The sequence below is a fragment of the Xiphias gladius genome, chromosome 3, assembly GCF_016859285.1.
Source record: "Xiphias gladius isolate SHS-SW01 ecotype Sanya breed wild chromosome 3, ASM1685928v1, whole genome shotgun sequence".
NCBI classification, from domain to species: domain Eukaryota; kingdom Metazoa; phylum Chordata; class Actinopteri; order Istiophoriformes; family Xiphiidae; genus Xiphias; species Xiphias gladius.
In genome coordinates, this window is record NC_053402.1 from 1,562,453 (window position 1) to 1,634,228 (window position 71,776).

The following is a 71,776-nucleotide window of genomic DNA, read 5'->3' on the forward strand; positions in this document are numbered from 1 at the left end:
AACAAACTGAGGCAAAATGTAACTTTTTGTTAATGTGTTAACTTGAGAAAAAAACTGGTGCTTATCCAGAAGCTTTAGGACTTCACCCTGGCCAGAGGGAAAAGGACAGAAAGAAGTGGGGCTCAACATGGTCCTCACTAACCAAAACTCATTTGAACATCTGTCAAGACAGGGACTCTGAAGTTACATCATTTCGTCACTGATGAACTTACACTGTAGCTTCCACGGAAGGGACTCACCCTCCTGGGTTTTTGGAGGACTTAGCAACTGACAGAACCAGACTAGCTGTTTCCCCCGTTTCCAGTTCTTGTGCTAAGCTGAGCTACCTGGCTGCTGACATCAGTGTGTGAAAGTAACTCTCTATTCTTTTGAATATAACATATTTCAACAGATTCACAAAAATAGACAATTAAGTTGTTCTTTTATATTTGTTCTTACAAAAATAAATGATTCAATGTTTTTTTCCTTAATTCATTTATTCATAATAGCACCAGGCATTGGCATCTTCTTTAATGGAACAGCAGGTCAGATGGGTCAGAATGAAACTACATTTAAACTCAAGTTTGACTGGACAGTTTTTTCTGAGCTTTCAATCCCGTCTCACAGGGATTTGCTCATATGCAGATTCTTCCTGTGTCTTGGATCATGAAATTAGTTGGATCACTCCCACTGACTCAACAAGGACTTCATCAGCTGCAGAGACTAAGATGAACATGCCATTTTCTCACCATGTTCAATGGATTCTTTTTTTCCGGCTTGAACAGCCATCGGAAATATTACAAATGCTCCGATGTTCTTCACTGGGATTATACTTGCGCCAGAGCAAAAGGCCATAAAGTAAATAACTGTTCAATAATTAGCTTGCAATTGATTTTCTTACCCATAACAAAGCACCATTTTTGATGAATCAGAGCTGCGTGTATCTGGCTACCACATAATACTATATCATTAAAAAGGTGCTCTGCTGAGTTGTCTTGTGACTGTTGACTGTTGTGACTGTTAAGAGTCAACTCGTTTAGGAAAACGGAGTCATGTTAACAGTCAGTCTGTCTGTCCCAAATGCATTGTGTGAGTCCTTGATCTCCCTCAAACAGGATGAATGTGTTTCATTCCCCATTAAACATTTGCAAAGCTGAATTTTTTTGCTAATCTTAAACTGTGCATTGTTTGCGTCCGTGTTGACTTGCATGCAGCCTTCATCTTTGCCATCGCTACACTTACTCGTGTGCTATCACCACAAACTGCTGGCCAGCAGTACAGTGCGATATCGGTGACGGGAACGTGTATCACATCGTGTCCGTGCATGTGCGTCCTCGTGCACATGCCCTATACAAACAAAAATGGTGACCCATTATTAAGTTCATTTCCAAACTTGTTAGCACAGTTGCCTACTTATGTGTTCACCGGACACAGAGCAACAGTAGCATTCATGAATTTAAATGCAACATTCACCCTCCTTTTAGTTCCGTTTTTGGTATCTGCCGACTTTCTGGTGAAAACAGCTGCACAAAATATGACACGATGAAAGCTGAGAGTGTGAACCAAAACAGCACAGCTGTGGGGCTTGAGCTGAAAGATGTAGTGTGTAGCTGAGGGGAAGCGCAGAGTCGGATGAGAAGATTCTCCGTGGGCTCACGGTCATGAGCGACCCCTTTCACATACAAGGAGTCAAGTGATCCACCGTTAACAGGAAAATATCGATTATTGCCTCTTTAGTTAGGATCGATAAGCAGCCAGCTAACCCTTACCTTAACCATGATCTAATAGCAATAGCAAACATTTGAAATTAGCTTGTAAATCAATATCATCTTATGGAAAAGAAACATTCATTCAGTTTGATTAGAAGGTTCAGATTCAATACTACACTTTCTGTTTTTTGTCAGTACCTATCTGTCAGCATGTGCCTCTGTATGTTTGTTTTCATCGCATTGTAATGTTCAAGGTCATTTCAGTTTTATTCTACTCCGTGTCCTTCAATGCTCTTCTCCTCACTGACCATGCAATCTAATCTGTTTAAATCTTTCGTATTTGTCTCATTTCATAGATTAAGCTGATTCCTAGTTAAAAGGATCATTTGAAGCATAAACATGGCCTCTTGGGTAGACGTTACACATAGACAGAAATGTACACACTGTGGTCAGTAATTGCCCTTTTAACAAAGCATTATCACAGGTAAAAGTATTTGTGGAAGGAACTATGGCGTGCTGGCTTCTAAACACACCTACACTGCCCTTCAAGTACACACACACACACACACACACACACACACACACACACACACACACACACACACACACACAGAGGCAGTTAGCTCCTGTGTTTGCTCAGCGAATAGACTATGGTTGAGAGCTAATCTCTGACATGTTTGTACTGCTATTATTGACTGTGTGTAATTCAGGGAAGGAGAGAGACAGGGACAGAGAGATTAAACTGGATGAATGGATGGTTGTTTGGAAAAAAAAAAAGGAGGATATATAAAGCATAATAAATCTATTTTTCTTATTTTTATCCAGTATGTTTGCAGGGAGCTCAATACAGGAAAAGATGACTGAGACAGAGAGAGAGAGAGATGGAAGGGTCAAAAATAATTATGACACATTTCTATATTTCTCAAGAGTAGGGTAAAGGTAAAAGTAGAAAGTAACTGATGTCAAGTACATATCATTCTTATGCATGTGTGTGTGTGTGTGTGCGTGCCAGAGAAGCAGAAAACACGAGAGGGAGCGAGAAGAAAGAGAAGACCTGGCTAGCTTGCATTATGTTTTATGGAGAAAAATTACATTTCTGTAAAGGGGCCTACTGCGGTTTGCATATTTTAGCCCATTAACTACAAACTATGCCTTTTGCCCTTCTACATTTGCCAAGTATACCGGAATATTTTAAACTAATTTCTTTCCTTCCACAAAGCTGTTAGTTTCACTTCAAACAAATACGGCATTAAAATCAAATTGGAAAGGGCTTTAAACTTGCTTATAATCCAGCACAGTGAACAAATCATTCCCCCTTTTGTCCCCCAAAGCTTCCTGCGAGCTCAGACTGATACGATTAGATCTCCCGCTTTCCAGTGGATGCCGATACCTGATTGCATTTTTCCTTTACTACTGGAACAGTGTTGTTTTACATATGTCGGCTTTTACACATCTACCCTCTGTGAAGATCTAAGCTTTATATTATTATTATTATTACAGAGGAGTGAGTAAGAGAGACGATTACATATGGCTGAACAAATATGGGGCGGCGTTTTGATTTGAATATTAATATCCTCCGTCTTAGTTGTGTGTGGCTGATATGAGATTTCCTCGATTGTTCACTCTGATATACGATGCCAACCCCTATAGCAGGCGTCTATTCACTTCCAGTCTCACTGGCTAGGAGATGGCAACTTCAGCTTCAGCTGTTCGACGTATTCCACGGCACACAGATGGAAGACTGTTGGTTTGTCTTCACCTGCAGTTTCACCCAAGAAGACGTCTAAATGCTAACACCCCCATCTGATTAAACAGGACAACACAAAAGGACAAAGAGTCTACACTCATGTTAGTAGCTCTGTGAGGCTTTGAGCTAAATGTGTCAGTCTGTTAACACGCTCAAAGAACAATGCTGATGTTTAGCATGTTCAGCATGCGACCATTTGCTGATTATCGCTAAACACACACAGCACAGCTGAGGCTGATGGGAACGTCACTGGTTTTACAGAAATGTTACCGGCTCATCACCAGCCACAGTAACTCTGCAAGTAATCACTGAAGCTGCTACATGTAAGGTAGTAGCATGAAGGAACCTGTGGTTTTTGGACATTTAACAAGTGGTGAAGAAAACACACACACACACACGATAAGGGCACAAGTGGTTTTCAAAAATTTCCAATGTGGATTTAATATGTTTCTTTACTTGAGTGTACTTGAGACCTGCAGTAAATGCAATAACAACTAATAAAAGCATTTTCTAACTAGATGTTAATAGAAAAATCTAAATTTAGCACATGTCTTGGATGCAATTATTTACCACAAATGTTTGTTTGGCTCTGATTATTCTGAAAACAAAATGTGCACAACCCTTTACATTTGAAGCGAATACAGCAAAGGTAAATGGAAGTAAGACCACAACACATTTTTCTTCCTTAGGGACTAAAACTGTTTAAGTGAGTCTCTGGGCACAAGGTATCCGAGATGTAACCATCAACATGGTTCAGTTCTGGATCAGAGCTTCTGATAGCCATCCTGGCAATTTTCTATTGTGAAAGCTCGTTTAGCCCAGTGGGTCCAACAGCTACGACTTCATTCCTCATTTGTCTTTTTGTCATTAGATCCGGTACTATGTGTGTTGTACATCTAACAGGTCTCATCTTCACGTTCTCACACATGCTGTTTCTCTTACACTGGAATCATTGATACTGACGGTGAGGTCAGAAAATGTTAGGTTGTGATGTCAGTGACAAAAAAAAAAAAAATCAGTGGCCTGTATAAATAAATTAACTAGTGTTTCTGGCTTAAAAATGAATTTTGTCAAATCTGACATCTTTCCATTGAAAACCAGTAATTTATCAGGTTGCTGTGGGATCCCAAATGAAGAAAAAGTTGACATATTTAGGATCATATGTAAGAATGTCAAACAATTATTTCAATTTTATTTGGAACCTCTTACTGAAAACAAGTTTTCTTGGTACGTGAGAAATATTTCTCTTTTTGGTAAGGTACTATTATCAAAAACAGAAGGTATCTCTAGGTTAATATGTATCTTGAAGGAAATAAAAAAACTCATTAAAAAAAATAAGTTGTTCAAGGCAGGAAAGAACAAGGTGGTCTTGAGGTTTTGGATGATAATACTTTGAAAAGCCTAATAGGTGTTAAGATTAAGCAGTTTATAAATTTGTAAATAAAAAAATAAGTAAAAAATCTCCAGTGTCTGGAAATTATTCTGTTTTAGCATTGGCACTGATTTTTTTTGGACGAAATTTTCACAGGCAAGCTCTTTTAGCCTGGACCTTAGTATGGAAACACAGTTTCAGTCCACACAGATACTGAGAAGAACAAGAATAAAACGTACAAAAACAAATCGGTTTTATCGCTTGTGGTCACAACCGAGGGCAGCAGAGGCAGGCAGGGAGGACCCAAATGCAGGCACAGAGTGAGCAGGCAGGAACAGTCAAGTGACTCAATAGCGAGAGCTCAAACTAACAGGCAAGAATGCAGGTAAGCAGGCAGGTAAACAGGAGAGCACATGAACTGGAGCAAAACAGGAGGGAAGAGAACACCAAAATCCAGAAATTCGCAGGAGCGACAAAGACACAAACCAACCAAGACTGTGAGCAGAGAGCAGGTATATATAGTACAGTCAGTTGCTAATTGCAGATGACAAACAGGTGAAGTGGGTGTGGGAGTCAGGGCTGGGGGATCGACAGAGTGAGAACAGGTGTGCAGATGGGCTGGTAAGGTCAGGGGACTGCACTGGAGGGAAACAAGGCAGGAGGGAACGGCAGGAACAACAGAGCCCAGGGATGAATCGGGACAGAAAGTTGAGGCTACTTATCAAACTAAAACAATAGGTTTTCATCACTTTTTAAGGATTTGTAATCTCACAGAGACACACAGCTCCTACGTGAAACTTTTTTAATGACTTTTCTATGACTCTTGTTAAACCACTTTGTTTTAAATAAAGAACGTTGAAAAAAAGGTGTAAAGTCAGGCTGGTGACGTGCTATAGCTGAGGATGTGGATGTGTACCGCAGGATATGTGATGATGCTGGAGCTTCATGGGTATCACGGGACTCATTCAGCAAAAGGATTTTTGGTGTGCATGACTGGTCACTTCCTGTACACCAAAACAATCTCACACTAAATTTCCCACCAGGGATTATTCCAATTAAATGGGGGCGATCATAAGGACAGGACCCCTCTCCTCTCTCTGCTACCGCTGTGTTTGCTGTCTACTTACTCTCACGCAGACAGCAGAGCTTCTCCGCTACAATGCTCAATCACGTTGTTTTGTAAGGTTTATCCTATCATATTCTGGTAACATTGAAAGAGCGTGTAGGCTAGATGGAGTTTGCTGTGCTAGAGACAGAGAGAAGAAGAGAAAGTAGAACAAAAGTGTGGAAGAATATCGGGGTTTGTTGGGAGAGTCGGCTACTGGATCCACATTCTCATCCCACCTCACAGCATCAGAGGGAAAGGTGGAGCAGAGGGGGATGGGAAAGGAAGGTCTCGTTGTTGTTATGGTTTTTTCTTCCAACATTTCTCCTTACTTGCTTTCTGGTCTTTTAATAACTGGCCCTTTGCTAAATCCCTAACAACTGTAATGAGGCACGGCAGGTGAGTTTTGGATCTTTCAGGTTTGTCACAAGTACTGGTGAAGGCAACAGGAAGGAGAACCCAAGCACAGACTCGCTGGTGGGTAGGCAGGTACAGCGATATGACTTTATTCAACAATAAGGCGATAGGAAAAGCTTATAGGCCGGCAGGCAGGCTCAAGCAACAGGAGCAAAGACGTGTATCAGGAATCAGGCCGAGACTCGGGAGCAGATAACCAGACACAAGTCCAGTAAGAACACGAGGAACTTGACAATCCGGCAAGGAGCCGATGGACATGGCTGGATTAGGTACTGGCTGGGATAATGAGGAAACTGGGAACAGGTGTGTTATTGGGCGTGGAAGATCAGGTGATTGAGAATAGGAGACAGGTGAGCAGGGGGAGCTGCGAGTCAGGTGACTGGGACAGGGAGGGAGGTCTGAGGACATCTGATGGGCAGATGGACAGTGGCAGGAGACAGAGCAGAAGGACCAAAATAAACTGGGCTGAGACAGGAATCGAAATGAAGTTGTTGAAGCAGTGTGCATGGGGCTCTAGGAAGAGCGATACTTGGCGCCTGCAGATTTGTGGAGGGTGCTGTCTTTTTATTTCAGCCTTTTAAAACCAAAAGAGCAAAAGTGTGGGGAATGTGCTGCAAACGTTAGCATGCGCGGCTAACTAACTTATTTCCCTACAGCAGTAACCCAGCGTTACTTCCAAAGTAAGAGGAGAACGTCATTAACCATACACAATAGTTTGTTCACGACAACACATTCACCGTGTGGGCTAGTATTTTCCCACTGTAGCGGCTCTGTCCTCTTCTCATTATCCGAGACAATGTCAAATTGGCCAAAATCGGGACACTGTCTCGTCCCGTGGGCTTTGAGGGTGAGTGCCCATCCTTTCTCGCGTAACGTTAAAAGTGAAATATACTGTTTGCAGATACTGACGATGAAGCATAACTCCAGCCTCTTTCTTGGTTTTCCAAGTGTTTAAGCAAAGTAGCTAAACATGGTTATGTTAGAATGAAATAAAAGTCTGACTTATAGTACTAGCTCTACACTGCAATACAAGAACAATGCATTTTCTTCCTCCTCCTGTCTTCTACGTGGATCATCAACTGGTGCGGGTGTTGACTTTTTTCCTGAGACATGCAGCTTTACGCCCAGTGATGTGCATATGTGTGCATGGGTGTGTTTGTGTGTGTGTTTCATCGTGGCAAAATGTGGTCCTGGAGACACCTAGTGTAGCAGGAACTACCACAGAGGTGGTTCTGAGGACTCTGGCAGGTGTCTGTCTGTCTGTGGACAGATTTTATCACCAGGATATCGTCACTACTGTGTAAGGTACAGTCACCCAACTTTACAGGTGTGTAGTTGAGATCAAAATGAAGGTGGAGTTTGAAGATGGGTGTGATCTGGCCCATGAGTAGTCAGTTTTAATTAATGGACCTACTATCCATTTCCTCATCTGTTTTTAAAATATTTACTTTAGTGATTAAAGTGCTTGCAGTAATGCCGCTACTGAAAATATTATTACATTTAAGTAGTTAAACTGAAAACTCTTTACTAATCCACTTGACACACCAGGAAAAAGACTTTGTGATTTTCTAGAGGAAACCATATTTTAACTTAAGGTAAAAAAAATCAAATTGTGCTACAGTATTATTTCTTAGTAATAAAGTAAGATCACAATGCCACATCAGATGATTTGAATAATTAATGAAGTTACTGCTGCTGCCACATGCGGAACAGATATTTGATAAAGTCAAAGCCTACGTTCTATATTTGTTTGGTCAGTGTGAGAGTGTCTGAAGGAAGATGGGTCTGAATTTGAAGGCTGAATGCAGAGCTGTTTCTTGCCATACGCGGACTACTCCCGCGTGTAGGGCCCTGAGACCACCAGGGGGCCTCGTTGCGTCAAATTTTTTGTTATTTTTTTTCTCTTCCAAAGAAAACAGACACAACAACTGACGTCCCGTTGAACTGAGGTTTTTCTTTTAAAATCGCGGAGTGGATTTCTTCTTTCAATGTTTACTGCTACAGATAACACTTCAGTCGACAGGAACTTTGTTCAAACCTCACCTCTCCTGACTGTAAAGTGTGGTTGTGACCGGTTTCCTCCTTGGTCCTAGCGCTGCTCAAGTAACTTCCTCTGGGGGACACAGATACGGCCGGAAAAAGGTGAACTGAAATAAATTGAAATCAAGTAATAAAGAATAAAATAACGCAGGTAATGTTGTGGTTAAGTTAAGTTAAGATTTCAGTGACAAAGCGGAAAAGTCACACGGCTGGATATTTCTCAATTTATAATTCTCAAAATAAAATGAAAAAGTATTATTTTTCTGGCCAAGTGTCAAAAATGCAAAAACACATAAGACAAAGAAATGCAGCAAATCCGAAAATTAGAATGATTGACTAATTGTTTTAGCTATAATTATTATTCTGTAAATATCACTACAGTCAAAATAAAGCTAGTGCCCTTTGCAAACTGTATCCCTGATATTGATGTGTAGAAGAAGAAACCCACAATTGTGACCATGTTGTGGTCGTAAGAAAGCCACTCAGATTCAGTGCAGTAGGGTGGTACGGCATCGCCGACATTATCGATCCACAAGGTCATTGTTCTGGAGCTTTCAATCACATCACATGATCTTCCTCAGCAGATGAAATTGCCCAGTGCATTTAAATCTTTTTTAAATTAGCTGTACAATTAAAAGAAGTTCATGACAACATTGGCAATAAGGAACATTTTAACATCTACATTTCTATGACAATGGGGCAAACTCCATCTGCTGGGGAAGCTCCTGTGATATGATTGAAAGCTCCAGGACAGCTACTGAGTGGACTCTGTGTTGACAGTTTTTGTCATCTGCTGTCTCCAAGGTGGAGAATGAAGTTTGGATCTCAGTCGTAGACTCAGATGTAGTGAAGTGAGGATCAACACTGGCAGGTACCTTGTTTTTTTCTTATGACTTGGGTCAACGACAATGTTGTCTGTCTGTGTCTGATATCGATCGCCTGATCAGCAGAATAGATCCGGCTGAAGGGGCAGCGCTGTGCCATCATTGCCACCACTGAGGTGCCCTAGAAGCAAAGCACTTAACCCCCACCTGCTTTGTCAAATAGCCAAAAGCTCAGACTGTGGTTGTTTTAACATTTAATTATGGCCTGATTAACCCGAGTAGTACAATATATCATTGTCGTAACGATGTTATGACAATGAAGTTATGTTTCTAAACAGTTTTCCATTTTAATTTCAATTCTGCCCTCCATGTGGTTGTACAGGGCAGCTGGTGTGAAACAGGTACAGGGGGAAGGGGACAAACAAGCGCCCAGAAAGCTAGAGACGGCCCTAGCGGAAGGCCACATAGCTGATGTCCCCCGCTTGACATCCAAACCGAAGGGCTTGGGGCGAATTTAACCGTGGCCCCCGGAGACCCAGGACCCCAGGGGTATAAAGTGTTTACTCTGAAAGGGACCAAAGTCAAATGATGTTCCAGTGGATTATATCACCAGATGCAGTACGAGCGTCGATCAGCTACACATCACAGATTCGATTTTAAAAAAGTAAACTTCACGTATTACATGGCGGCACAAGATCTGGCCACGAAGCCCCTGTAGGTCTGCAACCAAGGCAAAAACAATCACACACGCTCCTGCAGCAAAACACTGATGTCATTATGTCAAAGGGAACAGTCACATAGAGGAAGGGGAGATTGGAGGAGGATGGATAGAAACAATGTGATGTGTAGAACCATATACTAGTACACGTGTCTGTGCGTCAAAGCTTTGGAGTGTTGAGACACTGCGTCATCACACTTTCTTACTGAGACTGACACTCTAACTATTTCCAGTGAGATGCCTCCATGTCTGCCTCTCTGTCTGTCAGCCTCACCCTAGCTGTAGAAAGACAGAAGCTCCGCCTAGTGGCCGGATCTAGTTTTTGGTGTACTTAATTATCTGAGACAAATTCATTTGTCTGGAAATAAAAGTAACCTCTGTCTAATTGTATGACATCTTCATATCTTTTGATTGTTTTTTGTATACAGCGGCAAATGCCTCCACTTATCAGTCTAATCCAATTAAAATGACACTCATTTTCTCCCAAAGGACACAGAGTCCGGCGGGTCGTAAAAACGACTCATATTTGCACCCCGCCGCAGCGGTGCTCTGCAAATGTGAACGAATGCAGATGGAACAGCAAAAAGCACCATCCCCTTTGTTTGGTCTGGACAGGTAAAGTGATGCTTCAGCCTCTTCCAATGACAGGGAGGTCATAGGTCAAGATGCTGCCAGAGGTAGAGGGACCGACAGTCTTGCTCTACAGGACAAATTCAGCTGCGGTGGGTGGGTATTGTCCAGTACTGTGGCTTCTCCGCAGGCAGCAGATGGAAATCCACAGTAAACCTTTTCTTTTTTCTTTCTTCTCTTCTCTTTTTTTTTTTTTTTATCTGCACTGATGCAGCTATTGAGTGTGATGGCCCAAAATGTCATCTGTTACCTCAATCCAAAACACAGGACTTACTGCGTGACTTACCGCATTAGTAATGTCTCAATCATCATCACCATCTGACGCATCCGGCCTCTTCGCCCACCCTTTTCCTTCACACAGACACACACACGCACAGCGCACACACACTCTCTCCTACGGTGTAACCCCTCCTTTCTCCGGTGCTGCTAAACTATATAAATCACCTCTGTCGGAGTTTGGAACCAAGGTGCAGCGCAAAAACCCGCAGAGTAGCAGCTGACAGAAGAGGAGAGGAGAGAAAAACACACCTCTGCCGCTGTGAAAAACCACCTGTAGCTCCGACTTCTACCTGTTGCCTCCAAAGTCTTCTCAAAGTAAGTCTTCACGGCTTTCACTGTTATTCCTTTACATGTTAGCAACCAGTTTCCAGTATTTTCTTTCCCACTGGGATGACGCAGGCACATTTTTTTTCCAGTACGAATCAGGATTGACTCGCACACATCCATATAAAGGGTGATTTGCTTCAGTCAAGTCCTACGTAGAAGTTAGATTGCATTTATTCCAACACTTTTACACTGTTTCACAGAGACTTCCATGCAGACCGACTAATATAGGACAATTTTTAACTTCTTTCTGCAAAACTTTCTGAATAAAAGCCGCGAGCTACTGTTCCATATCACATTCCTGATGGCACAGGATGTCAAAATGTTTCTTTACCCTGTGCCTTTTTTTCTGCAACTTTTGCACCCTGTCCTTTGAAATTACGTCGCCTTTGACTCCAACATGCTCACATTTCTGCAGTCAGATTAATGGTCAGCAGAGGCATGAACTGAGGACGCTCTCCGGTGTCCCCTCCTAAACAGCAGGAGACTAAATGACTTGTTCAATGCTTTGATAAATGATACAGCTTTAAGAGGTAAGGTGCTATAAAGCAGATTCTGTTTGGAGCGAATAACGCAATTTTTCAAAACTTCATGTGAACGGAAATTTGGCTTTGAGCTCAGTCTCGGCAGCTGCACGAAACCAGTTATTATCCTGGTTTCTGTTGTAAAAGTCCAGTGTTATCTTGTCCGGTTCATAGCTCTGAGGTCGTGTTTGTTCATTCGTTTTTACCTGAAGTAACATCACCTTCATGAGGTCATGCTGGGAGTGCGTTCAGCAGCACGGACTGATTTTAACCACAGATTTGAACCACTTGCAAACCGCAGTTAGCAAGTCTTGATAGTTGCTTCTTTACGTTCAATACTTGCATTTCATCATCACAGCCACATACAGTAGTTGAGGTGCTCTTTTTGAGAGTGATTTCCAGCGAGGGAAGCAGTAGAAGAAACCTTAGTTAAATCTCAAGCATGACATGCAGCAGTCCGTTCAATCCGTGAACCCGGAATAGCTCGGTTATATATTAGAACGTTATTGTAAGGCCACCTTAGAGGAGATACACTGGCAAGAAAGAATAAGCAAATCCTTTGGAATCAACTGCATTTGTGTATAATTTTTTTTTACAATATGGTCAGATCTTCATCGAAGTTAGAATCTATTCAAACTAATGACACACAAATCATTTTATTGCTCTTGTCCATACTGAATACGTCATTCAAACAGTCAGCGTAGGTTGGAGAAAATGTGCGAACCCCTCTCAGCTAATGACATCAACTAAAGCTAACTGGCGTCAGGAGTTATCAAAGCTGGAGTCCAGTCAATGAGACCAGACTGGAGGTGTGGGTTGGAGCTACTTTCACTAACAAAAACACTCAAACATTTTGAGTTTCCTATTCACAAGAAGCATCTGCTGACGTGACCCATGCCTCGCTAAAAAGATCTCAGAAGACTTAGGATCAAGAATAGCTGATTTGCATTAAGATGCAAAGGGCTACAGAGTCATCTCAGAGAGTTCAGATATTGATCAGTCCATAGTCAGAACAAATGTCTATTAATGGAGATGATTTAGTTCTGTGGACACACCAATAAAGGCAAAACGCAGAGGGATCAAAGAGGTAAAAAGAGTCAGCTAAAGGCTTAAAGGAACCATTGGAGCCAGTGAGGAAGCTGCTGCTCTTTATGATAAAAAAAACACTCCACGTCTGCCAAAGAGCACCTTGACACTCCAAAATGCTACTTGGAAAATCTTTCGTGGGCCGATGAAGCTAAGTCTGGACTGTCTGGGAAGCGCTTCGTAGGGTGTAAAAAGGGCACTGCAAACCTACATGAAAACATCACCCAGTGAAACAGTGAAGTACGGTGGAGGAAGCATTGCGGTTTAGGACTCCTCTGCTTCCTCCGGGCCAGGACAGCTCACCCTCATTGAGGGGAAAATAAACTCCCAAAGTTTATCAACTGCTGTTGAATGAGCTCAGAGAGTCGTCACAGCAGAGACTATAGCTGAGCTGAAGCAGCTCTGTGGGAAGAAGGGTCCAAAGTTCCTCCTGAACGTTGTGCAGGTCTGATCCGCAGCTACCGGAAGAGCTGGTTCGAGGTTACTGCTGCCAAAGGAGGTTTAACCAGGTAATAAATCCAAAGGTTCACTTACTTTTTCCACCAGCAATGTGAACATTTAGTAAGTGTGTTCAGTAAAGACACAAAAGGTTATAATGTTTTGTGAGTTATTCGCTAAAAACACATTATGGTTGTCTATACTTGTGACTTAGGTGAAGATCATATCGCATTTTATTACCAGTTAATGCAGAAAAACCAGGTCTTTCCAAAGGGGTCACAAACTTTTTCTTGCTATTATGGAAGGGACCTGACTTAGCAGCAAATCAGTGAAGTTTAACTGTTGCTAATTATAACTTGACTTTATCTTTGAAGGTAAAACTAGAAGGAGGAAACAAATCTACTGCTTATTCATTATTTCATGACACAAAGCAGCTGTGTCTTTTAAGTTATTCCAAGGCAAAAAAAAAAAAAATGTAGACAAAAGAAAAAGTTGTTATGACAAATTATTGGAAAACAGTATTAGTTATTGATAGAGGTTAATCTGGTTTTATGAACTGCAGGCTTTTATAATCCACTGTAAAGTTTGCAAACTATTACTAGTAGTAGTAGTAGCAGTAAGAGTATTAATAATAATGATAATAATAGCTTTAAAGGTTACATAAAATACAAGATATTACTGCCTCATAATACACTAGAAAAGAAATCAAGCTGCTGCGACAGAATACCAAGTATTATTAAGGCATCTTACATTTGCAGCATATTATCAAAAATGATGTCCATTTCATAAAAACCATCAAACCCAACCCAGAATTAGTGTCCTCCACCGGAGTCAATCCATTTTCGTCTTCCCGGGAACTAAACAACATTCTGCCAGATGAGCCTGACAATATGTCAATCTATAGCCTGAAGGGTTTTTTTCTTTAAATGATGAATATTGACCAGTTTAGCTGCTTCACACACCTCGATTTACTGGTCAGCCAACTTGGAGCAGACATTTCCCAGGAAAACAAATCGCACTTTTTTTCGTCAAACGTGGAGTCCACCAAACTTTTTGTTTTTAGAGAAGAGAGAGGAAATGTCTTTACTTATAAATATACAAGAAAATATATTCATTATTTCATCATTTTGACAATAATACAAGGGAAAATGAGACTTTGGATTTCTTATAAAGTAAAACTTCTGGTTGACTGATTTGGTAATTGTAGTGTGCCAAACTGGTCATCCCAATTTTTGAATGAGAGTTCATCTAAACTTCTGGACCCATAGCATCCATAACGCCCCACGTCTTGCTGCCCCGTCTCAGATGGCCATGATGCTGAAGCCATGGACAGTGCTGGTTGCCGTAGCACTGTGTGTGCTGGTGTGTCTGGGAACACTGGCGGACGCCTACCCCCCCAAACCTGAGAACCCCGGTGAGGACGCCCCACCCGAAGAGCTGGCCAAGTACTACACTGCCCTGAGACACTACATCAATCTGATCACAAGGCAGAGGTATCTACACACACACACACACACACACACACAGTGTGTTTGTAACACTTCCGCCGTTTCTGTTTAGTCTTGTATTTCTGTATCTTTGACAGACTGACCTCATAAGGACAGGGGAAATGAGATTAAAAGAAGTTAGCTCTTAGATTAGGGACTATACGAAAGGTCTTTGGGTGAGGAGTAGGGCAGAATCTTATATTTAACATTTCAATAAAGCAAGGTGTGAGTCTTTGTTTGGACCCTCCCCTTGACTTGCCAAAAATACCAATCAAATAAAATGACACATTCAACATGGTGTACCCAACTTTAGATCTCAGTGTCTACATTCAATGATAATTTTCACAATAGCTACCAATGCACACATTAAAAGTCAAATTAGAAATTGCCAATTTCATGCCAAAGAGAATGGTGACTGTTCCAGCCACAATTCATTTTTGAATAAAGGACTAATAAATATGAATTAGTAAACTGGGCACTTTCATGACTAATGGTGATCGTTTTGCCCTCCATATGTAGCCAAAGAAAAATTCAAATGTCCTCATTCTTTCCTGATCCCCTCCCTCCCTAATAGTTTCCATACAGTCCCAAAGGATAAATCTTAAAGTTATGGAAGGTTCTTTTGAAGATAGAAGACGGTACGTCTGTTTTATCTTCCTTGTGTAATGGACCATATGTGGAATCCCCCAAGAATTGAAAAGACCCATTCCCAAAACTGATGTCCAGGTTTTAATCTATTAAAAGTGTAGCAGCAGTTGAACTGAATTAGCCTTTTTTTTTTTTGCCTCTTCCCGTATGCTACTTTAGACTACATTTGATTTGGTTTTATTCAAGTCATTATAGCAACTGAGTTCGATGAGGTTCACACTCATACTTAAGCCAGGAGCTCTGTCGAAGTCTGATGCACCCCCCCACCTCCTACACCACCCCAACCCTTCACCAGCACACAATGGCAGATCCGTAGATTAGATTACTGGCCACTCTCCAAAACCTCCAGGCCTCCAAATCAACGGGACCAGAGCAATAAAATCGTACAGATGGATCCAAGAAAGAATCCCAAATCCAATTAGCTGAGCCTGCTGCTCCAAGGTATAAAAGTCGCCAGCATGGAATTGTCAGATGGTATATTTTTTGATTTGGAGCAGTCTGGCTCATAAGCTATCAGTTTTTATTCATGAAAGTCAAATAGGTTGTTGATATTTAAATGCCTGGTTTAAAGAAGACTCCAAATGGCATGGAAAGTCAATTTGTTTCAAGTAGAAAGTTCTTACATTTCACTGGAGAGTTGAAAATGAAGACGTATCATATATGATAAAGAGAACTATTGTTATATAAATATTTGGCTGTATCAGTTAAAATGCTGGGGAGTGTGATGGCTGTCCGCTGCAGGCACTCCTGATGCAGGTCGAGTGCCTTTAGTTTGTTACTCTACTTCACAGTTCATATCATTGTGTAACTGGAGAAGTATTCTGGTGTCTTTACTAAAGACATGAAAATCAGGGCTGTAGCTGCCATTGAAGTCATGTCCTCTGTATTTTCTCTTGAAATTTGGGGGGTTTGCTCTTGCACTTCAGAAGATACTTTAATAAACCCTTTCAGTGCTTCACCTTCTACTTAAGCTTCAACCGCTTTAACTGCTTCGACTTCAGTTGCGACTACTGATCAACAGATCACAGGCAAACAATTGTAATTGTAATTGCACACTTGTAATTTAGCCTTTTCTAGTTTCCTGAAGGTTTAGTAGAAGGTTTCCTGAAAAGAATTGTGTAATCTGGTGCCCGAAAATAGAGTTAATGTTCTCTAACAGTGTTTTAAGCCTGTAGTTAGTCATATTGAGGTTATAAGCAGTTGCCGATTTTCCGATGACATAAAAGTCAACTAAAGATTTAACTATAAAAAATTTAAATAATTAGAAAACATTTGTAAGACTTTTTAAAACGTTTTAGAGATTCTGTAGCCCCCGGTTTGTGCATCTTGTATATTAGCTTTACGTTTGAGCCACAGACTCAAGCATCCGAGTTTACAGAGCAAAACCAACAAAAAGCAAGAAAATTCAGCCATCTTTTAACGAACCTTACAGACTTCATACTGTTCATTCCAGAATCCTCAGCGACACTTCAAACCATCCTGATTAAAAAAGTATTTTGTTTTTCTGACACAATAAAAGATTATTAACCCATTTCCAACTTCTGCCCCCTCTTCGTAATTCGAACAAAGATGGCAGCCTGAAATGGCGTATCTCCTTGTTCAATCGTGTTCAACATGAAACAACATGAAAGATTTTATCATCAGTTACATTGGCGAAGTTTATATTGATGGGGCTTTCCAATATTTTATATTTTCATCCAAAAACATTGCACTATTATTTTGCTTTTATTTTACAAAGAGAGCTTGGAGATGATTCATTGCTGGCTACCTGGATAGGAAATAAAGTTGCAATTGAGAAAATGGCTTAAAAATCTTTTTACTGTGCGGCAGACAAAAAATATTTTTTCATCCCAATGGTTAGAGGAGTGTTTGAGGATTCTGGAAATACCTTCAGAGCAGCAGTAAGTGTTGTCGAATGGCCTTCTGGGTTTTTTAAAAAGATCGTCAGGTATTGGAAAATTGGATGCTTAGCTCTGTGACTCAAATGAAATGGTAACAAATGAGAGGCACAACATTTGAGAGAGCAAAAGACAAGACCAGTGGATAGAGGAGAGCAAGAAAAAGAAAGAAGGACAATCAGACGAGAGAAGACACGAACACACAAAGCAGATATAGTTAGACGGAGAGAAAACAGTGAGAGGAAATAAGAGTGGTACCGACCAGTGAGACTCAGGGTGATAAATGGGTGTAGAGGGGCCATTATCAGAGGGGAAAACATTTTACATCCTGATGTGTCACACTGTGCTCCAGCTGCATGAGACAGAGCGTGTGAGCTGCTCGATGGCTTTCCTACAGGGCAAACAAACACCTCCCTGTGTGTGTAACGAAGCATAAGATTGGGTGCTGGGGTCATAAGGGAGGTGGAACAGGTGGTTGATGGGAAACCTGAGGAACGGCAGGGCCGTGTTGAGTAGCGTTGTTTATGCACATACACATATGAACACACACATTACCAAGTCAACTTTCTGTTAAACGCCTCTGTGGTTTTACATCTGCGACTCTCTCGGACCCCTGCTTTCCTTAATAAGAGAATAAGAATAAGAAGACTCATGCAGACTATGAAATGACATCCGCTTACACACACCGGCATTAAAATACGCGCACGCACAGTCTGAGTCTGACTGTGAAATTAAAGTGTCAGGAGCGAAGGCAGGGGAACAAGTGAAGCAGTTTATTGGAAAGGAAGAGGTTAGAGGACGCAGACAATGGACAGAAAAAGAGACGAGGAGATGAGCATCCTGTCTCAGAATTTACAACACAACCTCTGTGCTCCGGTCACACTGTGAGCCACAATGACCACCAAAACTAAAGACTTTAAAGAGACAAGTGGTGGAAGCAATGTGTTATGGGAAAAGTAGTCCTGATTTTGACAAAGGGCTGTCATCCGTCTCAAACAACGACTCATTTGTTTGAAGAGAAACTCAGCTGATTTCACACATAAAGGTCAGTTATTAGTCGGGGAACTGTGAAAACAGTTGTATTATGTTTTCAGTGACTCTGGAGGAGCTTTTGTTGGGTCTGAGAAAAACAACCCTGATGACGTCATAGTGATGTGTTTTGCCAGTTGATGAGCTGGGTTAGCATTAGCAATAACTTAATACGGCTCTGTTATGGCTGTAGGAGAGTGAACAGTGAAGCTGATATCGCAAATAGTTACACTGTCATTCATTCAATGTTAAATATTCATTCACTGTTTCCTGTGAACCCCTTATGTGTGTGAACGCAATCTGAATCCAGGGCAGGAATGGACGACTCAGCCTCTAACAATGAAAAAAGTACAACCATAAATAGTATCAAAGACCAGGTTTGATTCCACGAGGATGTGAAGGTTTATAACTTTAAGGTTGGAGACATTTTAAAAAACTCTTTATCTCTGTCCCAGGTATGGAAAGCGTTCAACTCAGGAGGATATGGTTGCAGAGCTCCTGTTTGGTGCCGACAGCAACAGAGACCAGAGATCAAGGTAAAGACACTCACGCACATATGCTGTAGCAGTCACGTGATCGGCAATAGACACATATTACAGCCTTTATTTATTATAATCTTCATTCAATTAGGTCATCTCATTGAGATCAAGACCTCGTTTGCTAGGAAGACCTGAGTACAGCAGAGAGAAAGAATAAATAACCTTAAGCAGGCCTATCAAAAGCACAAACAGCATCAGAGACAATCAAAGACATCTCTAAATAGATGAGAAGCTAAAAGTTTAAAATTTGACAGTGGGATGAGAGGTTCAAGTTTTAAAATGCTCTGTAATTCATTCCCAGTCATAAGGTGCATAAGGCAGTCTTCCCATGTTCAGTATTACCCAACATGAGTTGAGTTGAGTTAACATGAGTTAACCAGACCTGAGATCTGCTCTGGGGAGCTGCGGTTTTAGATTTGAGAACACAAGTGACGATTGGTACAAGCAGTTACACGTTCTTCCTTCTTTTTGTGTCTTTCCACAGATACGACGACTCCTACATGTGGTGACTCCGCCGTCTCGCTCCCTCCTCATCCGGCATTCCCTCTGAGTGTGTCCCGCAATGCACCTGGAGGGGCCGACGTGTGCCTCTGACCTCCGACCCCTGAATCCAAACCCAATGACCATCACTGACCAAAATACGAGCTCTCTGTGTCTCTCTTGTCAATGTCTCACATCTCACTCATTACAACATATTTATACATAATTTATTATTGAAATAAAATATATATATATGACATTAGTGCTACGACTCACAAGATGGGACTGCGTCCGTGTGTGTGCTTGAGCATTAATGTCCCTCTGCTGTCCAACACTGTTTAGAGGAGAAAATTCTTCTTATACTGTTGCTCCTGTAAAAAGTAACATCAGAATAAATTAATAAAAACTTTTCTGTGTGATTACAATTTGCTGAAGACTCGTAGTGGTTTTCTCCAGGGATTCATGCAAATGATGCTTTAAGTGTGTAGAGTTCACGCATGTTATATTCTAATTTTAACCCCTCTGGATTATGAATACTGTAATTAAAGTGGTATTACTGTTGGCAACGCTGTAGCAAAGACCAGATCGCTTGTGCCTCAAATCAATCCTTCATGTTCCCAGGAGATTTCGCACCCGGTTGCAGAAGGAGTTGCGTCGTGAAAGCGAGGCTCATAGGGAACCAATCTAAACACTGATGATTTCGTTCATCTACAGCCTTTACATTGTGCAGTAAACGTTTACTTCATAATGATGAATTAAAGCAAAAAAACTATTAAATGATAAGGCTGGTGCTCATCTATCTTTGTCCTATTATCAACAAATCCCATGACAAAACCAAAACCAACAGTGTGTTAGGCTGTCTTTCAATTCTGTCTGATCTCCCTCCTGTGCATGCCAGCTTGAAGACATAAATCCTTAAAGATGGCTCATAAAATATAGAGTTTCATTTTCTAGAAAAGGCTCAGTAATTTCCTAAAGCACCTGGCCACTGTAGTTTTTATCAAACAGGAGGAGGAGGAAATAGTGCATTTTGGGGGGACTATTTTCACCAATTGATTAACACACATTTGATGCTCTAGTGAGTCTAAATAAACTGCTGTGTGTGTAGATCTTTTTTTTTACTATTTTTAATATTTTTAGGCCAACAATTGAGCTCTATTGCAATGAGAGGGATAAGATACAGACATGTGACACATTAAAGGAAAATTGAATAAATGAGTGGAAAAACATTACTAGAGCAGATGCTTCCACACAGGTGCACTAAATGGTACAATAAAGCAACTAACATCCATACAAGCTCTGTGGCAGGTACAGAAATGCTGAGCAGGAAACAACTGATTCTGATTCTGTATCAAGATGGCAAGAGGAAAAGATCTAAGTGACTTTGAAAGAGCGTTCATTGTTGTGGCACAGATGGCAGGAGTTTCAGTCACACAGACTGTTCAACTGGCCTGTTTCAATAGGAACAGCGACTAAAGTGACATCTGCATTTAGATCTGTTGGAAAGACAGGACATAGGGTTGGAATCTGTGGCCTACAGCGCTCATTTGATGACTGTGACGCTCATGCATTAGTGCGATACGTGAGGAAAAGAAGAGCAACTTTTCCTCAGGTGGCTGAGAATGTGAAAGCAGGACGTGATCAGACTGTGTCAGCAAAAACAGTCCGTCAACAGTTCCACAGAGAGTCATGTCATATTATATTGTATATTATAGTAGGGTTGCAGTGCATGAACCCCTTATTACAAAGGTGAAGGAACATCTGAGAGTTCAGTGGTGCAAAAACCACAGGAACTGGTCTAGAGAGATGTGGGAAAAATTGATATGGTCGGATGAGTCATCCTTCACCATATTCTCAACAAGTGAGTGAATGGATGTGTGGCGTACACCAGGAGAACGGTACAGGCCTGAATGCTGGACCCCACAGTTACGGGTGCTGGTGGCTCTGTTACACCTTCAGGGGTTATTCACTGGCATTGTTTGGGTCCACTTGTCCCCTCAGAGGGAAGGGTCACTGAAATCAATACGCAGTTGTTTTGAGTGATCACCTTTATCCTATGACGAAACATTTCTATCCTGGTGGTCTCTTCCAGGATGACAGTGCCCCCGTCCATAGGGTACGAGGGGTCACTGAGTGGTTTGATGAGTATGAAAATGATGTGAATCATGTGCTGTGGCCTTCACAGTCACCAGATCTCAACCCAGTTGAACATATATGGAGGATTTTGGACCAACGTGTTAGACAGCGCTCTCCACCACCAGAGACTTGTAGTGGATTGATGCTGTTCTGGAGGCACGTCGGGGCCAAACACCTTACTAAGACACTTTATGTTGATTTTTCATTTAATTTGTTACCAGTTTGTATACACACACAATACTTGTTGGTAGAATCTCTTTATTGTTGGTTTTGGTCTTTTCATCAGTTTCGTTGACAATAAGAAAAATACAGAATCTAAGTAAGGAAAAAATGAAGTGGGGATTCAAACTTCATATGGGTTGGTTTATGGCACAAAGGGATATTTCTTTAAAGTGTGAAAAAGTAAACAATACTCTTCCTTTGTTAAAAATTGATTACTAAAGTAGATCTGAGACTCAGCGTTTGTTGAAAGGACTAGCAAACCTATACAGGCATCTAACCTGCATTTCTTACTGTAGCCCACTGGGCTGCATCTATAGGGATATCTGCTGGGTTCTTAACGAGCAGCTAAAACAAAGAGCGTGTTATTTTTTCTGAGCATAATCTATGATGGTTTAGAGTGAGAACAAACAGTGAAGGAAAAGGCTTATGGAAAGATCAGTTCCAGCACTTTTAGCCTCTTCAGGGAGGAGAACGGACACTGGGGCAAATGGGAAAATGACATAACCTAGAAGTGAGAGTTCTGCTGGCGTGAGACAGAAGCTGCCAATCTCACTCGCTCTCATGATCAATTACACAATGGTTGAGACCATGATACAACCTTACAGTGCATTGATAACGCAGTCATAAGAGGATATGTGTTGGGAAAAGCCGGGGTGATAGTGGGATAATACTATGGTAATTACAAAGGTAACAACCAGGTAATATCTTGGTAGTAATAAAATCTTGGTAATATCAGGTTTTATCTTCTGTAATAGGGTAATAAAATGTCAAATACTGGGGGAAAAAAGCTCAATATTTTAAAGAGAATACCAATATTACCGTGATATTATTGAGCTGTTCTGCCCCATTTTGTCCTTGAGATCTTTATACCTCTTTTTACCAACATTTATTGCAATATTATCACTATTATCACACTAGATAGATAGATAGATAGATGTATAGATAGATAGATAGATAGATAGATAGATAGATGTATAGATAGATAGATATAGAGATAGATAGATAGAAAGATAGATAGATAGATAAATAGATGATAGATGACAGACAGATATATAGATAGATAGATAAAGAGACAGATAGATAGATAGATAGAAAGATAGACCCAATCAAAATACCAAAGCCGACACACGAGTTGACTATTCAGATATAAAACTCATATCTCTCTGCATGCTGCTGTTGATCTTTTCACCTATGGTAGGCCTATGACTACTGCCGCAGCATCCTTTCAGCTGGGGAGCTTCGTGGGGACTTCAGGTTTTCATGGTAGCCTGGTACTAATATGAACTGACACCAATGAGTTAAGAAACCTTTGCACTTAAGGAGCTTTCAAAAATAAACATTAGAGGTCAAAATCCTGACCTAAGATCCTAGTATGGGCTAAGCTCCAAAAGCATTAGATTCTACATTTCCCATAAACCTAAATTTCTCGCAATATTTTAATTAAACCGTCCCCACCTGGTTACTGTCCACGTTTTCAAACTTTTAAAGAATTACAGTCTCAAGCCTAAGAAAAAAATATAACAAAAACAACGAACTGGCACTTTAATACCTATACTACTGTACCACATCGGTAGTTGTCAATGTCCCAGGAAAATGTAGAATTTGACCGGAAATGTGTCAAATCTGCCTTCAAAATTAAATCAGAGTTTCTAACATTATGAACTACCACCTATTTCGTACTGCACACAGTATGGTTACGGTCTGAAGAAATCATTCTACCTAATTTATATCAGTGAAACAAAAATAATTCAGCATTGCAACTCCATGTAGCTGCCAAAAGGATTTTATTCTTGGATTTACTCGGAAGTCGTGTGCATTTTCCTGCTTCGGTTGACGCCACCGCCGACGCTGCGAGAAACCCGACGAAAACAATAAGCGCACGGTACAACGGAGGCAGCGGGAAGCTTGTCTCATTGTGTCGAAAGGTAGGTGAATGGCTGCTTATTCAGCACAAACATGGCGGCTCTTGTTACCAGGCGGCACCTATCACAGTTACCGTTGAGCATCTCGTTGGTTTTCTCCTCCCGCTGAGGTCCGTTATCTTAGAGAGCAGCTACACCAGAGCTGGGTCAACAAAGGTGTGTGTGTGTGTGTGTGTGTGTGTGTGTGTGTGTACGTGTGTGTAGTCTATTTAAATGACAGCAGCGCTGTCCGGACAGGACAGTGTTTAAGAAAGGTAAATTGTGTTGTGTAATTAGCAGTTACTTTGTCGGGCCACCTTAGAGTGTGTGTGTGTGTGTGTGTGTGTGTGTGTGTGTGTGTGTGTGTGTGTGTGTGTGTCTCATCATGCTTGGTTATATATGACCCCTGAGACTAACCAGGGGCTAAACCCTGCGCACCATACCGAGCGTATGCGTGTTAGGTGAGGCAGAGCTAATGCTAGTGATACCAAAGTTAACGTTTCAGGGGGTTCAAATAAAGAAAGGAGCCTGTGAACACACTCACGAACAGCGCTGATAGCGTTCAGGTAACGACACCCCCCGCCCCTGCCCCCTCGCACACATACACACACTGTACCCATTACACCTATATGGCCATAAAGATTATGGTCCATTGTACTGGGGAATATTATATTATAGTATGTTATATTTTACATTGGGACATTTCTTTTTGAAGTCAGGTAAAGAAGAAAGAAAAAATGGGGAAAAGAAGAGCATTGCTTCTTCAAAACCAGGCATCTTAATTCCTAAACAAATAGGTTCACTACATGAGGGGCAATCACACAGTTAAAACTACGTTGTTATGTTGCATGAACAGTTTTTTCGTATGCAACTGTGTGTGTTTGTGTGTGTGTGTGTGTGTGGGTGCGCGCGCGTGCACCTGGCAGTGTCTTTACATACTGGCGCAGCGGAGCAGATGGATGACGGTGGGAGACATAGAGATTTGGGGCAGGGGTGGTGGCAGTAGGTGCTGGGTGGGAGTGGGGTAAGGGCGGAAGGGAGGGGAGGATTTCAGGAGAAGGAGAGGAGGGGGAGGAGGGGAAATTGGGGTGCGATGAAGCAAGGGAAAGCATTACGGGGATAAGGGTTAAAGAGAAAGCGAGGAGAGAGGATGGGCAATGCGGGAGAAAGAAAGAAGTGTAAAAACAGTGGGGAGGGATAAAAAGGAGGGAAAGAAGATGGAGGGAGGAAGGTACGTGAGGAGGAGAAGCAAGGCGAGGAGGAAGAGGGTAGCAGATGTAGCAGATGGAGCACAGCAGTGCCAGATCAGTAATTGGTGTGTATATGTTGTGTGTGCTGTTTTTATTGTTCCTGTGAAGAGCAGCTGAGCAAGCTTTTTTTTCTGCTGTCCATTTTTCATCCTACTGTTCTGTAGCATGTCATTCATCAACAGCATATAGCTTATTTGTTTATTTATCTGGGTCCCCATTCACTTAAGTGAAAATAGTATTACATACATTTGGTCGTATAAATTTACACTTCTACCCTGCTACAATTCAGAGGAACATTTTCTACTTTTTACTCCTACACATATGACAGACTCAGGCTTTACATACAAAACATGGGATCAGTTTATAAAATATGTGGCACTATATAGATTCATATACCCATAAGTACATATAGTAGTTATTATTAGTTTCACCACCAACAGTTTCGCTATATCCACAGATTATGCTGTAATCTGTCACATATAATAATCCAGTGATATAACACATACCATCATAATATAAACTCTGAAAGGGGACACTCTAATGCATAGTGAGTACTTTTAGTTTTGATTCTTTAGGTAGATGTTAATGTGAATACTTACTGTACGAACTTTAACTTTAGTAAGACTTTTATAGCAGGATTTAAAATGTAAAACAAGTAGTCTTTAATATGATCAGGTCTGCTGCAGGCTGTATATTGCAATCAAATGCCCATAACTGCACACTAAAGAACACTGCACTTCTCTGTTGTAGTTTTACCATAGATAAACCCTGTGTCAGTCGATTAGTCTCGAAGATCCGCCCGAGGCATGTTTTAAGACATTTAAAACTACTGTGCATGGAATAATAATTTCACACAAAAAATGAATTACTTTAAATTCTTAGAATTATATCTACTTTAGGGGTGTGAATCTGGCATCTGGATCTCTTGATTCGATTCAGATTCTTGGTGTCATGATTCAATTCAGAATCAATTCTTGTTTCAAAAAGATTCTTGATTCAACAAATAGTAGGTCGGGCACTATATTTTGGCTCTTACTGCAGTGCACTGCATGCCAAACATCAGACTCCCGTCCCTTGTCCACTGAGCTGCAAATGAAACATTTGACTGACAGTTAAAAAAAGCGGAGAAAGGTGAGAGAGAGTGGTTTATTTTTTAAAGTTATTTATTCAACTGCCTTAACAGGGAAGCATCATACAGTCTTCTTCCTGTACCCAAATAATGAAATTGAAGTGTAATTTACTGACCAACAGCAAACAGAAGTCGGTGTGTGTGTTCTGGAGTAAATCACTGTACGCGCGTTAGTTGTTAGTGCTAGATAGTGCTCTGCTAATGTTAGTCTGTAGGTTCGCAGAATATTCCAATTCACTCCAAAATGTGCCTAAACGCTCGCCATTTTGAAGATGAATTTCAAGATTACTCTAGTGTGTGCGCACTGAACGCTGTTCATATGCTGCTAATCTCCTGATTAGATTTGATTTCAATTCACAGAGTTGATATTAGTCGATTCTCGGTGATACAGTTATATCAGATAAATAAATACCAATATTGCCTAAAGTGTGTCTCAGAAGTTAAATTTCTTCTACATTCAGCAAGTGAGCTGAATGTAGTTGCCATGTTGTAGACCTACGTGTGCAAAACAGTTGAGCAACAATAACAAACCAAGCATCACTTACAAGGACGTCATCATAAGGCAAGCACTGACCACAGACAGGACAGAAAGTGAAAGTCTGCTCACTAATTCATCTGCTCTGTTTGTGTTGACAAGACATCAGTCTGATATGAGCAGACGGTTTCTAGCTAGCGTTAGATACCCGGCAGGGACAGACTGAGTAAAGTAGAGTCCACACACTTCCACGGCCTCACGCCTCGTAGCCAGAGGTAATATCTCTTCAGCAAACACAGACTGAGAGCTCAGACCAGTGTGCAGAGTCTTTTTTCAGTCTGCCACAGTCAGTAACCATCTTGAGTCACAACAGTCCTGTAAACCGAGGTGGATCTGCTTGGACAGTAATAATTCACGGCAAAGTTTGCAGGACTGTCGTGACCGGAGGCGGCTAACATAGAATAATAACTCGGCTCCCACAAGGTAGGAATTTTTACACATCATGCATCCCTAAGTGAACCACTTACCTACACATCAAGTAACCACTGCCTACACATAATATTTTGCAACAATAGACATGTTTACTGAGAAAACATGCAAATGCAAAGATCGATCTTGGGATTTCAAGAATCGATATTAGATCATTCACATTAACATTGGAATTAATTAGAAAATTGATTTTATTTTATTTTTTATCCAGCCCTACTCACATTTGGGTTCTGTCTTTTTCGATCTGTCAACATAACGATATTAACTAAAGTTATTACAAAAATCGATTTTTGGCATTTTGGCAAGATAAGAATTGCGATTCATATGTGAATCGCTTTTTCCGCCCAACCCTAATCTACTTCTTCTGGTAAAATGGTAAACATGGACTGAATTGAAACGGAACGGCTGCAGAACAGTTTTCCTTAAAGTTTTAGTTCTGGGTGGTTTGAGAGCTACTTTATCCATTGTCACTTGTCTGGTTTTGTAATAGTCCTTATTCTCGAGAGGACACGAATAGGACATGAATGAACGTGTCAAGACCAGACATGCTGTTCGGTTCTGAACTGTCTGAAGCTTCTGCAGATCCTTTTATGATGCACATGACATCACAGGTTCATAGTCCAGATGTGTCCGAACCAGGCATTGTACAACCTGCCTTAATGTGCTTAGAGATACACACAAGTGACACTTTGTTAATAACAGACTTTGCTCCAATCAATTCTGAATATAATAGCGAATAAAGCTGATTTAATTTTAGTAGACCCTGACTGATGACTTTGACTTTATTGACCAGTTTTAGCTTTTCTCAGATATAATGAGTCAGTGTCAAGTTACAAGAAATTGCAGTACAGAAATGCCAAAGATACGTTTGAGGTAACTTAGGGACAGTGTTTTCCAGAAAGCACTGAAGTATAATTTTCATCTGTAAACTATTAAACTCTCATGTTGTATTGATAATGGCTTGGCTGGCTGGCTCTCATTTTTAGTCCCTCTTCCTCCTGCATAAAGTTTCATAAAATCTGTGTAAACGATAAATGATAGTGGGTGATAAGAATGGAAATCCCATTTTTCGATATTATGATTTACATTCAGTCACCCCTCCATCCCCCTCTCGTCTTAACGTGTAAGTCTTTACAGAGGTGGTATGTAATGCCTAGTCTAACATTGACATAAATGTATGTGTATGTCTAATGGTGTGTAGGCCAAACTGAAGGGAGGTAGGTTTCCATGGCAGCCATGAGTTGTAGCAGCAGCTTTTTAATAGCGACACACTGAGACAGTTAAAGGTGCAGAAGAAGAAGGGAATTTATATATACAGTTAAAGGGGCTGTGCGCCTCTTTGTTCTTCTCCGTCTCGCCCCAAATTGCCATTGTATTGTGTCTGTCGTCATGGCGATGTATGGATTAGTTACGCCCACATGCCCCACGCTCTCCCTCTCAATCTCTTCCACATTTTAGTTTTCTATCTCTGCCAATCCCCCGCTTGCTCTTTTGGTATGGATGCTCAATTCAGGAACAATAGCTGGGGAAAAGGAGGGGTTTGCATATGTTTACTGTAAAGTAATAACACAACTCCCGGCAGGAAAGCCAATAAGCGTATTTCCAAAAATGCTGAACTAGCTCTTTAACTTCCTTGGCCAAACCCCAGGGCAAACTGTGTTTCCTTCCACATTTGAGACTTTTTTTTTTTTTTCTCAACTTCTATAGCTGGTTCTATAGCTGCAGTAGAGCAGTGTGAGGGTCAAGCTTCTTGCTTGAGGGCACCACTGCATTTCAGGAAAGGGTCAGTGTTTCTTTTCTTCCTTTCTCTCAGCAAGAAAGCGAATAAGCATATTCCAAAGTGTTAAACTATTCAACCATAGGAGGAAAACCTTGTATTTCTAAAATATCAACTTTCCAGCTGCTAACACTGAAATTTCACTTTCCTTCTGTTTTTGGGACTCATTGTACAGGATGGACAATTTTCTCCACTCTCCATTTTCCTTATTTTTATTTCTCTCTCTCTCTCTCTCTATCTCTATCTGTCTCTCTCTCTCTCTCCCTCAGATTGACTGAGGCCCTACCATGCCTGTGGCCTCCACCAGGACAGAGCCTGGTGAGACCAGACACCTTCCTCCTCATTAGCTCCTCTCTCCATATGACCATTCACTATGTTTTCTTTATTCATGTTTCCCCTTAAAAAGGGCTCTTCAGTATGTAAAAACAAGAGTACAAGAATGTCTGACTTAAGTACAAATTTAATGTTGTTTCTCATGAATACAATCGAAGGGGTGGATAAATGTAAAGGTAATAGGATCCAATACAGGCTCTCTGTTATTAATTTGTGTTCTCCAAGCCAAAACCGTGACAACTCTGATTACGTCAGGAAGAGTATTCTCTCAGACTTCCGAGCCACAGTAAACATTACACAACTCTTTTCACAGGCTGACTAGTACTTCACATAATGAGTAAACTAATCTTAATTTTTAAAATCAGCAGCAGTGCAGCTTCAAATAGTCTGACTCCAATGTTTCAGCATGCCTGTCTTTATACTGTGTGTGTGTGTGTGTGTGTGTGTGTGTGTGTGTGTGTGTGTGTGTGTGTGTGTGTGTGTGTGTTTGTGCGCGCGCCCGTTTATGTGTGTTGGCGTTTCAGTGCCCCAGGTGTTGGACGTGATGAGCGACAGCACGACCAGCTCCACCACAGCCAATGACCTGGACCTCATCTACCTCAAAGGCATCATGGAGAGCCCTCTGGTGTGGTGCATGCACGTGTACACACACAGTTAAATTCATAGAAGAAAACAGAAAAAACACAGAGCTTTGTGTATGTGTGTGTTTGTGTGTTAGGAGCAAGAGGAGAGCCTGAAGGAGCCGCGTCTGTCACCGGTGAGGGAGAACAATGTGGAGCTCCTGCAGGAGATCCTCAGAGATCTGGACCCCTTTACACACCGCTCCGACACTGCAGCTGAGCTTGCCCGCATACTCACACAGCCTCATTTCCAGGTGTGGAACACACACGCATGCGTATACAGAACACCAAGATGTATTACATCTGTGACAAATATAGTACAATGTCAAAATGTCTTTTTATTATCAAACCAGTACTTCATCTTGGAGGCCTCTCTGAATCTGAAGATGAAGGTGTTTTTTTACACCTTTGAATACAGAACAGTCAAATTATTTTCTCTTCACAGAGTCCATTAAAAAAGGGAAACGTAATAGTGTGACATTCAGTATTTTGATGTTTAGTGTCTGTGAATTTTTTCTCGTCAGTCTTTACTGGAAACTCATGATTCAGTGGCGTCCCAGGCTTGTGATAGCCCACCCCTTAGCCCATCTGATTTTGTGGATCATGAACTGGAGGACAGCCAGACACACAACCTGCACCCGCCACCTGACGCAATCCGCATGGTGGGCATACGCAAAGTGGCGGGGGAGCATCTGGTAGGTAACGTTAAAGCACAGTTAACAGGGCTGAGTTCGTTCCATGTTAGTTTGCACTGTTGCTGCTCCCAGCACTCTCAGCATAATCTCATTCAAAGATTCAGTGAAAATATTGAAATTGTAATAAAAGAAACTGAGCTCCACTGAATGTTCCTGAATGTTGTGCTTTTAGTGAAACAGTACACAACAGGAGATCATGTGTTGTTTGCCGCTAGTTACTACTGTAGATGCTGATTTTATTATCATTAATCACAGAAACAGTTAATTATACAATATATAATTGGATACATATATTAACTTTGTTTCAGGGGGTGACGTTCAAGGTGGAGGGTGGGGAGCTGGTGATAGCCCGCATTCTCCATGGTGGTATGATAGACCAGCAAGGACTACTGCATGTCGGAGATATCATCAAAGAGGTAAGGTAGGCCATGAAATACAGACGGGTGACAAATTAAAGGAAAAACCTGAAAAATGACTGGAGAAACAGGATCGACAGTGCCCCCATCCATAGGGCCCGAGGGGTCACTGAATGGTTTGGGGATCAGTGGCGCCTTGAAATTTGCCTCTGACCTGTCAAGCTCACCTATTAATATGTATTATCTTGTTTGTTTCTTCCATACTAAAACCTTGTCATCAATGCGAGGTTGCCCATCAACTATCAAAAACTCCTGGGAAGCAGAGCACCCAAGAAATAGTTAAGCACGAAATGACATAATTCACATTTCTACACGTTGGCAGACAGCGGAGAGTTAGCAGTTTCCCCATGCTTTCAGTCTTTATGCTAAGATAACTGCCTGCTGGCTTTAGCTTCATATTTTGCACACAGACATCTGACTTTTGGCAAGGATGTAAATGGGTGTATTTTCCACAAATCTATTCCTTTAATGTCATTTACTGCAAGTAATCTGGACCATTTTTCCCTACATAATTAGGGACTAGTCCTCAAACTTTTACTTATCTCAAAGGTGCTCTTAACAGTGGAGGACCACAAGGCTCCGTCCCTGATCCTCTATATGTCTTTCTTGTGTCATTTTCCATTAAAGGTGCCGCAATTATAGCTTTTTACATGTCAATCCAGAAAGTTTCTTTTGTCCACTGTGCCGGTAGGTGAATGGGCGAGAGGTGGGCCGGGACCCCAGGGTGCTGCAGGAGGAGCTTCAGGCAGCCAGTGGAAGTGTGATTCTGAAGATACTGCCCAGCTACCATGAAGCTATACCACCAAGACAGGTGACACATACAAACACCACACACAGAGTAGACTCACATCGGCATTCTCCAATTCATAAGTTTTGCTGATTTTTTTGTGCTTGTTTTGTATTTTGTGTGTAGGAATACAAAATGGACAGAAATTATATCACTAAAAGTGCATACAATGTGAGATGAATCACTGAAGGTGCAAGAGAGCATACTGAGATAAAGACCCCAGCTGTGTTTCTGCAGGTGTTCTTTAAGTGTCACTATGACTACGACCCAGCCAATGACAACCTAATTCCCTGTAAGGAGGCAGGTTTGAGGTTTGAGACAGGGGACATCCTGCAGATAGTCAACCAGGACGATGTCAACTGGTGGCAGGTGGAGTACAGAAACAGCATGTATACGTAATGCATGTGTGCATACATTTTTTACTTCATTTTGTGTTGCCTGGCTGATTATAAAGAGGGCAGAAACTGCTAAAATTCAGATAGATTTTCAGAAAGATTACAATTCTGTGAAACCACAGAAACACGAGTGTTAGTTTTTGTTACATATCTATACATTCTGTGTGTGCGTGCATGTGTTGTACAGGCGCGTCATGTGGAGGGTGGGAGCACGGGGCTGATCCCCAGTCAAATGCTGGAGGAGAAAAGGAAAGCTTTTGTCAAGAGAGATGTGGAACTGGCGCCAGCAGGTAACAGGAAATAATGAATAGTTTTTTTGCCGATTAACACTGCCATCTGGTGTTGAAAGACCCGGTCTGTAAGTAAATGTCATGTATGTTTTTAGTTGGTACCCCAAATGCCAATAATCAGAGGAAGTTAAATGATCCCAAGGGTTATATTCATGTCTAAATTTAAAAATCACCCAAATAATCCTACTCTGAAGTGAGTGTAGTTTCCTCACTGTGAAACAAGCAGTCTATTGTCTGAAGAACTAAAAGATTAGACTTGAAATGTGCGAGACAAATAATCAAGATGATAGTGGGGTGTGGATGAAAGCAAAACGTAGAGATATGGGTCATGTTATTTATTTATTTATTTATTTGTGTTATTCATCTTGCTAATAATAACCATCACCTTTGAAGATGTTTAGTCTTTTTATCTTTTTCTTGAATCTCTGTTTCAGTCTGATGGGAAAAATGAACCTGGCATAAATGCAGTTCAAATGCCAGTACAAATGTAAATGCATTCATATCACGTCATCTGTGAGCTGAATAACCAATTGAGTGAGCAGAAATCACAAGTCAGCAACAACCCATTAATTAGTTCACGAAAAAATTAACCAAGAGTAAATTAATCATTCCAAACATAATCATAATGAGAATCAATTAATACTTCAATTCAAGTCAGGGTTGAGCAATAATCACTCAATATGCAAAATATGAGCAAGTCATTATCAGCAATCAATCAAGTCTTTGAGGAATTAAAAATCAATCATGAGCAAGCTAAATATGTCAGCGCACTCAGTCATAAGCAGATAAAAAGTATCATAGGCAAAATCAACCATTAAAATGATAAAAATGTTTGAAACATGATATAAATATAGTGAGAAGGTTTATAAAGTAACAAATGATTACACTTTTTTGATCAATTGAAAATGTAGTCAAAGAAATATTCAAAATTTCAAAACATCAAATAGATGTCTACTAACCAAAATCACCAAATGACACTGTTCAAATCGTCATCAAGCAAAAAAAGCATTCATTAAGCATAGTAAAACAAACTGAATGTGTTCATTAACAGATTAAAAAGGATTTATCAGATGCAAGCGATAATCAATCGAAGGATCAAATGTGAGTAATAATTTAAGTACGAAATTATTTAAGAGAATAAGTCAAAGCAAAGGGAAAAGTGAAGGCGGTCTCAGACCAATCCCCCCGCAGTCAACTCGTTTCCTCTCTTCACTGAAGCCGGGAACAAGGGACCTTTTTTTTAACCCGACCTCCCATTATTCAGACTTCATCTGCTGCAATTGCAGCTTGCAGAGTGACTTGCAGACTTGCGGTGTAAGGCATTGGTTTAGAGATGAGGTCAAAAGGTGTGGTCTGGAGGTCGAGGTGGCGTTCAGGGCTTGGTGAGCTTAGGCCACAACACAGTCAGAGCGACTTACATCAAGCAAATTTATAGAAAGTGTGTCAAAAAGGCTCCGCTTTCTAAAGGGAGCTCTTGAAATATTTGAGCTGCAACGAGGATTCTTCCGGGAGAACTAATACCCCATACATCAACATACATTACCAAAATATAAGTTCAATGAAGAGCCAGTGATTTTTAAGTATGAGGGAAGCATGACTTGAGTGCTCTGCAACAAACTAATGTGAAGGTTCTTTCATGTGACAGGAAATCTTTGTACTGGTGTTGGAGGGAAGAAGAAGAAGAAAATGATGTATGTGACCACCAAAAACGCAGGTAACAGAACCTGACATGCAAAATTTTATTGGTAGAACCCTGTACTGAAGTTACATCATTTTTTACTTAATAGTCCTTACTAGTACCTGTCCCCTGATCAAGTGGAACATGTCCTTGTTCTTCTCTTTCCTGGTTTTCCTCTTTTCCTTCACCTGTGTTCTTCCCTCTTCCTTTCCTTTACTCCTTCCTGTCTTTCTTCCTCTCTCAGAGTTTGACAGACATGAAATATTGCTATACGAAGAGGTGGCCAAGGTCCCGCCTTTCAAGAGGAAAACTCTGATTTTGATTGGTGCCCAGGGTGTGGGGAGGCGGAGACTGAAGAACAACCTTCTATTGAGGGATCCACAGCTCTTTGGCACCACCATTCCATGTATGAAGTCTGATGTTAAAGTGGTCTATTGCTAGAATCGTGGTTTTATTATTAATTGCCTTTTGTGGGTCTTTGTTATTGTTGTCAGGTGACATTGTTATCTTGGCTTTACTGTCGATGTTGTAGTGGTTTTTTTTTTGTTTTGTTTTGTTTTTTTACTGTTCAGACAGTTTTATAGTCTGTTGTAACTAGGAAAAGTAAAATGCATCATGACTTTGTTCCAGAGGTAATTTCCTAAAAAAGTCCTTTTAGATTTTAAAAAACTTTGATAGGTCATCACACTATCCAGACACAGCTAAATCACTTGTTTCACATGTGAGCTTTAGTCTGTTGCAGTTTCTGGAGGATTTTAGTCCTGGTTGATTTGGCAACACCCAGAAATTTCTGGGGGCAGCAAAACAAATTACTGTGGTTTTGATAAAGAAGTCCGGCAATAATTGGCCTTTTTCCATCACTCTCTGATCAACCGTGATCTGATTTGACGCTGCACACAGCATGAGTCTGCTAACAGCCCTGGTTACCCTGTTGAGAAAAGGGGGAGCTGTGCAGCCTGTCGCCCACAGCTCCTCATCTAACAGTTCACTGTGGCTGCTCCTTCTCGTTCCACTACTGCCTGCAACATGTCGAACTGATCCGCTGTCCAGAAGTTTCTTGTTTTCTTGTTTTGTAGAATTAGCCTAAACTAATTATAAATAAACATAAAAAGCTAGTATTTTCAGCATATTAAATTATTTTAACATAATTATTTTATACTGAAACAATAACAGACTCAGACCCGACCAGCGTGCCAACCTGCCCATATCCATATGATTTCTGAAAATCGAACTATATCAACTGGTGATCCCAGCACAAGAACAGTTGAGGAATGTACACTCAAAGTCTGAAGTGTTAAACATGACAGTTGACGCAGCATCCTAACGCAGACAAGTTAGCCTACTGTTTTTAGAGGATATGCCATGTTGGTTGTTGAGTTGTGATATGCAATCTGCTGTTTGGAAAGTCTACATTTGACTTTTTGATCGTCTGTTTTAACAAAATGCAGCCACACAAACAAATTCTTTGACACCATGTCAATTAGTTTGGAGGCGACTTCAGTAAATGGTCAGTAAATGTTAAATAGGTTAGATCTAGCAGTCTCCATTAGGTTGGGCGAGTTCAAATTTGTGAAAAAAAATAGGATGTATATTTATATATATAGTTTATATTCATATAGATATATATAATAGTAGTTACAGGCTAGATGGACAATTATTAACAATGGGTAAGAAGTCATGCTGTGCTCTGCAGCCAAATGTTCTTAAAAAATAACTTAATTTTAAAGTCTAGTGGAGATGTGTATAAAATGATGCACAAGACATGTAGGATATTTCCACATGATAGAATGTTGGAGCCTTTCAGAAAGCGTAGAGTCTTGAGATTGAATTGTTTGAAAGCTTGAAGAAGCTAATAGATAGTACAGTATATATGTAATACTGACAGACGATTCAAGCAACTCTGCTTCTCTTAAAGAAGAAACAAAAGGGAGATGCATGTGTGTGCATACATGACTGTGTTTTTGTGTCTCTCCAGATACCTCCAGGAAGCCCAAAAAGGGGGAACGGGAAAGTCGGATGTACGCCTTCACCAGCCGCAGCAAGATGGAGACCGACATCAAGAACGGCCGCTATCTTGAACATGGAGAGTACGACGGCAACCTCTATGGAATCAAGATCGACTCTATACATGAAGTGGTCGAGGCAGGGCGCATCTGCATACTGGATGCCAATCCTCAGGTACGCACAAACACATTAAGTTATATTATTGAATCAAGACAAATATGTTCATAGTTAATGACCAAATAAGTAGAACGTGGCACTCACTCTGATACAATACAGTTTTAGATGACCCACACTAAGATATGGGTCAATACATTTGTCTGTAACTACATATAAATTAGATGAAAATTCTGATTGTGTTTTTACAACTTGGTCAAATGTTTAGAGATTTGACCATACATACAATACAGAGACTTTTAATTTAAAAAGCCAATAAACATGTTGGGATAAAATCACTTTATATGTAAATTTCTTCCATTTTTCTTCTGTAATTGTGTTTATAAGTGAATATTTTTGTTATTTAATTTTTCAATAGTAATATATTGAGTGATTATCACTAAAGATTTGTCCATTTTTCTAACCGCCTGTGTCATTTTTCTTGCATTTTGAGCTTCTGGCAGCTTTAACTTTGTTCGCTCAAACTGTTAAATTGACAAAATGATGAGTCAGAAGTATAGATGAGTTTGTGCTGAGGAAAAGGTATATCATGCATGTAAGTTGCTAAACAAAGACAAAACAAGGACAGGAATCAATGCATAGAAATTCATCAAAAATGAACCAAAATGAACCTATGTTCACGGAGCACTTTCTTAGGTGTATGGAAATTAACTAGTTAGCTAAATTTGGTATAAAGCACTATACGTACATATATAGGAACATCGGCCGATATATCTATATCGGAATTTTTTACCCCCTAAAATCGGTATCAGCATTGGCCATAAAAAATCCAGAGTCAGTCGGGCTCTACACAAAATATTACAAACACCTTTCATTGTAATGCAGCCTGATACTCCGACACCACAAAGTACAGCCTCAAAATTTTGTCAACACACAAACATTTTAAGTATGGCAGTATTGATTATTTATTGCAGGGCTATAGTATTGCATTGCATGACATCATTCTGGTTTTTCTATAACTCTAGTCAGTTTGTTGACTAGAATCAATCAGTCCCTGATATCCTCCGTTCAGTGAGTTTGGTATCATGTGCCCTGCTCAAGGGCATCTTATACGAACGGACACTGTAGCACAAAGATAGTCATTCAGTGTCATCACTCAGGGATCTCCAGCCAGTTAGTTGACCCAAACCCAGCTGTTAAAACTCTCTGAGAAGAGAGTCTAATAAGAGTGTTATAACAGCTTAGTGTCTTCCTCCTGTGTTCTAGTCTCTCAAAGTGCTAAGGACCTCTGAGTTCTTGCCCTACGTGGTGTTCCTGCAGTCCCCAGACTTTGAGGTGCTCAAGGCAATGAACCACTCCGCTGTAGATGCCGGGGTGGTTACTAAAACACAGACGGTAAGAAAGACTTCTTCTATGCTCATACACAGGAGGAGGAGACATTTTCAGGGCAGAAAAGCAATGTGGAAGTTGGTATAAACTGGAAATAGTTCAAAGAAGAAGACCTGTGACTCCAGTGAGAGTCCAATAAGAATATGCAAAACCAAGTCATGTCTTTCTGTCTCAGGATGAAGAACTGCAGAGGACATGCGATGAGAGCGCTAAAATCCAGGCAGCCTACGGGCACTACTTTGATCTCAGCATCATTAACGACAACCTGGACGAGACCTACCGCACTGTCAAAGCCGCCCTGGAAACGGTTTCTAAAAACCCCCAGTGGGTCCCTGTCACCTGGGTGTTCTAGAGACGGGATGGAATGTAAGGAACAAGGAAGAAAACATAGGCACTGAAGATATACCACTGTGTAACTAATGGATGTTGTTATTTAGATTTTCATACATTTCCACAGAGATTAAATCTGCCCTCAGCAGTAGCTTAGCATCAGAAAACTTTGTTCTTACTAAAGCTACAGCTTTACAGGATAAGTGGGTAAATAAGACATCCTTTAGTACACAAGGTTATATTTTCCAAGACAGGAAGGAAGGACTAGAGAAAACAAGGGGTGGGACAGGTGAATGAAGTCCTGAATGTCAGAAATTCACAGGTTTCACCTGGCTACATTAAGGACTCTGTGTGTGTGTGTGTGTGTGTGTGTGTGTGTGTGTGTGTGTGTGTGTGTGTGTGTGTGTGTGTGTGTGTGTGCACGTGCATTTGTGCACACAAGTGTGGCCCTCTTTGTGCATGGATTTTAGAGCAAAGATTTTTGTATGATTCTGAATTTGTGCCATTACCGATGATCATCAGCAGACTGTCATTGTTTACATGTCATGAGAGTGATGGTTACTGATGGTTACACTCAATCTACAGACTATGAAGGGTGTTAAAATTTACTTTATCTGACAAAACATTATACCTATACAATGGTGAAAATATTGGACTCAACAGACGTCTTAAAACAGCTTATTTGTTTGTCTGACAGTCCAAAAACCCAAAGGTATTCAGTTTACAATAATATGAAATGAAAAACGCAAACCATTTCTATTAATGTCATTAATTCGTTTTTTATGATTGATTATTTGACCGACTTTTTCAGTTGTAAGCAGTACTAGCTTCAGCACAGAAGTAATATGCAGTAAATCCGACACACTTCAGTTGTTGTGTAAAGCAAAAAAAAGTAGAGGCAACAGATTTCCTCATGTCAAATTAGTTTTCATTGGATAGTGTTATACTTTACAAATGAAGTGTGATTGAGCGCCGACAACAATGACCAAACCTCACAGTCCTTCTGTTCTCTGTCAGTGTTGTGAGTGTAGGTTGCCTTTCTTTTAGTTTTTTTATGTAATATACTTCATAGATTCACAGCATATAGAGGTGGTGTAAAGACAAAAAGCCCTACAATATGCACATTCATATATTAAATTCACTTGCTATCGTGATAGATAAAGAAAGAATTAAGCATCTAAAACCATCCTGTGGGTCCAATGGAGATTGGTTGTACTGTCATCACATCTAGCAAACTGGCCACAGTGGAAGACTTGAATAAATAAGTAACAGTATAAGCAATCAGTGTGAAAGTCGACTCACGGTAGCTAGATCATATCCAGATTCATTGTCAGCTATTCCCAGGATACTGGACTGTCTCTAGGTCTAGCTCGTCTAACTTAAACTAGTGTCTTTTTTGGCATTATTACCTGCTGGCTCTCTAACAACGACAACTGATGACAACGAGTGAGTTATTTCAACTATTAGCCAAAAGCTACTACAGCTGTCTCCAGATATGTGCAAGTAAACGTGTTTAAACACTGATAATAGTGCTGATCACCTGACTACAGGTGTTTAGTACACGTGAGTACAAATGTTTTTTACGGAGAATCGTCAAAGTGAACTGACTCGAATCCTCATTTTCACGGACCAAATCAGTAGTTCCTCAGTGAAGCCCCTTACAGTTGTCGGCTCAGCTGGGACTCACAGTACGTTACCTCTCCCTTGTTAAAAGACTCGTTAAAAGAACACAAGAGCCACAGAAACAGTCCTGATGATAAAAACGTATGGAACATATATTGGGAAGCAGCTCCTGGAAGTTTTCTCCTAGGTACTAGACCTCATAGGGTGTCTGCCTTCCAACAGTATCCCTTTTATTTTAATGGTGCTGGAGCAGTCAGTCTATCACAGCGTCAATTTAACTGTCGGACATCATGAAGCAATCAAACAACAACAACATGTTGAGACAAAAACGACCTATTAGGCGTGGAATAGTTGATGCCGATGATACGTAGCAACTTACAAGCTAAGAATATATAAAGGTGCAGGGCTTGACCAGTTAAAGCCAAAAACAGACATCAATTAGAATGATACCGAAGTGGAAGAGATGTCACTCCCTACATCTCAGAACAGCGTTCTGTCCCATGAAGGATCTGATGTTGCCTGTTTGCGTTCATCTTGTCGTTTACTGCCCTTCTGCCTCCTGCAGTAGGCTATTGTCTCTGGAAGCTAGGTTGACTACAGGCCGATGCCTCCGTCGCCTGTCGTCATTTTCGTGGGCGGGGCCGTGTCCTGTTGACAAAGGCCGGGGCTTGTCGAGCGGAGGGGGGAGCAGCGTTTTTCGGACGTTTGCGCATGCGCATTGTAGGTACTCCTGGGGTCTTTGACGGGTGACTGGCCATAGCTAGCTACAGACGAGTCTGCTCGGTGCGAGCTGCCCTTGACTCCGCTTCCACCAGCTTCTGAGATCAGTTATGATATTACACGCATTATTATACACATGCGCAGATGCGTGTGGAAGACTGTACATGCGCATTTGAAAATAACTTCAGCATAATACCCGAGCCCTTTAATAATTCTGTTCTGCTTTTTAGTCATCATATTCATATTTCTGTTCATCAAGGTGTAGGGTTCTCTGTGCAGGATCTGCAGGAAGTTTGAGAAGTTTGAGACAGAGAAATACAGGATTCGGCTTTGTCACTGAAGTGTGTCATTGTCAGTTAATGGTAAATATTTTGGCGATTACCATAGACGGGATTTTTTTTTATATTAAGATATTTTTCCTCTATACTGCACATCTGATATGTTTACTGTCAGTTCAGGGGGGGGTTCTCCTCCTTCTTTTCTGTGGTTGGTTCCTCAGCTCTGCTTGCCTCTGTGAAAGTCACCGCAGGCCACTGATATAAACACAAAATCAGTAAGATATATTCGATCAGTATAAAGATCAGTTCCCAGTCAGATACTGATCATGAGCACAGCAAGTGTTACCCAAGGTCGGAGAACCCCCAGTACGGCTTAACCAGGAACCAGTGCATGGTTTGAAACCCCTCGATGTACAAACACAGATATACATACACATGAAAACATTGCACAAAGGCTCGACTTTATTACAACATTGTATTTCATAAAAATGGGTGAATGCGGTCAATGTGCACTTTTTATTTTGTAGTATATATAATTCAAAATAAAACGTCTTTGTTGTGTTTATTAACTCAGTTGTAGATAGCAGCTAGATACACCACGATATAATAGATACTGATACAGTAGGTATGAGGTTTTTGCCTAGTATTTATAGTATGTGACACTTTAGTGATAACTTTCAGAATGTCAGTAAAGACTTGTGTCCAGTGGCCTCTGAGTGAACGACAACTGAGGCACTTCAAAACAAATTTTGAAGAAAATTCAAATTTTAGCAGATTTGTGTCATCTTTTTTTGTCTTTTGCTTCTCTAATGTTGTGTCGTGCACTCTCAGGCCACCCTACATGTAACACTGTCCATGGTGCCAACCGCAGAAAGCTCCTCGAGCAGCTTGTGTGCACTCGGATCTTCTATTGTGGCAGCTACTGAATACTTGAGATGTACAATGAATTGTTGAGCGATAAATGGCAAAAATTGGTGTTTATCAAACACATGTACTGAAAAACATAACCGACACTCAGACCAGTTGTTTCCAGCCCGATATGAGGAGACACTTTAGTGACTCAGTCTGTGCTGTAGTTTTTAAAAGTGGCTTAAGCAGATTTTTGTCTGGCAGCTATGTTTGAATCTCGCGACTCTTGGGTGTTGGGATACACCAATTTGTTTCACTCTCAAGGAAATTCCAAAACCCCACTCTGTCCGTTTTCTTTGAAATCTCGTGAATGCAATAAAACCATTTTTGTCACTGGATGTTTCACATAAATGAGATACATTTAAGTACAACCACAACTCTGACGTAATTTGGCTTGGTTTTTATTCAGTCCCTAAAAAGCATGGCTCACTGACAAATATCTGTTACATCTGAAAAAATGAAATAGGAAGAGGCATGAAGTATATATAGCTTTACTCGACATATGTTTACTGTACATGGACTTGATATGTATTATTTGAAAGGTTTCATTCAACAACAACAAAGCTGTGTACTCCAGCGATTCAGTGTTGTGCTTTCATAATGTTTGAGGACGTTCAACGGACACATTAAGAGAAGAATGGTCCTGACTTTTAGTAGCTAGTATGGGTCAAGCACCAAAAACCCTGGATCCTATATGTCCCCTAATGCACCTCAGTAGCATCTCTCCATTTAAACACTCTCACCCCCCTAGTTTGTAATGCTGTCCCTAAATTTGGTCTCCCAGCCCAAGCCAATGACATCATCTGGGATATTTTTTCTCTCTGAGCAACGGATGCATCGTACGACTGTTTTCACAGGCCGGGTAAACTGATCTTGATGTGTAAAATCAGTGGAGTGCCCCTTTAAAATTACGAACCTGCATTCCAGTCCCACTGTAAATGTAGTTGTCAGCGGTTTCGGATTCAGTCTCATTTTGGAATGAAACACAGTGATCAACAATAAAAAATGTCGCTGTGTGACTCTTTTCAGATTGCTGTTATGTACATGGACGAGTATAGTTTTTAACATCATGGCCAATCAGAAGGACAGACAGACGTCACATGTACTCTAGACACAGTATTAGCAGCCTCTCCTCAAAGCAAAAGGACAAAATCTCTGCAGAGACACATCCATCGAAAAGTGGACAGCCAATCAAGCTTGAACCTTGTCATTTTGATGTAGAACTGATGATTGTAGAATCAGGTATTGTTGATGCTTCTGTCTATACTGAATAAATTATTGTTTTGATTGAAATAATCAGTTTTTTTTGGTGTTTTTTTTTTTTGGAACGTGATTACAATTTTCATTAGGAATTCACAATATAGCAACACATTGTTATACATGTTAACAGCTGAACAGGTTTTCTTTGGACTCAGTTGGGACCTACTCTCTTACTCTTATTTCTGTTTTATTACTTGTTTAATCTAGCTCCATGGTTAAAATATTCATTATACATATATTCAAGCTGTAATCCCTTTAGTTTGGTAATTTGAAGTCCACACATTTGCAGGAAGGAGCGTCCCCCTTGGACTACCCTCTGGGGGAAAAAAAGACCAGCTCTCTTTTCCCCCTCCCTCTGCAGCTTGAAGCCGAGCTCAGACTCCAGCAGTTCTAAAATCCTAACCGATTTTGAAATTTGGTTGAATCCCACAGGATCAGGAGAAACTTCACAGATGTTCTCCTCTCTAATCTCAAACACCACCCCGCTACGAGCCTTGACAATAATGACGCATCACACGCTACAGGATATTAAGGTTATCTTGCCAGAGGAACAGCTCTTGATTTGTCTAATAAATTGTATGAGTTTCATTCAGATTGTACATTGCTCGCCCTTTCAAACTGTGATCAAACGTCTCTGTGTACATGCATTAGGTCTGTGGACAATTCGCTTGTAATGCTGTAAATATTACGTTTAATGTTTTAAGGTGTTAAACATTTTCAGCTGCCCGGATATGTGGTTCGGAGATGCAGAAAATTTAACTTGAATTTAGTATTTGTAAGCAAAATACAAACATATATATACAGTATATGTACTTTGTTTAAGTTCTTTGGGGAACCATATACGGTGCCTCATCACTCTGAAGAACCACTTTTGGTTTCAGTTAGCACCTTTATTTTTCCATGCTTGTAGACTATGCCTTGTTATTGTATAATTTGAATCATTTGACTTCCAACTGTGACATACAGAAAATCTTTTGAATCTTGATCAGTTTTACAGCCTTTTCAAAAACAAATGAGTTTTTCTCGAGTTTCTCTCTGAAACATTCACCCTCACGGCCTCTGGGACTCTGAACTGAAATAGTCACGAACCTTTACTAACACGTACACGCACCTCAGCCCAGTTACTCAGAAAGCGAAATGTTCCCCAAGTGTCCGGTTCACAGCATCTCAGTTCCGAAAAGCATCTTTGTTCATCGTCATGCAGTGGAACTACGAGGATTTCAGCCATACAGTATGATTTTTGTAAACACTCTCATCCTAAGGCAGTTCACTAATGAGCAACACATTGGTGTTAGAAAAACGGAGTCTGATGAAACGATAAACAACCAGCTTACTATTCTCAGCCATTGTCTGTCAGTCTCATGACCTTGGTGTGGAGAATGTGTTATCTGCTCAGCTCTTTGTGGAGTCAGAGTTTCCAAAATGTCATGTGTTGTGCTCCTTTTTTATTTTGCTCTTCTTAAGCCTAATAACCGTCTATCCTCCTTTTCCTTCACTCCACCCCTCACACGAACCTGCTCCTTCTCTGCAGTTCAGTGCTCTTTTTGCAGGAGGATAGCTTTCTTATTTCTCATCTGACGCACTTCTTACCTCTCCTTCTGGACTTGCACTTCTCCTGTCCTCTCTACTGTTTCTTCCTCTCCTCTCCACCCTGCTCTTGCTAATAGCCACCTCCGTGCTGTAAAGTGGGAACAAAGCGCTCTTCTGCTATGTGGTGGTGGCTTCTGGGTGCATTGAGCTGCGTGCTGCTGGCGGTGGTCGGCATCTTCTTCCTGACCGGGAAGCGCTACAAGGTGTTCAGCGAGGAGTTCTTGAGGCCACCAGGACCCTTGGTCACCGACAGCAAACAGAGGGACGAAAGGCTGAAGAGAGGTAAGAAAAAAAAAAGATGAAAAATGTCATAGTGTATCTGATGCAAACGGCCTTGAATCTGGTTTATCTTGTTTTTTTTTCCAACTCAAAATCCTTTATTTCTCACTCGGGGGGCAATTTAAGCAAGTTGGCAAGCAAAACTAAAACTAAAGACTTCATTTACACACAAAAAACATCTATAAGTACAAACATTAGAATATAGTTATAAATATTCAAAAGAGAAATAGTGTTTATAACAGTGGTCTGTCCATAGCTGGCCAGCCGTGTCCAACACCACAAAGGGATATATTATGTTAACAAGCAGAGGTCAACATTGGCTGTTCACAAGTCTACTGGCTTCTAGAGGAAAACCAAACTTCCCTCTGTTTGCTCTTACATGTAGGCGGTCTAAAATGTATTCCTGATGGCGGCAGCTTGAAGTATTCATTGTGGGGTCCCTGATTTTCTTCAATGTCTTTTTGAGGATTTGCCCAGTATTAAGCAAGCCCTCGGGATCTCTGCGTTTTGTGAATAATTTTGGAGCGGCGGTCAGCAGCATCCTGCCACCAGCTCTTGTCCTTATGACAAAGGGAGGCAAACCAGCAGACAACTGAACAGGTTGAAATACTTCCGTTGAAGGAGTCAAACCACAGTATTCTCTGATCTACTCCAGTTTACGGAGGCAGTACAGCCGCCACTGAGCTTTTCTCACAGTCACATCTGTGTTTTCACAAAATCTCTTATCTGTCATCAAACACAGTTCCCAAGCATCTGTAGGTCTGGACAATGTCAACACTTACGCCATGAGTGATGTTGGAATACTGTCTGTGTTTCAGTGACTTTGTCGTTTCTTTAGTTTTGGATAGATTCAATCTAGAAAAGATCCACCTACTTACCACTACTTACGACTACTCTCTGAGTTCTGCTAGCGACCGATAATAACTGACAATCCATCTGATGAGTTGATGATTGAAATGGAAGTAGGATATAAGCTTTTTCACTAATACATGAGATTACATGGTGCTGAAACCTGACAAAGTCAACAAAAGGTGGTCTTCCATAAGGGATTCTTCTTTCAAAGGGTTTCTGTGGTTCAAAATGAATAACTTTGCCCTGCCAGCACTTCTCCCAGGCTTATACGTGAACTACAGTGGGTCCTGACCTGGTCCAGTTACAGCCACAGTTTCTGAATTTAACAGTTTTACTAGTGATGTTAATGCTATAGGCTGCAAGTCATTGAGAAGTTTAGGTCTTCAGAATTGGAATGATGGGAATTCTTCCAGAGATGATTGGCAGATATGTATGTGAATCTGTCTACCAGAGAGTTTATATACATATATATATATACACGTATATATATATCTATCTATATATATATAGTGACATTATTAATTGTGTCACATACAAGAGCATGGCCAACACAGACTTATAAGACAACAAAAAATACAGCTGAAGTGGTGAAACACTCATTACATTGCAAACAAAGAATTTTGTCCTCCTTTAAATAAATTCCGCTTTGCACCCGATTTTACACTGTAGTTGTTTTTCATCAAACAATATACTGGTAATCAACACATCAGTCTGCTTCGGACGTCAGGAACAATTTGCATTGGACAGCATGTATATTATTCTGTCACCATATCATAAACAGTGAATAAATCATCCAAAATAAAGATTTCAGCTCACTAATTCAGGGATGCTCATGCTAAACGTCCCTGTAAGGCGTTTTCTCGTGAGCTGCTGTTGAACAAGTTGAATCATGTCGCATTTCCGTCTGAGGTTTGGAGGGTCCTCTCCTATCCCTATCGCCACTATCGGACAGTAACCGTAGATATAGTATATGACATAACTGTAAATACAGTACACTATTGGTGGCTATATGCTCTCGCTGTTCTGAAGCCATTTTGCTCATCTACCATCAAACCTATTCTTTCAACATAATCAATTCTGTGATATAGGAATGATTAATACAATTTCTACACTATAATATAATACTATAATCTTACAATAATTAGATGTAGTTCGACAACCATTACATACTATATACAGGTGTACTGTAATCACTAAAATTATTGGGCTGGTTAAAAATCTAAAACGCTATAGAAGTTTCACTACATTGAAGCGTTTCAGTCCCAGGCCAAAAGCTGTCCAAAAACATTTTTTTCCTTCGTCCGTTTATCTGCCTCTCAAGGTCTCTTCCTAGCTCTTCATTGGTGTATATTACGCATTTTCTTTTACTGAGTATGGCATTTTGAAAATGAAGAAACATTTGATGTGAAACGTTTCAGTTAAGATTTGTAATTTTATACATGTAAAACATTGTAATTGGTAATTGTGCCTCTGTACACCACCAACAAGGGATTTGAAATGAGGCCATCAAGGTGTGATTGAAGTGCAGACTCTCAGCTTTAATTCAAGCCTCAAAACCCTCCACCAGACTGATTTTAAAATACGGTGGGTATCTCCTTGCAGGTTTTTCTGCAGCTCGTGTTCCCGCTGCTCTGGATGCGGTGGTGATTGGCAGTGGTGTGGGAGGTTTGACAGCAGCCGCACTTTTGTCCAAAGCCGGGAAGAGAGTTGTGGTCCTGGAGCAACATGATCAGGCTGGAGGCTGCACACACACCTTCCAGAATAAGGGATTTGAGTTCGATGTGGGTAAGGTGCCCAAGTATATCAACAAACACACACCTGCACACGTCCCTGCAGGTGCAGTGTACCTTTTCTTCCAACTAGCAAAAGAACCTTTTAATGTGTTGAAACAAAGATTTATAATTGGAATATTAAGCCTAAAAGCTGAGTTATCTTACATTGTACAGGCTCTATCCTTGATCATACTGTCAGCATGTTTTACATTTGTTTCCTATTCAAAAAGAAAAGGATACAGCTAGCTATCCCATACTGAACAACCTACACACACAACACGCTGGATGGTAATAAGATGAGTTCAGTCCTTCTAATAAATCTGCATCAGTGCATTTAGTCTCATTTCTCACAGCACCGTGAGGAAAACGGAGAAAACCCAAACAAGTGTGGTGAGTTCTATCCCAGCACGAGGAACCAGAACTGGGATGACTGCCTTGGAATACAAACATCAGGCAACAAATACAGCATGTTCTGCCAACGTTATGGCTGTCAAACAGAGCTGAACTGTAACACATCTCACAGAAAAAACTGTGTCTGTTCACCAGCTGCAGGAGTTGACTGGGTGTGATATGTATGCAATTCCGTGATCTCAGTTATTTGTACTTTCCTTATTGGGAATAATCACTTGTTTTTCGCTGGACACAAAACGCCAAGGCAATGCCATGGGAAAAAAAAGATATAATACATTTTTCTGTGCACAGTAATTGATTAATATTGCTTTTCAATTTAGAATTTAAGAGCATGTGCTAATTACTGACTGCATTGGCCTGAATATAAGACGGTATCAAATGCAATAACATACAGGTATTAAGACGAAAGATTGAATCAAGTCTTTCTAGGCCCCTCAATACCCAAACACAGCTACTACAGCTACTTTAAAATCAGCGCAGTGCAAAATAAACAATGAAGGTTGTTTCCATGCCGTGTTCCAGAACTAAACCAAAGCTCTCTTCAGGAATGAGGCTGGGATTACTACAGCATGCAAGGCCAAGCACTAAGTTACATCTTACGATTATTTCCCTGCAAAACTGTCATATTATACAGGGAAGGGGAAACTGATACGATGTGATTACATGTACACTAGAGTATTGATTTGGCTTCACTTTTGAATACTTGGGGCTTTTCTCCACAACTGACTGAAGACTATGTAAGGATCCTACCAATTCTTCATAAATGTAGTCTTGAGAATAATTCCTGGTGAAACACACTTTGGGACCAAGTTGTTATAGGTTTTATACTTTGAGGCATTAAATAAATGAGTTGGGCTTAACCTCCCACTGCCACCACCAGGTATCCATTACTTGGGTCAGCTCCACGAGAACAGCATGCTCAGGGTTGCTCTGGATCAGATTACAGAGGGACAGCTGCGGTTCACACGGCTGGAGCAGCACTTTGACACGCTGGTCCTGGGTCAGCCTGACCAGCGCAGGTAGGGCACGTCACAGTTTCATTCTTTCTTTCTGTTAACTTTATTTGCACCCTCTTTCTTCTGCAAGGGGTTTCTTTATGTTCTCTGCACAGCATTGTGAACTTACCAGGAGTAACCAACCATCGGAAATGAACAACAAAACTTAACAATGAACTATGTGTGTTTTCCTAACACTTTCCAAGGCTTCTAAGTTATCCATATTTTAATCAATAATACGTGTGTATTTCTTTCACACTTAGAGAGTACCTGTCCTACCTTACTTCTCTGTCATTTGCAGGGAGTACCATATCCATGCAGGGAAGACTGAGATGGCAGCTAGCCTAAAGAAGCAGTTTCCAGGAGAGGAGGAGGCCATTGATGAGTTCATGAGATTGATGAAGGTAGAGATGGAGGGGGGTAATTCTAATCACAAATAGAATGATGGGTGAGAGGAGGAAGAAGAGATGAGAGGAGACAGTGAGAGTTTAATAAATGAACAAGGTTGGAAAGTTAAATCACTGACTAAACGTGTGGAGTGCCACAAGGCTCAATAGTGTTTCTCTTCATTGATCTGTCTCTTGTCTGCTGGTGAGGAGGTGTGTGATTCATGAACACCGAGTACAGTGGCAAAGAGCCATGCGTGTTCATGTGACCTTGGGGGCTCGGTCGGCATTGTCTTTACATTCAAAACAATGGCGGCAGAGGCAGCAACTGCTCTCAAAATGCATTTTTTCATATAAAAGGTGCTTCATAAGTAATGTGTCTACTTTCTGATGAATAAATAAGCTTGTATGTCCTCCTTTTGCAGCTAGCCTCACGGCGGACGCCACTTATCGCCGTCTTGAAGATCATACCGTACGGGGTGGTTAACTTCCTGGTTCGTACTGGCCTGTTAAATCTCATATCTTCAGTGTTCCGCCTGGCAACAACCAACCATACAGAAATAATGTCCCGCCTCACACAGAACAAGGACCTGCAGGCACTGTCAGCCTACCTGTTCTATGGTGCTGGACACATACATACACACACATTCAATCATACAGATCGCATACCCAGTGTAAGCTTTCTGCAATGCTCTGTTTTATCGGATTTTCTTTTAGGTGTCCCTCCTAAAGAGTCCAGCTTTCTTATCAACGCTCTCCTTCTTCACCACTACAAACGTGGTGCGTACTACCCACGAGGGGGCGCCAGTGAGTTTGCCTTTCACATCATCCCCGTCATTCAGCAGGCAGGCGGTACCGTGCTGGTCAGGGCTCCTGTACAACGCATCCTGCTCAACCAGCAGGGGAAGGCCTATGGTGAGAAACGGGGGGGGCAGATTCTGTGACGCATTGGCCTTTTCCATGCAAGTGGGCACAGCCCGTTCTGTTCATGGTGGTCTATAGTCAGACACTCCTTCCATGACAACCCCCCACCCCCTGCCTTTCAAACAAAGCTCTTTCTTAAGTCTTTTGAGGCAAGCCCCAAGTCAAGTCAGAAGCCTACATAAGCCAGTTGCAAGTCAGTTGCATGTCTTTCAGGTCTCTAAAAACTGACTAATGTAATTTTAGAAATCATAACATTTTCCTCTCAAGCCTGTGATTTCTGTGTCCCAACACTTGTTGTCAGGTCTAGCAGAATCAGTTGCCACTAAGCCATCTTGCGTTGCCAGTACCTAAAAGGCAACAACGTTACACTGAATGCCTTTTGTTGCCAAACAGACGAGAAAAAACAAGAAAGGATGCAAACCTACCTGAACCTCAGCGAGCTTGACTCGTTTCCTGCCTCATTGGCCAGCTCCAGTCCTCCTCCTGTGTCGCCAACCGTGCACTCAGCTGGGCGTTGGTTTCAATCCGTTTAGGTTAACAAATAGACGCAGACAGAAATTAAACCCAAATTCTTCAGAGGTTAAGGCTTTCTAGCATGTGTCTTTCCTCCTCCTTTTTCTCTCTCTTTCCTCTCTCCTGGCATCTGCCTTCTGACAGGCTCATATTAGGTAAGACCCGCATTCTTGATGTTTGGCAACCAATCGACGGAACTAACAGTGCAGGTCCTGCTGGTGCTGGTTTTATTTTCCTCACTAACTCCTTTGTTCCTGATATGATCACTGAACTGCAGTGTGCAATACAAAAATGTACTCACAGTCCACACAGATATCAACACAATGTCATCAAAGTTAAAGCCAGTTTTTCCACTCCCTCTGTTGAAACAGCTCTTCTCTGTCTACTGAATGTAAGATGCCTTGCTCATAAGTCATAAGCCAGGATTTTATTATGACCAAAAGTATTGATTTTTTTATGCCCCCCTCACTGAGTCAATCCCTCAGAGTTCTTATTTTTCTACCAGCCGAGATTGACAGGTCGATGCGGGGGCCTTGCCGTAACACACAGACATAATTTTTGTCGTTCCGCAGTTTCACCTGGTTGTTTTCCCACCTTTGAGAGTGTTACTTGTATTTTTTGAAAGATTTCCCATTTTATAGGTTTAATCTACAGACCACCTAAATTTAGCTTTGGTTTTATTTGTGGTTTTATTCTAGATCTAATTCAATATGTCAAACATCCCAGCCATTACAAAGGGGCACACACTTGACCTTGTGCTCTCCCATGGTTTCTGTGTGGACGATGCGAATTTGGAATTTTGCCTTGATTTTCTCTCCTGACCCTAAACCCCCCCACACTGATTCACTCCCGCCCCGTAAATTCACTCCCTGTGCATTCTTTCGTTCGAGCTTTTATGCCTCAAATACATTTTTTAGTACCAATGAACATCAGAGCCTCACTGTAGAGGAGCTTGTCAGTGTTTTTAATAGCTCCTGCACAAATATTTTAGATTTTAGCTCCTGTCAGATACAAAAAGTCATAATACTCTCCTCTACTCTCCTCTGGTTAAATGAAGAAGCAAGGTATTTAAAAAGACCATGCAGGAAGGCAGACCGGAAATGGAAGAAGGATAAACTCACTGATTCCCTTGCTTCTCTTAAACATCTGATGGCATCTAATGGCTTCTTCGGCTGGCTGAGTCCCCCACTCAGCCAGCCAGTTGAATCATCCCCAGACAGATATGAAGAATTTCTTAATTATTTCTCCAACAAGATAGTGGAGATTGGGCAGCACATTAGCACATAATTCAGGGTGCTTGATGTTGACTCCTGCCCATATTCAGCACTAACTCACTTTAATGAAATCTCTCTGACAACCCTGGAATGCAATGTTGCGCTTTCAAAATTATCCACCTGCCCTTCAGACTGCATTCCCACTTTAAAAGCAGTATTTCAGAGCATTCGTCCAGATATTTTTTGCCATTGTTAACTGCTCCCTGTACACTGGCCATTCCCTTGAATTTTAAACATGCCAATGTCTACCACCTCCTAAATAAATCCTCTCTGGATCCCTCTGATTTAAGTTGTGTTTGACACGTTTTTTGCTCTCTGCGTAGCACCGGGACTGCTCTGCTATATGTGTGCATTTGTTTGTGTCAGGTGTGACAGTGCTTAAAGGCCAAGAAGAGACTGAAGTTCATGCCCCTGTTGTTATTTCTAACGCTGGCATCTTCAACACCTTCCAGAAGTTTCTGCCTCAGCACATACAGGACAAACCAGGTAAAGTCTGTGGACTTATCATTTGACTGCACACACCGAACAGCACATTTTACTTTTTTCACCAAGTTTTTGTGTCTGTAGAGATCCAGTCGCTGTTGGGTATGGTACGTCATGGTATGGGTTCCTTCTTGGTGTTTGTTGGTTTGGATGGAACCAAAGACGAGCTAGGCATTGTTTCCACCAACTTCTGGATGTATAAACACAACGACTTGGACACACTGTAAGTTTGTATATATTTCTTTATATTCCTCTCTACTTGTGTCTTTGTACTTTTCATCTACCTTTGCACTGCTCACTTTAACACATTGTTGTCTCTGTTCTAATGTATTTTGCATTTTATGGGATTAACTATGAATTACTCAACGTGTCTGTGTCTGTGTCTGTGTTTGTTTTCACAAAAACTATGTATGAAGAATGGAACGATACTCTTCCCTGAGCAGAGACCAGGTATTAGGGAACATTCCCATGATGTTCATCACCTTCCCATCTGCTAAAGATCCCACAGCCAACATCAGACACCCAGGTAACACACTGTCTCATGTATGTAAATGTAAATGTATTGATTGCTAGTTTGCCATCATATCTGATGATGACTTCCGCCTCAGTGACTCATGCCATCTTTTGTAATCTTTGATACCTCACATGATGGCAACAAAAATGCTAAAAGATTGAGGCTAAAATGTCCCAGGTAAAAAGTCAGCATCTTCACCAGCTAATGATCCATGTAGAAGACATGGAAATAAAGGTGCAGCGTTATTCATGTCTTCCAGTGTAGAGTTAGTTAGCTCTACTGTTAAAGTAATTACCCTTGGATTGTTTGGACTCTGTCTTTAGAAAAACATATTTTCACAAACATAACACTACCTCGAGCCACATGAAGAGCAAGACGGAGCAGCCATCATTACTCTAAACTCTGATATACAGTAATAGCATCTTGGCTCACACAGAAGGATGTATCAGTCCTTAAAAGGGATTTTTCAACACAACATAACTTGTTACCCCACAAACTAATGTAATTAGCTAATGACATGGCCCTTGGCTTCGAAAAAAATGCTGGTTTACTGCTGTGGGTAGCTAGTTAGCTGGGCATACTAACATTTGCAGTTTACAGAGAACCACACCGTGTTATCCTTTCTCTAAACTTATGATACTTGTGATATAGTTTGTCCAGCCAGTCTGTGAAACCAATGTTATGCTTGAAAAATTTTAAGGGCTACAGAAGGTGTTCAGTGGCTGCAATTTAAATCCACCCCAGTTTGAAGGCTTATTAGAGGCCCAAACAATGCACAACAGTTAACACCCTTTTTAGGTAGGATTTTACACCTCCAAAAGTACAGCAGCTTGTGATGTAAATTAGCACAGCCATGCTACACACTAACTTGACTGTGCTCCTACATGAATTCAAGTTCTTTATTCCCCTTCCCACCTCTCTGCAGGTAAGTCCTGTATGACATTGCTAACCATGGCTCGCTATGAGTGGTTCGAAGAATGGGAAGAGACAAAGCTTGGCAAGAGGGGACAGGACTACCTGGATTTGAAAAACAGCATGGCCCAAGAGCTGCTGGACTGGGCACTAACCATCTTCCCACAGTTGCGTGACAAGGTATACATCAACTCTTGTATGTAGAGATGTATGTACATGCGCCTTTATACAGCGAGTTATATTTTACAATCTCTTGTATCCATACTAATGTATCCATAAATAATTACACTCAGCAGAACAGTAGATGACGCTTACACCTTCCTGATTGAAAGTCACCAGTGACAAAAGAGTAGAACAGTATAAGCCTAGCCATCAACTAATATCGTTAGCTCTCAGGCAATCTAATATGGCTCCCTCTGGTAGCTTTCGGCATTAGTCTAAAGAGTGTAGTATTTCCATGAGAATTAGATTTCATTGTTCAGTTTCTGCAACCTTGTTGGATGAGTTGATCAATTCAGTAATGTCGAATCTATATCTAAAGATAACATTTTGTCTGATGTAACTGTCTTGTTGTCCTCTCAACAAGCTAACCTAGTGGTCAAAGGTAGTCTTTTGTAGTTGCATGTTAAAATTCACATTAAAATTGGTTGCTTTGTTAAATCAGCCTTCTGGTATATTGTCTAAATTAGCTCGTTTAGGCAGAGCACAAATTATACTCTTAAATGAGAACTTGGTCAGACTTTCTATATAAAGCTACACCAATTGATATTTTTTATATTAACCATGGATTAATTGACTATATGTGATGTGAAAGGTGTCACTTGTAGCCACAAACCCGCGGAGAACTAGACTGGCACTCAGTAGTGAGCATGCGTCTGCCAAGGAGAATAATGTTCTATCTCGCAATGTTAAGGAAAGTGATAAAAAAAATTCCTGGATCTGCACCAAAATTCAATGGGTTCTTCCCTGACCCATGCCCCGTCCCTCCACCAGGTTTGGTGCAAATCAGTTCAGTAGTTTTTGCGTAATCCCACTGGCAAATAAACAAACAGACAGACGCAGGTGAAAACATAACCTCCTTGGCGGAAGTACTCATCTCCACACTCTGCAGTTCCCCTTGGCTCTGCCCAGCTTTTTAGCTTCTTTTAGCCTATTGTTTTGTTTTTATGGCCTGCAAACTCATCAATCTCACTTTCAGCAGCAGAGGACAGCTCTTATAGGCTAAAAGGTCTGTACACTTCCTGCTCAGCTGCAAACACACATAGTTAGCACTAGCTAGTGAACTTAGGTGAGCATCTAGTAGCTAAAGAGCAAGATATTTTTCTCAGAAGTTGGTAGAGACCATAACTGAGCTAAAAGGAAAGTGAATGGTATTCATCAGGTCGCCAAAAACATGTCCTACTATGAATACTAATGTTATTCAGTGTCTGCTGGAATTGTAAATAGGCAACTGTTTGATAACACCAAATCATCTCAGAGGTGTGATAATATGTCAGTGTGTTTTCAGTGGGTTCCACAGCCCCCCAAAAAATTAAATTAATGCAGCTTTGATCTCTTGTGTTACTAAGGTGAAATACATCCACTCTGCACTGTGTCATTCCACTTGAACATGGAGATTGGTTCTCAACCTTGGGAACAAAACTGTGGTAACATCCTCAAAACTGAAGATTCACTTACTAGACTTTTCTTGGGGCTTTTGACCATATCCCACAACCTTCCTCAGGTGTAAACATTCAGTTTGCTTTAGAAGGCTGTGGGATACAGTCGAAAGCTCCAGGAAAAATAGCTAGTATTTTATCACATACTGTATATCTAGTTCCAGTATTTGTTTGTTTGTTCTTCCCTGACTCATTTTTACTTATTCTGTCTTTAAACACTGAAGGTCCAAAATGTTGCTAAGCTTTTTTATTCGTGTAATGGTGGTTCGAATGTCTACTTGTCTATAACAGCCAACATCTACTGTTGAGGTACTTTTCCCTACAAATACAATGTGTATATACTTGTATGTATGTTCAGGTGGTGATGGTGGACGCTGCCACCCCTCTGACAAATGTCCACTATTTGGGTGCTCCAAGAGGCGAGATGTACGGCGCTGAACACAACGTGGAGCGGTTCAGCCCTGAAACAGTTGCTAGGACACGACCACAGACACCAGTCAACGGACTTTACCTAACAGGTGACTTGACCGACAGGAAGGTTCCTATCTGGTCTCGATTCGACAGAGACCGACACACCTGCTCAATGTTTGTTTGGTTTGTGTGTGTGCAGGTCAGGACGTATTCTGTAACGGCATGGCCGGAGCTCTGCACGGTGGACTGCTCTGCGCCTCTGCAGTTCTTAATCAGATCCTCTACATTGACCTTCTAGCCCTGAAGAACCGCCTCAAACACAGACGGACCAATCATAAGCTGACGTAGTAGTGACAGGGCAGGGGGTAGTGGAGGATATAAATGCACCAAAATGCAGCTTACCAACATCTCAAATTCTGAAATAGCATTTACACAGGGAGCTTTTGCACATACTTTACACCTGATCGTGCACTCAATTTCACATACGGTCTCTGTTGTAATTTTATTGTAATTTTGTAATTTTGATTACATTTTGTTCTCCATTCGAACACACATCCAAATGTTCCACACTGAAACTAGCAGGCAGGACACTGGCTGCAGCCGCTCTCATGGAGCAGATGAATGTATTAAAATTCATAAGGATTGACATATGACATATTAAATGTGCTGCAAACTGATTCACCCTGGAGTCAGGTGATGGACAGACATGAACGAATTCTGAGAGAGCAGAAAGACTAAGGTAAGATGAGGTCTAGCTTATAGTTTAATGTGCATGATGTAAACCCAACAAAATTAATGACAAAAGATTGAAACCTGATGTATTAATACAGGAATTAACACCATAATACCACAGCTAACCAGCATATTTAAATCCACTACAGCCCTGGATGGCAACATGATATTTCTACACAAGTAAATTCTTCCGTTTTCCTCACTTGCTTTTGGGACGGGCCTTTTGTTGCTGACCAGTATGGAAACAAAGAACTAACTAAAAGAACTACTAACTAGTAGTGTGTTACTGTGAGGCCTAGCCAGCAGGGGTGATACTGGTATCTTGAAATTTCTCAGTGTCTCCCATTGTCAGTTAGCAAACACGCCCTAAAAGGTTTGACAAAATAATCTTAACTAACCTAATTTTCTCCAGAGCTTTCAATGGCATCTCACAGTCTTCATCAGCAAAGCTGTTGACTCTGTTGTGGTTGAAAGCTCCTTTTGGGTAATAGTCTATCAGCCTGGCACATCTTGACTTGGCAATATTTTCCTACTCTTCCTTGCAAAATGTTTAAGATCCATCAAATTACACGAGCGTTTCCTGTGCAGTCCTCTTCGCCACAAATTTTCAGATGGGCTCTGGTTGGGCCATTCCAATACGTTGACCTTCCTTTTATGAGCCATTCCTTTGTTGGATGTATACTTTGGGTCGTTATCATGCTGAAAGGTAAAATTCTTCTTCATCTTCAGCTTTGTAGCACAGGCCTGAAGATTTCGCACCAAAATAGACTGGTATTTGGAGCTATTCATGACTAAAGTTCCCCCCAGTTCCGGCTGAAGAAAACTAGCCCCAAAGTACGATGCTGCCTCCACCTTGCTTCTCTGTGGGTATGGTGCACTTTGATGATGTGCTGTATTGTTTTGTGCCAAACTTACCTTTTTGGAATTATGGCAAAAAAAGTTCAACCTTGTTCTCATTAAACCATAACTCATTTTCCACATGGTTGTAGGAGACGGGATGTTTGTTTTAGAAAAATTTAGCCGTGCTTGGGCGTTTTTTGTTTTTTTTTTTCGTGAAAAGGCCTCTGTATTGTCACCCTACCCACAACCCAGACATGTGAAGAATACGGGAGATTGTTGTCAAATGTAGAGAACACTTGGAGGGACATGTTGTTTTTGGTAATGTCAGTTGTGCCATATTTTCTCCCCTTGTCGATGATTGTCTTCACTGTGTTCCATGGTACATCTAATGAAGTGGAAATTCTTTTGTATTTCTCTCCTGATGAATAAGATCCTATTTTTTCCTTGGCTTCTGCAGTAGGATAAAATCAAGAAGGAACAGCTCTACTTCATTTGAGGTTGATCACCTTAATTGATGGCAGGTGTATACTAATGACACTTTAACAAGTTTGAATGTGACTGGTTGTCCAATTAAAAAATGGTGTGCACACTTATGCAAACAGGTTATTTTAAGTTTTTATTTTTCCAGAAAAGGTTTCTGTTAATCTTTCACTTTCATTTTACAGAGGTAGAAAAAAGTTCTGAAATGATTTATCTTAGTTAAATTTTTTTTTTACATCACAAAAACCTGCAATTTTAACTTTGGTGTGTAGACTTTTCATATCAACTATACATACACACCTTGCTACAGCACTACCAATGCAGATATTGTATTTCCAAAATGTTAATTGTACAGCATGTATTAATATTCTTGTATTCTTACTCTTCACGATGTACAGCATGGTGCAGTTCAAATACCACTTGGGGTTAATGGGAAAGTGTATCTTCAGCAGTGTTGGTCTGTAAGCCGGACGGTTAGTTAGTCCACCCCTTTGATCCAGGTATCTCAACAACTATTGGATTGATTGTCATGTTCCCCAGAGGATGGATTGCAGTAAATTTGGCAATCATACGTTTTTAATTTGCAAGTAGCTTGGATTATGACCAAATATCTGCAAAGCTAATGACTTCCCCATCAGCCTCAGCTCTACTCAGTGTTTAGCGAGCATTAGCATGCTAACATGCTAAATTAAAACAGCGAACATGGTAATAATTCTACCTGCTAAAGGTTTGCAAGTTATTATTATCACTGCGAGCACGTTAGCATGCTGATGCTAGCATTTTTGCCAAAGCAATTTCTACTAGAAAGAATGTGACCACGGCCGCTGGGGTCTGACTTGTCCGGCTCAGTGTGCCGGCGGTGAGGTCTGACATGGAGCTGGGCCCGGTGCTGAGGATGTTGCTGTGTGTGCAAACGCTTTGATGCAGTACTAAACCTGTACCACTGGAGGGTGGTATCTCTCCATTGTATGAAAGGTAGCGGCTGCAGTAAAACCTACAGACTCTACAGTCACTTCAGACTGTATTAAGGTGAAAATGAAGGATCATCTTCAGTTTACAGAAAGTGAAATAAGGTTAATATCTAAACCTTTGCTTTCAAGTTGTAGCAGACGTTTTTATACCATCTCTGTACTCATGAAGACAGAAACAGGTGGATATGACTGAATTAGTTTTCCATTTGGTTATTTTTATTTTTAGGAAGGGTGGATGGAGACAGGTCTGAGGTGAGGGGAGTGGGTAAAGGTGTAGGAGGGTGGGGGGAGTTGGGATGAGGGGATTGTTGAGAGGGTTGAGGGAGAGGAAGGATGGGAGAGGGGATTAGGAGGAGTGAAGGGGGGTTACAGGGTGGAGGGGTAACGGGGGGTAAAGGGAAGGGGGGAATTGGGATGTTTGGGGAGGGGTTGAGTGTGAGGTTAAAGGGAAAAGGGGGTTCCCCCTCTCTTCTCTTTCCTTTCTTTCTCCTCCCTTTTCTTCTTCTTCTCTCTATCTTCTTTTACTTTCCTCTCTGCTCTCAGTTTCTCCTTCTTCTCTCTTTCCACTTTCTCCTTCTTCTCTCGCTCCTTCTTCTCTTTCATCTCCTTCTTCAGCCTCTTTTCTGTCTCCTTCTTTGCTTTCCTTTCCTCCTTTTTTATCTTTGCCTCGTCTTTGTCAGATTTCAAGGCGGGTTCATGAAAAGACAGAGACAGCATATGTTTCAGAAGTTTCTCTGTCGAAGGTTAAATGGGAAACAAACTTACAATCCAACAAGTATTTATCCAAATCAAAATGATCAGCTGACGTGTCCTACCTGCAGCTCAATATTACACAGGATCAGGACCTTGATGTCCTCCTCCATCTTGCTGGCCTCGCTGAGCCAGTCCCCCTGCTTGGCGAGCCACTTGTCCTCTGTAGCTCTGCTCTCTTTCTTCAGCTCCTCTATTTTCTCAGAGCTGTCCTCCTTTTTCTGCCTCCTATTATAGTTTCTCAATACACATCCAAACATCAATACATCAGTGCTCTTTTTTTCTTTCTTGTTTTTTCTCTGAACTCACATACGCTTTGCAGTTTGCATCGTAGTATCCAAAAGGAGTGTGTTTTTGTAATACTAAGCCTGTCTATGCCCTAGACTTTTGCTTGGACAATGGATATAAATAATGGCTTCATTTAACGTATAGAAAAAACTTAAATATAAATGTACATAACTTTGAATGTGTCCATTTGAAATGGAAATTATCACCTACACCACCTTCCCCTGTCCCTTCTCTGTGAAATCTAACTAGTCGACGCAGATTTTAACTTTCATTTACTAGTCCACACCCCGGATTAGCTCCATGTTGTTGATGCACTGCATGGATAAAACCCCGCTGAGAATCAGTAGCATAGTTTGATGAGAACCCAAACAGTGACAGCATATGGACAGCAGTGCATTCCAACTAACGATCATATTGGAAGTATATGAAGCATTTAAAATACAATTTAAGAGATAAGAAACAGACGTGTCTTCCCAATTATGAGAAAATGAACTGTGACTTTAGACTTGGGTTTACTACAGTGCTCAGTAGCACACCAGAAGTTTAGAGAAAACTGGGTATGGACAAAGGAAAAAATGGATGGGCTGCTTATCTGTAAGGTCAATTACAGACATGTCTCATGTTCTACCTCTAAGACTCACATTTTAATGGCTTCGTTCATCATCTTTAAAGTGAAAACAGCAGATTTTCACACAGGTAAAGGATAAAACATTGTGCATGTTGTTCATTGTTCAGTTATAAAATCCTCTCTCCTGCCAGGCCGCTGACAGGCGTGTGTTTTAATCTTGAAAGACACACCCACCTTGTGCTCTACTACGGCTATTTTATGCTTGAGTTTCTATAACACAGAAGCAGTGGAATAATACTGTAGAGCCATACAAACATCTTAAGCCTACATTCCTCTAATTCTCCATGCTCAGAAGAAATTCATCAAATTTACACTGTGTCACTATGTAACGGCCATTAGCACAAAGTCACCTATAAATTTAATAAAAAACAAAAACACCTCAGTACCTACAGCACTGTTCACACACCCTGAAGTTCACTGCTGATTCCGACTCTTCATTTCAGAGGTATGTCCAGTCTGTTGCTAGTTCAGGCTGTTACATCGGTACAGTACTAAACTAGCCTGTCCAATCCCTGCACATGTAGCTGGGTTAACAGTTCAGCAGCCTATTATTCATGTCTGAGAAATCACATTCTAATTATTTCTGTGCCTTTTCCAGTCTTATATGTAATTGCCTGTGATGCTTAATTATCCCTGTCATATTGTAAATGCCTATGTAAAGAAATGTATAGCCACATTTTATAATATGTTTAAGGTATGAACACATTAAATCAGTGTGGAATATCACGGTTAATTACATGTCAGTGTATTTAGGTTTTCTTTAATGAAGATTTGTGTTCCGGATTACACCATGCCCTGTCTTTGCTTATTTGTTTGGTTATGTTATTTTATTACTTTACACTTTAGATTATTAGATCATTTTCTACAGTGTATAAAAACACACAAGGAAACAAAATTTGCAGAATTATTTGTTGTTAGAGATTTTACAGATATCCTGTAAAATGACCTTTTCATAACATACTACAGCCATAAAACACATTTGCACTTTTGCTGTTATATTATAGTATAATATAGTAGTGGACTCTGACAGTAGTTATCTAAATGATGATTATTTTAATATTAAACTGACGATTGGCTGATGAAACATCAACAGTCCAGAACCCAAACAGACCTAGCTTCAGACTCTTATTACTGATTGCTGTCATCTTGAAACTCTAAATTTTGACCTTTGTTAAAATTGCCCATGTGCCAAAATCTCGCAAAGATTTTAAAATCCAAAGAAATATCACTAGTAACTGCTTAAAGTATAACACTGAAAATATATCAGCGCATATGAATGTAAATGAATGCGTATAAACGCAAAGCCTACAGCTTGTGAATAAATTGGAAAAATGTAGGCTGTTATTAGCCCACATGATTTGACAACAATCATCTGCATATTTGTATAAAAAAATTACAGAATTATGATAAAATATACGCTTGAATAATTTTGTAACTGATGGACACTTTACAATTCAGTCTAACTTATTCCTTCATCTTTGTCAGTCACTTGTAGCTTGATTTCGTGTTTTTTTGTTTTTTGTTTTTGCAGTCTTGGTTGAAATTATTGGCACCTCTGAATTTTAAGTACAGAATTTCTAATATCTTCAGAAATAAATGCAAATTAACCAATGTTGTATATTCAGAATATTTTTAATAAAATGTCCACATTTACTAAACATAAGAAAATACAAAAACAAAGCTTGCATAATAGAGAAATAATACAAACACAAAATGTACCCCACACACAATTATTGGAACGCTTCACTAAGATTTGGTTGCAGAACCTGCTGCTATATATGTACAAAATACTTATGTACCTAACTGTATGTGCGCAGCTTTTAATGAGCATCACAAATCTTAAAAAAATTCAATGTAACTACCGGTATTTATTCTATTAGGAAAATGTTCCACATGGACGTCCTGAAATGCAAAGGAAGACGCCAACATGTCACTCTTTTAAGATGGAAAAAGATAAGTTGTTGCCCAAGTATTATCATATGGAATACAATCTGTGCTGTATAACCCATAGATCATGATGTAAAAAATCAGTTCAATCACAACAGATCCACAAAATGTTTCAGGCTTATGGAAACCGTGACATTAAAAAAAAAAAATTAGGACTTTTTTCTAAGCTCAGCCTCTGTTAATTCTGTGTAATGTGCAAATTTAGCTATTTCAAATCATCCAGATTGGAAGAGATATTTACATACACGCATTTTTGGAAAAGACTCTACTTTGTATCCCTGTGTGTTCCCTAAAACCAAGTGGTCAACCACGCATAATCTTGGTCTAAAAAACCTAATGTCCAATTTGTTAGCCAAGAGTTTAGAGTCTCCATCATTGTGCATGGAGGATCTGCATCTACCTTCAGCAGACAACGATTTGTCTGAAAATTTGACTTATTTTTGATTATTGCTGAATTAAGAATCTGGTTTTATTTTATTTTATTTTATTTCATTTTTGAGGTATTCGTTAAAAGCAACTGTGCTGCAGCTACGTAAAGTCCTGGTTCAAACTGCTGAATTGATGGCGATTGTGGAAAAAACACCACCCAAGACATCTAAAGAGCTTCAGGCTGACCTGGATCAATCTGGAGCGGTGGTTTCAGCCTGTACCATACACTGCACACTAAACCAAGTAGGTCTCCATGGGCGAAGGCCAAGGAGGAGACCACTATTGAAAGAAAGACACAAAAAGGTAAGACTTTTGTTTGCTAAAACTTTCCTAGATAAGCCACAGTCTTTCTGGGATAATGTTCTTTGGACAGATGAAACCAAAGTAGAGCTCTTTGGGAATGCAGTGATTCAGTTTGTTTATAGGTGATGAAATGAAGCCCAGAAGGAAAAGAACAAACTACCTACAGTAAAACATGGTGGAGGTTCTATCGTGTTGTGGGTCCACTTTGCTGCCTCTGGTGCTGGAGCCACTGAATGTATTAAAGGAATGATGACATCAGAAGATTACCAAGGCATTTTAGAGTCAAATGTGTTACCCAGTGTTAAAAAACTACGTTTGAGGCAAAGGTCTTTGGTCTTTCAGCAGGACAATGACCCAAAGCAAACGTCCACCAGCATAAAAGACTGGTTGAAGAGGAAAAGATGGACTGTTTTAAACTGGCCAGCAATGAGTCCTGACCTAAAGCCCTTGAAAACCTTTGGAGAGAGCTGAAATCTGCCATTGCAAAAAGGTCTCCTGCAAACTTAAAAGAGCTTGAACCCATAGCAATGGAAGAGTGGCAGAAACTACCAGCAGACAGCTGCAAAGAGCTTCTAGATGGCTACAAGAAACGCTGTCATTGTTAACACAGGTCCTGCAACCAGATATTAGTGAAGGGTGCCAATAATTGTGTCTGGGGTACATTATGTGTTTGTTTTATTTCTCTATTATGCAAGTTTTGTTTTTTATTGTCTTTTGTTCAGTAACCTTGGACCTAAATTCTGTACTTAAAATTCAGGGATGCCAATAATTTCAAATAGGACTGGATTTTATGTAAGTACGCCTTTATTCTGAAAACATCCTCTCTGCCGCCTAGAGAGTAGACAACACTTCCGGTCTGTGTGTGAAAGGCGGATCAAGCGCCTTACAGAGGGAACAAAGGACAATTGAGTGAGTACGTTTACGTTGTTTCCAGCTTCATTACTTCAACAATTTAACTTGCTTAACATTTTTTAACTTTGATGTAAAACGGTTAAAATGTGTTTGGTTTTCCTTTTAGGGATTTAACTAGTAAAAAAAAGCGAATTACCTCCATGTGCGGAGCTAGCGCGATCTGGTACTGTCCGTTACTGTAGCATCAACAGCGAGGTTTATTCAAACATCCTACAAGTCAGAAGCGTCAGTCGGTCTGTATAAACGCGTGATAGTGTGCGCACTTTTCTTGAAACCAAATGATTCCAAATCTATTGATCAGATATCAGCATCAACGTTTTTATGGGGCAAAAGGTCTCTTTGTGTTAGCGGGTGTCGGCTAGTAGGCCAATCCGGGTATGCTAGCTTTTTAGGGCCCGGCAGCCGTTGTTTTCACTAATGGTTACTAGCGGTAGACGGTCATTTTCAGTTGTTTACCAGTTTCTATTGCTGCGTTGTCTACCAAACAACTAAACTGCACTAGCAGAGTGGTTGTAGTTGAACTAACTAATGTGGCTGATTTTTATTTATTTTTTTTGCTCATGTTTTCTTATACAGGTTAACCAGAATGGGAATACCCTGTTCCCCTTAGCCAAGTCTGCAGCCACGATGTCAAGTAAGTAAACATGCATTTTAGTAGTAGAGACGAAAATTCACTTAATTATTGACTTAATAGTGGTGGTGGTCTTAATATTGCAGAAAGCACATTTGAGAGTTTTGTAAATAACCATTATTGAATAGTAAACTTTTTCCTTTGCTTTAATTCGTAGACCTTACCCTGAATGGGGACCGTAGTATAAAAAGAGCATGGCGCTACAAAAAACAAAAAGTACAATTCAGTGGGATCAGCACTATCACAAAATGGCAACAACCCCCCCCCTAAAAAAATCCCTGGCCCTTGTATCTGTAGACAATCACAGATGCAGATGTAACATACAGCATCAGGTCTACGGCAGCGGGTTTTTTGTTTTTGTTTTGTTTGTTTCTTCCCCCCCACTTCCTAAATCAAACGTTACCTTTTAATTTAGTACTTACTATGACATGGATGCTTGTTAATCTTTGTAGGCATGTAATAAAGAAAGTATTTTATCTTTCTTGGGGTACTGGGGGGACATTGCTTGATATCAGTCCAGTTTACATTAAGGGATTTGGGGGTTTTTTTGTGGTTTTTTTTTCCCTCTCCCCAACAAAATTTCTAATGTGTGTAAAAAGGTCTTTCCTGATCGAATTTAGATATTTTCTGTCTGCTTGGATTTGAAAGTTTGGTTCAGCCTTAACTGCGATGAAATGGGCAAGACTCTAAGGACTAGTTTGACTTTTGACTCCCTGACTGATGGCAGCTGCTACGCCAGGTATAAGAAGCAGAACACTGGCTAACCGTAGACTCAGCTTGTGTCCTTCACAAATAGCAGCTGATGCTGTTAGCATTATCAAGCCAGATGAGAGCTGAGAAACAACGTTGTACATGAACACGTTTTACTCCTCTGCAGTGGCAGTAAACACAACACATGGCGCCCGGTAACTTTGCTGTATTCAGAACATAAGATATTTAGGGCTGACAAACAGTAACATTAACTGCAGTAAACAGCAGGGATGGCCAACTAGGGAGCCAATAGTAGTAGAGCTAATAGCACAGCTACAACACAGGTACCTACAAAGTAATGCTCTCAGAGTGCTAGAAGTGTGCTTCGAGGGACTGTCAAAGCTCCACCAGTGTTTCCATCAGAGAAAAGGAAATTCTGACTGTAGTGTTTCATGGCTGGTTATCGATTATTCCGTCCATGCTACACTGTGCAGTGGTTTTCATTGTTAAAGATGCTTAACATTCGTACAGATGTTTGTTCACCAATACACCTTAGGTATAAACAAAAGAAATTCTACATTACTGATTATCTCAGTAATCAGTTACAATACAGTCCTGTGCTTCTGCAGAGCTGGAGTCTTAAATTTCTTTAATCAACTATAAGAAGACTCAGGTTTTGAGTACCTTTTGAACCACATCTTTGATGTGAAAACATCTCATTTACATACAAACACATACAGTCTTAGGTCTAAGTATTTGGACAGTGACACAATTTTAGCAGTGTTGCCTCTGTACACCATCACAATGGGTTTGAAACAAAGCCATCAAGATGTGATTGAAATGTAGACTCCTCTTTAATTCAAGGAGTTTAAAAAAATATCGCATTAACAGTTTTTATACATGGTCCTTAATTTTCAGAGGCTCAAAAGTAATTGGATGAACAAACATAATATATATGCAGAGTTTCCTCCCTTGAGATGGTTTGTCAGGTCTTTACTGGTGCCTCCTTCAGTTGCTGCTTGCATATGGATCTTTCTGCCCTCACTTTTGTCTACAGTGAGTAAAGCCTGCTCACTTGGGTTTTTCTTCACCAAGAGAAAGAATTCTGAGCTCGCCGGTGCATTTCTTCTTTTAAAGAATGAGCCAAATTGTCGATTCAGCCTGTCCTAAAGTTTCTGCCATCTGTCTGATACGTTTGTTTTGTTTAGCCTAATGAAGGCATCCTTCATTTGCATTGACACCTCTTTGGACTGCATATTGAAGGTTCCCATGAACAGCTACCAAATGTAAATTCAACACTTGGAATCAACTACAGACCTTTTATCTGCTTAATTTTTCACGCCTTAATGAGGGAACAGGCCACAGCTGGCCATTAAACTGATCAGTTGTCAACTGTCCAATTAGTTTTGAGCCTCTGAAAATGAGGGGCTATGTAAAAAAAATGGCTTTAATTCCTAAACGGTTGTTGCAATATTTTTGTTAAAACCCATGAATTAAGCTGAAAGTCTAAACTTCAATCACATGTTGAAGACATTGTTTCAAATCCACTGTGGTGGTGTACAGAGGCAAAATTATAAAAATTCTGTCACTGTCCAAATACTTATTCACCTAACTGTATGTCCTTGACGATATGTAAATCAGATGTTTTCACATCAGAGATGATGTTCAAAGGCACTGCAAACCTGAGTCCCACTAGATGGCAGAGAATGCACAGTAGCATTTGGTTGATAAGTAGATTATCTGACCATGGAGGAGAAATGATGGTGGATAAACAAGACACACACTACACCTCTGTGCTGTGCATCATTGCTCCTTCCCTATCACTCTTCTAATTCCGTTACATTTACAGTAGGTATGCAGTTAGCTTGTTTTGAGATAAGACTCACTTTGTAAAGGTATTGGCCTGCAATATTGTGTACCTGTGTTGTTCTGTTGCAGTGATTCTACAAGCAAAATAAGGTCAGACTCAGGGACTCCTTGACTGATGATTTGTATCATTGATGTTTAGGAGGCGGTCCCAGTGTTATCTATAAACTACTACTGTTCATAAGAATTATTTAAACCGATAAATATAAAGTAATCATAGCCATAAAATAATTAAACCATACAAAGCAGGTTGATGTAATAGCTCACTAACGTTACTTATTCTTCTTTCTTGAACAGAACGGCCATCCTACGCCCCTCCCCCTCCCCCTGCCCCAACAACAGTAAGTGTACATCTCTCAGTTCTCTCAGTCTTAGCATCTACTGTTTAGTGGCCAGCTTAATTCACGGTTAGTACATGTTAGTACACTCGTTTTGGTTCGTTTTTTTCTTTTTCATGCTGTCTTACTCCCTCTTTATCCACTTTTTATATTGCTTTCATTTAATATCTTCTCGGTCTTAACGTACAGAACTTGCTACAAATCTTGTTCAGCTCCCCATCATCACTCTCACTCCTGCTTTTTCCTGTCATACCACCACTTATTCAAGGTTTTGTGCAGAAAGGGTCAGTTTGCCTCAGGTGCTTTTATGAAGCATTATTGCTACTGGGGAACAAGTTCCTGTTGAAATCTGATTTGAGAACTTTTTTGACTTCTAATTTCAAAGATTAGCACTTTTAACGTTAGCAGACATACATACAGTTAATGAATCGACATGCTTTTTTTGTTGCTTTTCAGTTGCTTACATTCAGCAGCAGGGCACAACATTGTGTAAAGTTGAAGTGCAACGGTACAGTCACACGGTTAAATAAATGCAACTTGTGCTTTAAATCATTTGCACTTGTTGTAAGGTCCTGGTTTACATGCAACATTCACATGTTGTGCGCTCATTCTGAATGCCAGCCCTCTTTTTTTTTTCTGTTTTTTTTTACCTTGCATTATGACATCATGGAAAACAAACAAGCAAAAAAAATACATAATTTTTCATGATCCCCCTCTCTTCACAATTTTTTTTTTTTTTTACATTTATTTATGTTGTCCCTCTTCCCCCTCTTGTTTGTGAGCCATTTCTCATTCGTGTTTTGTCTCATTTGTCTTCCATCAGCAAATGCCTTCCACCCCTGGGTTTGTGGGCTACAACCCTTACAGCCATCTGGCCTACAACAACCTCCGGCTGGGAGGGAGCTCCGGAGGCTCCAGCAGGGTAATGAATTGATGGAGGGAGGGAAGAGGGTATGGGGTTTAGGAAAAGGGTATGGGGCGTAGGATAAGAGGGGGAGGGTTAAGAAAATGTCATGGACAAAATGCACAGGTATGAGGAAAAATGTGAAAAGACAGCAGTGTTAAAAGGCTGATAAGATGGGGCTAATACAGAGGCTGTTGTGATGATGATGATCATAATGAAAAAGGTGACAGAATTTTTTTGAGAGGAAAGATGGAGTTAGGCTATTTTAATAAATGTTATATTGAAACTAAGAAGACTAGTTTGTGAAAACCAAAGGTGAAGGGAAAAAAGGTGTTAAGCATTTAAACACAGGAAATGGAATTAGATATAGATTGTTAGTAATACAGGTGTTTGGTGGTGACAGTAGCTAAGCCATTCAGATTTGAGTCAGAAATCAGGAGGAGGTTTGGGGATATAAAGCTTCATTTGGGCTGCATTAATTCAGGTTTTAGATGAGAAAAGAGAGAGGTTCTGTTCAGTTTCATACTAGGTGCTCATTTACAGCCTCCACAGTTTCTTTTTAAAAGGCCACCATCATTTCCCCATCATATAGTGAAATGCAACTCAGTTAGGCTCAGTGCATGATGCTAACAGCTATGTTTAGGCTAAGAATTTTTACTTGTACTCATTGAGACTGTTTGTTAATTATGCCACTAAAACAACAGCAAGTTTTAGTGCTTGACAAAAAGTTTCTTAACAAGTTGGTTGGGCTTAAAATTACTTTGATTTAATTCTAAGGTTCTGAAGTGATGTTCATCATTATAGCAAAAAGGACATAGTTCATAGGTAAAATTGTTGAAGTGTAAATTGCATGACAGGATAATTCCAGTGTCAACTTATAAAACACAATAATAATTCATCATCAGGCTTAACAATACCAGCAAACTTAATAAACTTAAATAACTGGGGAAAACAATCAGTCATTGTGATTGATAATTTACCAGTCTATTATTTTTCCCGGAAAAACCTTATTAGAACATTTGACACTCCTTGTTCAGTGCAAAAATGTATTCCATATTTTATCTGAAGCTAATATGAAGCATCAGCAGTCTGAGTTAGACAGAGTACCCAATTCCCCCTTTTGCTTCCCCGAAACACTGTTTCTGCGCTGAGAAGCAGTGGAGGGATCGTACGATAACGAGGGGATTTTGATTTGACTTAGTGGCTGACCCAAATGCCTCGAGACTTTGAAGCTTCTACCATTGTCATGGTAATCGACGTCCAAATCAGTATTCCAATGCTGCGTTTATTTATTTTTTTTATTTTCTTATTTTTTTTAAGAATTACTATATAAAAAATGTCAAATAGCCCATGAAGTAAGAAATAGTAATCGAACATTATTCATTATACATCAACATCAATTATTGTTAGTTATTCTCAGAACATCTCAGGACATTTAATCTCAGTGGTAGTTTTGGGCATCATAGGTCTCATCTAACGTTACCAGCGTTGACTCTGGGACAGTGACACGTGACCACGTGAAAGGCTTACAAGTTAAAACTATGCAATTAAGATGTCAAAAAAGTCAAGTCTCTGGAATGACTTCCAAATTTGCAAAGATCATCCCCAAAAAGTCGAGTGTGCCAGATATGCCAAAGGGAACTGGCAAATCACCTGAAAATTGTAAGTAACAGCTTAGCCATCTTGCAACAGCTAAAATTTTCTTTTTGCTGTTATGGCTGATGTTAGTGCAACCTGCAGTTTGAAGTGATTAAAGTTTGTGGTAATGCATGTATAATAAACTAACAAAAATAATAATCTTTTTTTTTTTTTTTAAAAGATAGCATTCAAATACTGATTTAGACATTGGTTACCATGGCAATGGTAGATGCTCCGAAAATTCGAGGCATTCAGGTCAGCCCAGCGTGTAAACAGGTTGACATGCACCATTAATGCTTTTATCAGGTTGTTATAAAGCGTTCAGGGCCACTTAAATTTTATGAGTTGTCATGTTTACATGTACACTATGATAAGACCATCATCTGCTGATATTTTATTACAGATTATTTGCTTTTCTTTCCCCTCTCTCTGAACCTCTGTCCTTCATTTTTTTTGTTTCCCCTTGACCTACATCCCTTCTTTATCCCCATTTATACTTTTCTCCACTTCTTTGTCCCCCTTTTCTCTCTCCTTTTCTCTCCTCCTCCCACAGAACTCCTCAGGCATCACCGTCCCAAAGCCTCCCAAACCTCCAGACAAGCCACTGATGCCTTACATGCGGTACAGCCGGAAGGTAAGCAGGAAGGTAAGACACCCATCCACGGTGTCTGCTTTTACTGCTTGTCCTCCCATCCCCTGAAAAGGTGCAGCAATTTGAGGGTGGGAGACAGCCAAGCCATGACGCCTCACCACCACCTCAACCATCTAGTGGAGACTTTCCACTCTGTTATCCCGTTGGCTTACAGTAGCCTCCTGTGTTTGTCGGCACTAAAGAGAAATAACAAGCATGCGCAAGCATGATCTGCTTCTGCCCCTTCTTTCCTTGTATGGCCCTTTCTTCCCTGCTTCTCTAGTTTTACGGCTGACAAAATCTACTCTAAACATTCATGTTGACCTAAAACCAGCGATTCTGTCTGTAGAAATATTTCTTTCTATTCCATCCTGTCCTTTTGCAGCACTTAATGCTTTACTTTTTTGAAGTTGATAATTCTGTCCAGTAGATGCATGATTTAGGAGCTGTTAGTTCCTTCGTTTGCACTTTTTCATCCTTTATTTCCTTCACTGTCTTGTAGTGACCTTATTTACAATTAACTGCAGTTGACCTGTAGTGACCATATGTTATGTTTGTGTGTGTGTGTGTGTGTGTGTGTGTGTCGTGTGTGGGGCAATGCTTCTGCTTTTGCATGTGTTTGTGTCTTGCATTTGTGTGCGTGTGCAAGGTATGGGACCAAGTGAAGGCATCCAACCCAGACCTGAAGCTGTGGGAGATCGGAAAGATTATCGGAGGGATGTGGAGGGACCTGACAGATGAAGAGAAACAGGACTACCTGAATGAGTACGAAGCTGAGAAGGTGGGTGACCAGAAGAATGCTAATTGCTGCTGGGGCGCAGGTCTGCACAGTACTGTCTCTGTACTTAACAAGATTTTAATTTATGTGCATTTCACTGTTATGAGGTGGGAAAGTCTTTTAAAGCATCTGGTGGTGAGAAGAAACAGTTTTATCATTACTCATACTGTTAGTATAATAGGATTTTGTCAGCTTGAAGTGTCAGTTAAGACAAAGTAACAAACACAACGAGAGATCCATTTAAAAGCAGTTTCAGTCAGTCAGTCTAACAGCAATTGAAAAATTTAGAAGCGGTGACCAGAGGATGTCTTGGATTTTAACTTTACATGTCATCAAAATGATCATTTCTAAGAACTGTCATTTATTTACTTTCTGTCAATTGATTCATTTGCATTAGTTGTATATATTTGTCTTCTGACATGCAAAATGATCTGCAGTGTTGAGGTTCTGAAAAAATAACCGTGATGTAGTTTCATCCAGTGATGAACAGGACCCTGTTTTTCAAACACGGCTTAATTACTTCAGACTAAAACTATCCCGTTAATTGACATCT

The 71,776-nt window shown here is 40.5% G+C and overlaps 4 protein-coding genes across 8 annotated transcripts in view; all 4 read left to right on the forward strand.

Moving 5' to 3' along the window:
* The first annotated feature begins 10,520 nt into the window (after positions 1-10,520).
* On the forward strand, positions 10,521-19,894 carry pyya (peptide YYa). 2 transcript variants are annotated; one of them, XM_040121570.1, is made up of 6 exons: positions 10,521-10,637; positions 10,756-11,135; positions 13,213-13,263; positions 14,498-14,685; positions 18,710-18,790; positions 19,278-19,894. In XM_040121570.1, the coding sequence occupies exons 4-6, from the start codon at positions 14,498-14,500 to the stop codon at positions 19,300-19,302; spliced, it is 294 nt and encodes a 97-aa protein (XP_039977504.1). In that variant the 5' UTR covers positions 10,521-10,637; positions 10,756-11,135; positions 13,213-13,263; the 3' UTR covers positions 19,303-19,894. The 2 variants fall into 2 exon arrangements, with proteins under 2 accessions (XP_039977504.1, XP_039977496.1); XM_040121562.1 differs by lacking the exon at positions 13,213-13,263.
* Positions 19,895-23,497: 3,603 nt separating this feature from the next.
* mpp2a (membrane palmitoylated protein 2a) lies at positions 23,498-37,744 on the forward strand. Its single transcript, XM_040123356.1, has 14 exons — positions 23,498-23,556; positions 28,922-28,970; positions 29,510-29,610; positions 29,704-29,859; positions 30,130-30,300; positions 30,609-30,716; positions 31,408-31,527; positions 31,741-31,872; positions 32,086-32,188; positions 33,834-33,902; positions 34,111-34,272; positions 35,842-36,044; positions 37,251-37,379; positions 37,549-37,744. Exons 2-14 carry the CDS (start codon positions 28,940-28,942, stop codon positions 37,723-37,725), a joined length of 1,662 nt encoding a protein of 553 aa, XP_039979290.1. The 5' UTR covers positions 23,498-23,556; positions 28,922-28,939; the 3' UTR covers positions 37,726-37,744.
* A 6,458-nt stretch (positions 37,745-44,202) lies between these two features.
* Positions 44,203-55,815, forward strand: LOC120783462 (all-trans-retinol 13,14-reductase-like). Its single transcript, XM_040116511.1, has 12 exons — positions 44,203-44,365; positions 46,817-46,999; positions 48,278-48,416; positions 48,694-48,796; positions 49,204-49,399; positions 49,496-49,693; positions 51,856-51,975; positions 52,057-52,195; positions 52,389-52,498; positions 53,412-53,578; positions 55,415-55,574; positions 55,667-55,815. The coding sequence occupies exons 1-12, from the start codon at positions 44,203-44,205 to the stop codon at positions 55,813-55,815; spliced, it is 1,827 nt and encodes a 608-aa protein (XP_039972445.1).
* Positions 55,816-63,655: 7,840 nt separating this feature from the next.
* LOC120785124 (SWI/SNF-related matrix-associated actin-dependent regulator of chromatin subfamily E member 1-like) overlaps positions 63,656-71,776 on the forward strand; it is a 17,032-nt gene continuing 8,911 nt past the window's right edge. The window contains exons 1-6 of one of the 4 annotated variants that reach the window (XM_040119520.1): positions 63,656-63,748; positions 64,324-64,381; positions 67,232-67,275; positions 68,096-68,194; positions 70,368-70,460; positions 71,095-71,226. In XM_040119520.1, the coding sequence (XP_039975454.1) occupies positions 64,375-64,381; positions 67,232-67,275; positions 68,096-68,194; positions 70,368-70,460; positions 71,095-71,226 (375 nt within the window). In that variant the 5' untranslated portion in view covers positions 63,656-63,748; positions 64,324-64,374. The other 3 variants (XM_040119541.1, XM_040119526.1, XM_040119532.1) reach the window with 3 other exon arrangements.

Coding starts and splice junctions, on each gene's coding strand:
- mpp2a (XM_040123356.1), top strand. CDS start 28,940: ATGCCTGTGGCCTCCACCAGGACAGAGCCTG. Junction 29,611..29,703: donor GCATCATGGAGAGCCCTCTG/GTGTGGTGCATG, acceptor TTTGTGTGTTAG/GAGCAAGAGGAGAGCCTGAA. Junction 32,189..33,833: donor TGTGGAACTGGCGCCAGCAG/GTAACAGGAAAT, acceptor TTCATGTGACAG/GAAATCTTTGTACTGGTGTT.
- pyya (XM_040121570.1), top strand. CDS start 14,498: ATGGCCATGATGCTGAAGCCATGGACAGTGCTGGTTGCCGTAGCACTG. Junction 14,686..18,709: donor AATCTGATCACAAGGCAGAG/GTATCTACACAC, acceptor TCTCTGTCCCAG/GTATGGAAAGCGTTCAACTC. Junction 18,791..19,277: donor AACAGAGACCAGAGATCAAG/GTAAAGACACTC, acceptor GTCTTTCCACAG/ATACGACGACTCCTACATGT.
- LOC120783462 (XM_040116511.1), top strand. CDS start 44,203: ATGTGGTGGTGGCTTCTGGGTGCATTGAGCTGCGTGCTGCTGGCGGTG. Junction 48,797..49,203: donor AGTTCATGAGATTGATGAAG/GTAGAGATGGAG, acceptor CTCCTTTTGCAG/CTAGCCTCACGGCGGACGCC. Junction 49,694..51,855: donor CCAGCAGGGGAAGGCCTATG/GTGAGAAACGGG, acceptor TGTTTGTGTCAG/GTGTGACAGTGCTTAAAGGC.